At 47.9% G+C, this 53,611-nt stretch overlaps 2 protein-coding genes across 2 annotated transcripts; both read left to right on the top strand.

Annotated features, from left to right (window-relative positions):
- Nucleotides 1-20,457: 20,457 nt before the first annotated feature.
- Nucleotides 20,458-33,234, top strand: LOC309686555 (uncharacterized protein; the record flags this gene model as incomplete). The annotated part of the gene is made up of 6 exons (XM_082499263.1): nt 20,458-20,509; nt 23,041-23,160; nt 23,756-23,960; nt 27,801-27,853; nt 31,965-32,084; nt 32,730-33,234. The coding sequence occupies 6 exons, from the start codon at nt 20,458-20,460 to the stop codon at nt 32,936-32,938; spliced, it is 759 nt and encodes a 252-aa protein (XP_082355389.1). The 3' UTR covers nt 32,939-33,234.
- Nucleotides 33,235-38,289: 5,055 nt separating this feature from the next.
- LOC309668940 (lymphocyte antigen 6E-like) lies at nt 38,290-44,050 on the top strand (the record flags this gene model as incomplete). The annotated part of the gene is made up of 3 exons (XM_082479483.1): nt 38,290-38,341; nt 42,312-42,431; nt 43,839-44,050. The coding sequence occupies 3 exons, from the start codon at nt 38,290-38,292 to the stop codon at nt 44,048-44,050; spliced, it is 384 nt and encodes a 127-aa protein (XP_082335609.1).
- Nucleotides 44,051-53,611: the final 9,561 nt, after the last annotated feature.

Below are 53,611 nucleotides of genomic sequence, written 5' to 3'. Positions count from 1 at the left end.
AACCAGGAGGCAGAGCATTTAGGACTTTGTAGGTAACCAGCAGCTTTTATAGGCAAGCAGGAAATGATATTTCCTCTTTATATTGCCAACCACAAACAAACAGCTAGATCTACCCTGACTGTAGATATTGGGAGTTCTTCAGGTCTAACCCTGAAAACGCACTTGGCAATAATCCACCCAGATGAAGCCATTAATTTGTGCCACTTATTACCGTTTTGCTTTGAGTCGCTGCCTTCACTGAACCGTCTGCCCGCAGATAAGATGATCAGATTGGAGCTAAACAGTACAAAACCCCCACTCAGACATCGGTAGCGCTGCTAGCCTGACCATAGATAAATTAAAGTATTAAAAGCAATAAATGGAATGAATTGCCTCAGTGCTTTCACTCCTCTCCGGCCCCATCAGACCAGCCTGAAGGCAATGCCGAGGTGAGAAAACAACCCACATGCATTCCTAGCCTCTCAAATAATGCATGATCCCTGCCCACTCTTTCAAAATTGTTGTCTTCATCATCACTCGGTCCAAACGCAGGGAAGATATATATCCTGTCCCCAGGTGAGGGTGCTTTTCCTGGGCTGCGGAGACGACTGATAGAAGATGAAGGCCACCCTCCTTGCCGTGCTGGCTTTGATCCTGTGCGCAGATCAAGGTGAGGGATCATGGTTCGCTACGAGACAAAGAATTGTTGTGTGTGTTAAAGTCAGGGAGGCCTCGTAGCCTGGGAAAGAACTCATGGGAGAGGGTGTCTTAGCTCTTGCAGTGGTGCAGCTGAAGGACACGGTGGATTTCTTATCCATAGTCTCAGCCTGGATGTTTGAAAGGTTTATTTTCTGCAGGGAAATTTCCCTATAGACTCATGTGCTACTGCGTTTTTATGAAAGCAAGGCAGAAAAAAGGAAGCAGTTGCCACTGCTTTGCCTTTTGTTAAGAGACTTTCCAGTGAGTTTGTCAGTTGAGATGATGCAAGACTGTGGTTATTTCTAAATCTTGATGAAGAAGTGCTTCAGCCCACCATAGCACAATACATCAGCAACTCTGCGCACCTGGTTCTTACCGCTGTCAGCGATGTCGTTTCTAGCAGCTGCGGTGGGACAGAACCAGATCTACAACCTCTGGCCTTGTGAACCTCTGCCTGCTGAACGCCCCTGATTTCTGCCTGTCACAGAGACCCAACGAGCATGCCGATTTCAGAGATTTTGGGGACAAAGTTAGGGAATTAGGGAGAAGTTGGGTTGTGGACTGGAGGTTGTAGAGAGGTGGGCGCTGACCTCTTCTTCCTAGTGACAAGTGATAGGACAAGAGGAAATGGGTTCAAGTTATGCCGGGCAAGGTTTAGATTGGATATTAGGACAAAAATTTTCACTGAAAGGGTAATTAACATTGGAAGAGGCTGCCCAGGGAGGTGGTAGATTCGCCATCCCTGGAGGTGTTTAAAAAAAGGGTAGACATGGTACTTAGGGACATGGTTTAGAAGTGTTTTTTGTCAGGGTAGGTTAATGGTTGGACTTGTTGATCTTAAAGGTCCCTTCCACCCTCAGCAATTCTATGATTGTATGATTCTAAGCAGCCTTATCCTGGGATATTGGGTGGAGATATTTATTTGCATATTATCTGCATTATAGATTATGTATCTTATTTCACAGAGAGATCACAAATGGAATCAGAGCCCTCTTAAAGTATATGATCTTATAGCCTCTATGGACAAGAGAGTTAAGCAGTCAGAGAGGTTGAACGTTATCCTCATTTTGTAAAGAGGAACAGGGTTTGCCAGCGCTTGGAAATTTGCCACGTTGTCTGGCGCAGAAAAATAATTTCTTGGAATAGTTATTTCTGTCTCATTGTAGCCTAAGAATACCTTTCTGCTATTTAGCTTTGTTCACTTACCAGAAGAGCGAATCTGACAAATTTCCAAGTGTTAACAAGGCCCGGGGGACAGAGAGATTGTCTTCAGTGCCAAAACGAAGACTGCCCTAATCAGCGTGAGATAACCTAGGCAGCAAAAATGAAATATGAGCCTGCACGTGTTTCAGGGCTGAATTCACACAGCAAAGAGTTAACAGCCCTTCTCCTCACCTTTATTTTTAACCCAGGTAATGGATATATGTTTGAGGGCATTGAAGTCCCACCGGAAGACACAGGTGTGGGAGATTGACTTCTTTAGGCTATGGAGGTCCTAATTAACCCTCTTAGACTGCCAATGCTTACTGCCCAATTAGGCTATACTCTACATTATAGTGTCTCCAGCTACTAGAAAGGGTGACCCCAAGCCTTGGGATATCCCTGTAGACTCTTACAGAAGACCCTGTCCTTCCCAGCTCCCTGCATCACATCAAACCCAGTAGCCTTGGTCCATTGTGCTGGTATTTTGCGTGCAGGGCAGGAAGGGCAGACGTGCACCATCGGTGCGTGTGTGCACAGATGTGTGTGCCTGACTGCATGTGTTGGGTGTAAATGTGCAAGTGTGTGGATGGCAGAGTAGGTTGGGCTGTGGTCTTGCAGCCCCAACACTTTCAGCAGACCCTCACCTTGTGCGTTCGAGAGTCGATGGAAAGCAGGTGGTAATTTTTGCTGCCGGGACTAGCAGTATTTTGTCTCCATCTTCTATGTCCTCTGTCTCCTCCTGCAGCAAATGCCCTATATTGCTACACCTGTGACTGGGAACAAAGCAACTGGAGCTGTCTGAAGGCCCAGAAGTGCTCGGACAAGGATGAGTACTGTGTGACCAATGTTGCCTCTGTAGGAATTGGTATGTGCCATGGCTGTGTATCCTCTGACAGGGACTCAGGAATGGGATGTGGGGTTTTGCCTGGATTTTTTATGGTTGCCCTTTGTGGATGGATAGGCTGAGGAGTCACGGGGAAGCACATGTGGGAGGTGGAGCCCTTGGCTAGCCTGACCTGGCAGTGCTGAAGATTGCACGGTTTGAAATCCTCCTCCCCATCACATGTTGAGATCTTCCCCTTTGTTTTATGCCTGCATGGGAAAGGCGGAGGACATAGGGAGAAGAAGGACAAAGAAAGGATGCTTCAGAGGAAGAATAAATGCATTTGAACCTTGATTAGACAAGGAGATGAAAAGAAGCAGGTAGCCAGGGTGGATGAGAAGGTCTAGAGAGATATAGAGGGGAATAAAATTATTTCCTTCAAGCAGAGAAGTCTGGAAATGGGCTTTCAATCCAGGCATGAACATTGCCTCACAGATGCCATCATTCACCTAAGAAAGCCTTGACATGAGGGTCCATGCTGACAGGTGCCAGATGCCCAACAAGGATATTCAATGCCTTGTGCAGCTGGTCACCAGCAATCATTGGGCTGTGGTGGGATTGGGGTGGATCTCATTGGCCATACTGGTCCTTGGGGCATTGGGGGACAGTGAGATCTATTAGCCCATCTCCCTCCTGAGAAGCATTCAACAAACTCTAACCGCTAATGCTGCTCTCTCTTCTTTGGGCAAGGCTTTTTGTCTTTGTGGAAGAGGATCACCAAGAAGTGCTCTGAGACCTGCCCACACCACAACTTCAGCCTGGGCCTGGCTTCCTACACCTCATATTGCTACCAAACCTTCTTGTGCAACCTAAGCGCATGCCCGGGACCCAGGCTAGCTCGGCAGTGAGATGGCAGGGAGTCCCATACCAGCATCCTTCTTCACCTGCTCAGCGGTGGTGGGAGAAAGGGGATCCTGGAGGCCTGAAGAGCACGGTCCGATTCCCCAAGGAGGGTATGAACATCAAACGCTGAAGAATAGATAAAGTATTGTGGTCACCACCTTCTGCCCTGTGTTGCCTCCCAACCTGTATCTTCTCACTTGCTTCTCAAGCCTGAGCTCTGTCGCCCTGGCAGCTTGGTGGAGAAGCGGCTGTGCTATGTTCTGCAGTCTGGGGGAGGGAGAGGCTGCTTCTGCATGTCCTGTGAATCTCTAGAGAGGTTTCTTCTTCAACCTCACCTTATCTTGGGCGCAGCTGGAAGCCACGCAGTGGCAACTTCCAGACTCAGGGAGGGGGTTTGGACAAAAATAACAACCCCCCTGCACCAGCTCAGAAGGGAAACTGTCAAACTAACGGGGTTGCTGCTGGGGAAGGCAAAAGGCAGTCCTGTGTATAAAAGTCGGAGCCTTGCGATGGATGCTAACCACAGCTCTTCTTCCTTGCACCTCTCACCCACTCCATCAAGACTCTCACTTCCAGCCCCCAGCTGGGGACAATCACAGAATCACAGAATGGTCAGGGTTGGAAGGGACCTCTGGAGATCATCCAGTCCAACCCCCCCACCAGAGCAGGGGCACCTACAGCAGTGGCACAGGACGGCGTCCAGGCGGGTTTGGAATGTCTCCAGAGTGGGAGACTCCCCCATGTCTCTGGGCAGCCTGTGCCAGTGCTCTGCCACCCTCAAAGTAAAGAAGTTCCTCCTCATGTTAAGACGGAACTTCCTATACTCAAGTTTGTGCCCCAATGACATCGCCCTGTGCCCCACTAACACACAGACACATAACTCTTCCTGTTGGCTCTGCCTGCAGTGTCATGTTTTTACCAAAATGATGCTTATCTGTGAACATCTGCGCACATCTGCTTATCTGCGGTCTTTGTCCCCATCTCCACTCCCAGCAGCTGTCCTTGGTCATCCTTTGCTTCGTGTTGCCTTGCTTGCTTGTGGCTGTTGTTCGAGCCAAGCGACCTTACCCGGGGCTAGCACTGCCCTGGACCTACCGCTTGGCATTGTGTCTTCCAACAAGCCGTTCATTTACCCGTCCCTCCGACATCCCCCAAAGCAACCGCAGGGTAACGAAAAGTATTTGCAGCATTTGGGTTGAGCTGCTGAGGAACAGTGGACGGGGTTTATAAGAGAAGAATACAGATTTCAGAGAGGCCAAATATTTCATGTAGATGTTTCCAGAGGCTGCAGAGAAATGAGGGTAAAAGGAAGATGAAAAAGTGAACAATGATGAAAGCTCAGAGATTTTTCATTGCCGGCGGTGCTGCTGAATGCCTCTCCCTCCTCCCAAACAGCACTTTTTGGAGGAGTTTTGCTTTGGGAAAAACATGGAAATGCTTAAACTTGGGTCAGCCTGGGATCCCAAATCTGCAAAACATTGCACAGCCAAGGGATGATGCTCTGTGCTGTGCTTCAAACCCAGCCCTGGTAAACAAGAGGGACAAAAGGGGCTTTGAGCTTTGCTGAGCGTGTCTGCCTTGGGCGAGTGCCCGTGGCTGCTCTGGATAAATGCCTTCTTCTGAAGTGCTGCATAACGGGAGTCTTCAGAGATGTGTGTGCTCTCTTTTATTAATCGACTTCTACTCTCCTTTACCCCCTCCTTCTCACAGTTACGCCATGCTGCGAGGGCAGATCTCCGTGCTGAAGGAGCCGTGCTGGGTGATGCACCTTCCTTTACCTCTTCATTAGACCGCAATCTCTTTCATACCCTATTTAGGAATTTGCATTTTTCACCCTGAAGCAATCCGAGCCCCCTCTTGTTCCTCGGCTTGAATGCTCAAAAGCTCTAATTTACTCCTCACATAATATTTTCTCATAAAAAAAAAAAAAAAAAAAAAAAAAAAGGACTTGTGTGGGGTTTTTTTCCTGTGTTCCGGAATTATTCAGCTCTCTCTGAAAGCACTGAGGAATCCCAGTTAGACAGACTCTAATAATTAATATTTCATTGTGTTGGATTTACGCATCCTGCAGTAGTGGAGACAGAGTCCCCCACAGCTTGCAGGAAAACACAGGCGGGTATTTTTTTGCCACTTTAAAGCAAAACTGGCTGGTTTTTGTTTTTTCTTCTTTTTTGCTTGGTTTGGTCTGCCTTTGCTGCAGAAAAGCATTCTTTTATCCCACGGCTAACATAAGGTGAAATAAATCATCCTGGGCATAGTCGAAGAGCAAAGGGTTATTTTCCTTGCCCAAAGGGCAATGAAGCTCAAGGACGTTGAAATCTGCCCTCCTCCCATGGTGCAAAGCTACCCTGGTGGCAATTACTCCTCTCCCATACACTCGAGCTGCACAGGGAGGAAGAAGAGGCAGGTGTAATTCCTAACCACTAATTTTGACCAGGAATTAGGGCTGATTGGGACCACAGGGAGATGGCAGTCATTAGCACGTGGATGAGGCTGTCCAGAAAATTACCCCGAGCCTGCACCCCTTGCTCTGTCGTTGTGCAAGGCAACATTCACCCCTTGGGTTCAAAAGGTGCTTGGAGGACCCTAAAGAGAAAGGGGTTGAGCACTGGGTGGTGTTACTGTCGCTACAGATGTCACTGAGCTTCTCTGACCCCATTCAGAGATGCGATGGTGATGGAAGAGGTGGGAGAGAGGTGAAGGAGCCCTTCTGCTCTCCCCAGAACAAAGCAGGGCTCAGGTGCGACACCCAAGTGGTTCGAGGCACAGTGCAAAAAGAGATGACTCAGCTGGAGATGGTCCAGGGTGTGGGAGAAAGATGCTACGGAGACTCGGCACGGCGTTATTGCAGGCATTTGGGGAGGGGATACCCAACCAGCCAGGCATGGAGGAGGGAGGGGAGAGAAGGCTATTGGCCTCCAAAGGAGCTAACAGACCCCATTGGAAGGCATAAAAAAGGTCCATGGAGAAGGAAGTACCCAAGCATGGCACTTAGGCAGCACAAAGCAAACACAGGGTCCTTTCAGTGGCCGAAGCTCGCAAACACACACAGCATTGAGATGAAGCAACAAACAATTACAAATGGCGTAATAAATGCCTGGCTGCAGATAATAGCTATAGCAGTTTAAATACCTAAAGGACTCATCGGATGGACGTCATGGTGAGTTGTGATGTGGTTCCTTCAGGTCCAGACTGTAGGACAGTTGGGCCCGCTCTGTGTTGCTGTTACCCTTCCCCTCCGCTCTCAGAGCTATCAGCTTGCGGCCTTGAACAGCCAAATCTACGCGATAAATTTAGCCTTGTGCCAAGCTGTGCCTGTGGGCAAGGCTGGGGGGAGGATGGGAGTGGGATGGAGCTGTCAAGTCTTGCAAAAGGGGGAGCAACAGTGCCCTGGGCAGGGGTCCCCAGGGGTGGGGATGGCAGATGAGGACAGCCAAGGCTTCCTGTGGTCAGCAATCACCCCATCTGTCCCACGGCCATCCGCACCACTGAGATGAGTATCACGCCAGGCAGGAAAACACCAAACCACCTTTCTGAAGTGCAGCAGCCCCTGATGTGTTGCCTAATTCTCCTCAGGGCTCGGAGCGGGAGGTGAGGTCCTCATTTGGTTTGTGGGGTGGCCAGCATCATCAGGATACTGGAAAGACTTGCTGGGTCACGCAACCCAGGGAAGAGGGGAGAGGGGGGAAGCGACCTGGCTGTCCCCAGCAGGTACCAGGGTGTGCTGCAGGATGGACAAACACATCTCTCGACTCGTGACACCTCCCTGCTGGGATCTTGGGTGGAAATGCTGCAGGAAATTCAGCTCTGGGGGAAATTCTAGCTCTTTGAGGAAAACAGCAGTTTTCCAAACCAATACTAGAAGCTGAAATGACAGCATTTCCCAGGTACTGTTTGGTGTCAAGCGATGGTTTTTGTTTGTGGTACAAATCAAAGAGGGTTGTTGTATTTTATATTTTTTTTATTTTTATTCTTCTTTTCATTCTTGACTTTTGACTCCATAAAGCATATTTGATTTCAAGCATTGCTAACTGAAATCGCCTTTGGGGTCTCATGCCGTGGCCTTCATTGATGTATCTGAATGCTGGATGCCTCAGTCTGTGCCTGCCCCCCAAGTTGCAGAGAGCTGGGCACTGCAGGGGTGACTCCCCCTTCCTAGGACAGGCATCGAAGATGACATTTGAAGGGCTCAGTGGAGACCCCCAACTCTTTCCAGCAGCTCAAGGCAAGTGAATCAGAGAGATCTACCATCTACATGCCTCTCCTGGTTTCAGCTAAGATAGAGTTAATTTTCTTCCTAGTAGCTGCTGTGGTTTGGATTTAGTATGAGAATAATGTTGATAACTCATATTGTTTTAGTTGTTGCTAAGTGATGCTTATATTAAGTCAAGGACTTTTTCAGCTTCCCATAGAAGCTGAGAGGGAGCATAGACAGGACCAGCTGGCCAAAGGACTATTCCATGCCATAGATGTCACACTCAGTATATAAATGGGGGTTGGCCGGGGGGGACAGGAATCTGTGATCACTGCTCAGGACGGGCTGGGCAATCAATCATTAGGTGGTGAGGAATTGTACTGCATCATAATTTTATATATTCTTTTACCATGATTATTATTATTATTATTTTCTCTTCTGTTACCGTTCTATTAAAGTGTCTTTATCTCAACCCACGAGCTGTGTTTTTTTCTTTCCTTTTTCTCCCTCTTCTCCCTATCTTACTGGGCGGGGAGGGGAAGAGGGGAGTGAGTGAACGGCTATGTGGTCCTAGTTGCTGGCTGGGGTTAAACCACAGCAACAGCTAAATTAGTTGCTTTGAATCCTAGTCTCAGTGAGAAAAAGAAAAAAGGAAAAAAAGGGGTGGCAAAACTATCAAAAATCCCCACCTACGAGAGGAAACTTGATGGAAGTTGGCACATTTCCATAAAACTTCCATGTCTGGTGCACTAATGAATATTCTGAATCATGGGGGGAGGAGGAGTGGAGGGGAACAACCACACACAAAAAAAAAATCAAACCCAAAACAAAACACCAAACCACTTTCCTGGGAAATCCTGGATGGTTTCCAGCACGGAGAACCAAACTAAGCCCACGAGAGGGAGCTGGTGGCTATGCGTGGCGCTGGACTGGCCACAAAATGCCGTCTGCCCTCAGAAAGCCTGTGGTCCTGGAGCAATTTCCAGGGGGAATAACAGCAGCCCTGCGAGGGATGAGATGGCTCAGCTGGAAGCAGCCCAGGGAAGGACGCTGACAACACGCCTTGGCCAGCCTCCAGTATCTGCTCGCTCCCGCGCTGGTGGCAGCCAGGGACGTGCCTTGGTTTGGCTGTGCAGGATAATTCTGGTACATCTAATATCTGCTCCCGGGGTGCCTGTGCTGGAAGAGGGAGGATTTGCACCTGAACCCCAAAAGTTGGTACCCAGCCCTCCGAGGTTTCAGTCCAGAGGCTGTGGCCATGGGCTGCTTTGGAATCACTCAATCACAGACTCACAGAACGGTGGGGGTTGGAAGGGACCTCTGGAGATCATCTGGTCCAACCCCCCTGTCAAAACAGGGTCACCCAGAGCAGGTTGGACAGGAACGCATCCAGGCAGGCTTTGAATGTCCAGAGAAGGAGACTCCACAACCTCTCTTGGCAGCCTGTGCCCGTGCTCTGCCACCTTCAAAGTAGTTTTTCCTCATGTTGAGATGGAATTTCCTGTGTTCCAGTTTGTGCCCGTTGCCCCTTGTCCTGTTGCTGGGCACCATTGAAAAGAGTCTGGCCCCATCCTCTTGCCACCCACCCTTTCAATATTGATAAGCATTGATAGATCCCCTCTCACCCTTCTCTTATCCAGGCTAAACAGCCCCAGGGCTCTCAGCCTTTCCTCATCAGACAGATGCTCCATTCCCTTGATCATCTTCGTAGCCTCTCCTGGCCTCTCTCCAGTAGCTCCTTGTCTTTCTTGAACTGGGGAACCCAGAACCAGACACCCAGTGGAAGTGGGATGCAACCCTCTGTCACTCCCTTGCCCACAGCTAGGAGTCCCCAGAATTGCTTGGCTGATGTTGGGCTGGGCCTGGGCAGCATCCAGGGAACCTTATTTTCTTGGCACCTCCAAGGTCCTGGGGAGAAAAGAGGGGATCAAATTGGATTGGGCTGCACCTTTCTGTCCCATTATCATAGAATCATAGAATGCTTTAAGTTGGAAAGGACCTTGAAGATCATTGAGTTCCAACCACCCTGCCATGGGCAGGAACACCTCCCACCAGACCAGGTTCCTTAAAGCCCCATCCACCCTGGTCTTGAACACCTCCAGGGATGGAGCTTCCACAACTTCTCTGGGCAACCTGGGCCAGTGCATTTCCACCGTTAAAGTGAAGAATTTCTTCCTAATAGCTAATCTAAATCTATGGTCTTATGGATGCCTCTGTCCTCTCTTTCTGATTTTCCTACACATTCCCTCTTTGCAATGACTCCTTGAGCATCTTCCTGCCCCTCCAGTAATAAACTCACCTAATTCCCTCCAGTCCTCCCATAAATGGTCACAGCCAAAAAGTAAGACTGGCACCTGCAGCCCATCGTGCAAGCAAATAATGAAAATTCCACCTTTTTCCTCCTCACCCATGGGTTTTTACCCCGTTTTCAACCCGCTGCCTGATGCTTTCAGCAATTGTATGAAAGTAGAGAAGGGAAGAAGTCCATGGATGTCTTTGTGGAGAGGGTGGTCTAGGTGAGACTTCAAACCAAGCTCTACCACTGCTTCCCCACATCTGACCTCAGAAGAGTCATTCGGTGTCTCTCGTTCATGTTGTTAAGGTGGAGATAACAAAGCAGGGCTTTTCACCCTGACCTGGAGGGCTCTTTGCATCTCGGCGCTCAGTATCTTGGGGATGCTTCACCCAAGCTGGTCCGGGGACATCCTTACACCAGGATGAGGGAGGGTCAGCCTGCCCACCCACTGAAGATGTCTGCGTGCTCAGAGCTTGCCTCTCCCAGGCCCCTGCAGTGCTGTGCTGCTATAACCGGCGTGAACACTCATCCTCTCCGTAACGCGATGCAGAAACCTGTCATGGCAAAGCCGGGGCTGTTCCCACGTCGCTCACTCCTCCAGAATGCTGTTCTTTGACTCACTGTGGTGCCGAGGAGCTTTTGTTAGGAGCTCTGCTAGGAGCTGGGCATGCAAACAGCACAGAAAGACATCTCTCCCCCGCTTCCCCGTCACACGGGAGCTTTTACAATGGATGGATGAGGACACAGAGGTGAAGGTAAGGGTGTGGGCATGGCACGGTGCATCGGTCACTTGGCCACTGCCTGATTTGTCATTAGCAGGGTGACAGGTCTCACGCTCGGAACCATGGGCTGAGGCTGCTTGGTAGGTCTAAAGGGGTCCCGGACCCCTTGGCCTTGCCATGCATGTTCAACTCTAAGGCTCCTGACGGTGCAAACAGACTTGGTCCCTGGAATGAGCCCAATGCCAGGATGCGATGCAGAGCCCCGTGTCCTCAGAAAGCCTTGAAAGGCAGCAGCAGGGTGACACGCTGCCACCGACCTGCCTCTCCCTTCCGCTGAAGGGCAGGCTGCCCTCCTCCCCGGCACTGGCGTGGGTGAGAAGGAGGGCTGAGCCCAGCACAGCCCACGCTACGGCAGAGAGGAGAGCGAGGAGGAGGCTTGGGCATCTGCCCCACCCTGCAGAAGCGGGGAGACTGGCTCGTCTGCTCATCACCCACCTCCAGGCTGGATGTCAGCAGTGGTGAGAAGGGAGGGTGGTGCTTTACCCCCTCCCCCCCCCAGCAGAAAAAACACCCCAGACTGCTCTGTGTCTCCTTTCCCCATGCTTAGAGCAGTGCAAAGCTTTCCCTGGGCATCCGGACCTTGCTGCTTGGGTGGATGTATCTGGAGACAGATGCTCTCCCCAAGGTTTGCCACCTGCTGTGGGGCTGAAGGATTTGGGTGAAGCACAGCTTGATGAATTTCTAGGTCTGACCATACCTCATTTCCAAAAATACCCACCGTCACCAAGGCATGGTGGCAGAAACCCAGTGCTGCCCGAGATGCTGTCCTGCTTCCAAGGAAACGGGCAGCAGTGGTGCTCAGCATCTCCCAGGCGTTACCAAAATGGTCCTGCCTGCGTGGCCCCTTCCTCTTATTTGGAGCAAGAGGGAGTTGGGTCGGAGGCTGTCACAGCAGCGTCCCTGCAGATAATCTCACCTCCCACTCCACACCCTCCACAGTAAATGCTGCACCGCACGCGTTGGCAGAGTGCGAAGAAGCAAACGGGTGAAACCAAGCTCCTGAGGCTAAATGCTACAGGGAGAGGCTCCATCCAGACAGGTAAACAGCACAGGGCAGGGTCTGTCCTTCAGCCCTGAGGCCATGCGATATAGTATACTTGTGGCACCCTTTCCATCCCCAAAACAGGGTGGCCACCTCCATATGGCCAATTGGCCCTGGGTTGTCCCCTGGGCATGGTCTGGGAGGTGTTTCTTGGCATGGGTGAGTGCTGATAGTGGGCAAATGTGTGAGTCTGTGCCCTGTCCTTGACTTATTTGCTAGCGTAGCTGTAGGTTCACAGCTCTTTTTTGTTATCAGAGCACTTTGTAGGTCCAGCCAGGGTCCCACCATGCTGTACAACCAGCGTGAGAAACCCAAGGGAAGCAATGCCTTTCTCCAGCACATGCAAGGATTACTCGCTCACGGTGACGTATTGCATCCTCCCTTTTCTGGCCACCCTTCCCTGGGTAAATGAGATGGGATCAGAGTGGGTGGGCAGGACCCATTCCATCATCAGGACCAGGTGGCAGTGAATGCACTTGGAGATGTCACAGCCCAGTTCTGGCTGTGGAAGTGACACCAGAGGCATTGCTTGGTGCTGTGGACCTGCCAGAGGAGAGGAGATACCCTGTATGTCTGCCATGCCTGGAGGACAGGGGGTGAGGTTTTTGGCTGCAGAATGGGTCTCATGGTGCTGAGCTCACCCCAGAGTTATTTCTGTTGGCGCTTCCTTCGTATCTCCCCTTCAGCTTGAACGAAAGTGGGTTTTCCTCCATGCAGGGAGGCAGGAGAGAGTGTCTGTGAGCAAAACCAGGGCCTGATGCCAAGCATTGTGTTTACAGCCCAGAAATGGGAGGGCACGTCCAGGGGCTTTGCTTTCAGAGGAAGGAAAGCTTCGTAGGCCTCTTTTCCCATCCGAGATCTTGTTCCCTTCCCACCCACCCTGCTCCTGCAGCAGTGGCCAGGCTGCAAAGCAAAGCTGGCAGGAGCTGCTGCAGGCTGAGGAGGAAAAGCCACCGCTCTCCCACGCCTGTGACTTTGGGCATGCCTCTCCTCACCCAGCCTCAATTTTGAGGCTCTGGGAGACTTTGCTGAAAGACTGTAAAGTCCCTTTAAGGCATGGTTGTCTTTTTCCTGACGTTTTAACAAGTTGGGAGTGGCTGAAAGCCTGGTACACTGTGTGTGCAATCAAAATGGGGCGAGTCGTTCCTCCTGTGCCCTTTCCTTGGCAAGCAGCAGGGTGTCCACAACCCCAGGGTGGCTTTTCCACTTTGGTATTGCTCCCTGGATCACTGTGGGTGGCTTTTGGTTCCCGTGCCCCTCCCAAGCTATCATCCGTGAGGTTTACAAGCCCTCGTTTGCTCTGAGTGGCTGTTGAGGTGAGTTTGGAGGGGCAGATCCGGCTGTGGATGGGGTCGATCACGGCATATGAGCTGCTCTTATCGTACCCCACGAGCAGTGGGGATGGGGTGAGAGGAGCCAAAGCCCAGCTGCAGTGTGCAGGGATGCTCTTGAGGTGCACCGATGCTTTTCCCTTCTTCTGTCCGACCACCAGCACAAAAGCACCCCGGCAAAACCACGCCATGCTTTTCCAAAATGATAATAATTAAAAAAAAACAAACAAAAAACCAAAAAAAACCTCCAAAACAAAACAACAAAACAAACACAGCCTTGAATTTTTTGGCTAACTCTCCTGGGAAAATACCCTTCTTCTTGCCCAGTGAGAAACACGATTGTGTTCCCAGATATCGTCCTGTTTGTTTCTCTGCCTTGCTGAACACACCCGACGGGCTGGGATGGTTTCAGCCAGGATATTTCCTTGATCTGCGGCTCCTCCGCCTGCTGTGGGCTCTCCTCCTCCAGGGACAGCCATACTCTCCTCGCTCTCCTCGGCCGCAGTTGCGGAGGTTTCAGCACGGCTATTACCTAAGGTGTGACAAGTTTCTAGACGTAACGAGGGATGGCCCAAGCTCATGTTCTTATCATGCAACTGGGGTTTTGATGCCATACTTGGCTGGGTCAGCAAGAGTGGGTTAGGAGAGAAGCCCCAACATCCCGATCTTCCCACGCGTGTGTGGAGTTTTTCCACTCATGATGACTTTTGTCTACTCCCAGTTGGGGTCCTGTGGAAAAAAAATCAGACCCAGAACCCCTAAAACAAATTAAGAGTAGAGAGGTTTTCTACGGAGCTTCTCACAGCTTTCCCATAGACAGAGAGAAATGTGCTTTTCTCATTTTACTCTCAGCTTTCGCTTCACCTTGGAAATCTCAGCGCAGAGGATCATTTCCAGACCTGAAATACCCATCATGCAAAAGATGAGTCAAGAACTTAAAGCAAATTAAAAAAGAAAAAAAAAAGGAGCAATTTTGAAAACCGTGACTGTTTCTCTGCCTTCTGGGGAAATGCGTCTACTCTTTATAAATGGGTAAACATGGAAAAATTCGTTGCTTACAGAAGTAAAATGGACAACCAAACTAAGGTTTGCTTGGTGTCCCTGCGGATGGCTGTGGAAGCTCTCACAAGGCCAGCCGCTACCACAGCTGTGTCTTAGATGAGTTTCACATACCACTGGACTGGCAGGTTCTAATGACTGCTCTCTACACCACCATGTAACTCCAGGATCTTAAGGTTTAATTAAAAAAAAAAAAAAACAACCCACAAAACAAACACAAAATCCCCACAGTAAATAGAAAGACAGTTGTGAAGACAAACACGAGAGCCGTCACCTACTTTTCTTCCTGGAGATGCTGGCCAAAATCTTCTGTGGCAGAGCTTTTGATCAGCCTTTCATAAGCATATTCTCTTTAATATCTTTATCAACGATCTGGATGAGGGGATCGAGTGCTCCCTCAGTAAGTTCGCAGACGACACTAAACTGGGGGGGTGTGTTGATCTGCTTGAGGGTAGATTGGCTCTGCAGAGGGATCTGGACAGGCTGGACAGATGGGCTGAGGCCAATGGTATGAGGTTCAACAAGGCCAAGTGTCGGGTCCTGCACTTGGGTCACAACAACCCCATGCAGCGCTACAGACTGGGGGCGGAGTGGCTCGAAAGCTGCCTGGCAGAAAAGGACCTGGGGGTGTTGGTGGACAACCGGCTGAGCATGAGCCAGCAGTGTGCCCAGGCAGCCAAGAAGGCCAACACCATCCTGGCCTGCATCAGGAATAGTGTGGTGAGCCGGACTAGGGAAGTAATCATCCCCCTGTACTCGGCACTGGTGAGGCCTCACCTCGAGTACTGTGTTCAGTTTTGGGCCCCTCACTACAAGAAGGACATTGAGGTGTTGGAGCGTGTCCAGAGAAGGGCTACAAAGCTGGTGAAGGGTCTGGAGGACAAACCTTATGAGGAACGACTGAGGGATCTGGGGTTGTTTAGCCTGGAGAAGAGGAGGCTGAGGGGAGACCTTATCGCCCTCTACAACTACCTGAAAGGAGGTTTTAGAGAGATGGGAGCTGACCTCTTCTCCCTGGCGACAAGTGATAGGACAAGAGGAAATGGGTTCAAGTTATGTCAGGGCAGGTTTAGATTAGATGTTAGGAAGCATTTTTTCACTGAAAGGGTTATTAAACATTGGAATAAGCTGCCCAGAGAGGTGGTGGATTCACCATCCCTGGAGGTGTTTAAGAAAAGGGTAGATGAGATGCTTAGGGACATGGTTTAGGAGTGGTGGTGTTTTTATCAGGGTAGGTTAATGGTTGGACTTGATGATCTTAAAGGTCCCTTCCAACCTCACTGATTCTATGATTCTATGATTCTATGATTTGTACAGGCACGGTTCAGATGCCTATCGCAGCCCAAGATTTCCAAAGAAAGACCATAGCCTTACTTGTCAGGACCAGTGTGAACATGTGGCAGAGGGGACGGTCTCCTTTTAATGCCTGCACATTGACTGCTCATGTCATGAAAGTGGATCAGGAAGGCTGGACCTCAGACGAGGGGAAATTCCCGCTTTCATTGAAAAAGCAATGACGGCTTTGGTAATTATCAACTGAGCCGTGTTACAAGTGCAAGCTTAAATGAACCTGTAAGGATCATTTCTCCCCAAACATAGTTGTGGCCAGTGGTACCTTCCTTGGGGAGGACCGGCATCAACTCTTTTGGGGAAATCCCAAGAGGATAATGGGTTTTTCTCTCTCACCTCTTCTTCCTCCTCTCAACCATCCTTCTTCACTGCCCTTTTACCTTCAGACCCTGCAGGTCTCCAATAACCCCCTTTCTGGCTGCAGCGGTGCTACTACAGAATAATAAACCTTGGCCCTGGATCCAAGAAAGATGATTCACGTCCATAACTCTAATGTCCTTCCTCTGCAAACAGGGCGGTTACAGCCAAATTGCTTGCAAGGAGCAGCCCCATGTCAGGGCACCGTTTGAGACAATGCTGGTTGGGGTGTGCCCAAGCCATGTTGATGGCCCAATGGCATGGATGGCGTTGGGGCTGGGCTGGTGCCCTGTTTGGTGAGCTGGTCTGGATCTGGCCCTTCAGCCAGGGCATTGGCAGGGATGTGAATCACAGTGGTTGACTCCATACATGATGGTGCTGTTTGATAACTCTCCATGAGCCTCCAAGCTGATGGGACTAAATTATCCTTGGAGGTTAAGGGAATATGACAAAATGGCTTTGGTCCCTGTTGGCTGGTAGCTGTGGCCCCAAAGGACTCATGTTCCTCACCCATTGTGACCATGCAGGCCTCCTCATGACCATCACAGCTGGCACGCCGAGATGGAAGTCTACCTGGATCACCTTGTATTTCAGCCAGACAGGGTGGATCTGGGCTACCTCTGTCCTTTCTAGCTGGAGGTTTGGTAGCCTCTTCCATCTGCCATGAGGCTGACCTGAGGACCTGAGGAGCTCTGTCCTGTTGTTTGGAGCCTGCCAGGTCAGCTACAGACCCAGATGTGCTTTGGGAAATGGAAGAATTGAGCAGGCTACCTGCAACAGTCAGGCGTTAGGGTGAAAAAGCAAACTATCACATGCAGGTCTTCATTTTTTCCCTGGGGTTTCTGGATCCCATGGTGTCCCCCCATCCAGTCTTTCACCTAACCCTGTTGCCATTGCACGGCCAGATGAAGCAACTGAACCCTCCCTGACCTGCCAAGGAAGGAGGAGAGGACATGATCAGATTAGCCTGATGCTGTCCAGGGCTGGGCTGGACCTCTTGCCCTGCATGCACCATCTGCGTGACTCAGGCACACCGGGAGCCATACCCATGGCTACCTTCTTCCCACCTTCTCCCATGGCATCTCCTTTTCACGTTGAAGCTGCAATTTGCAACCTTGAGCTGAAACGCAGAGTTTCCTCCCTGCCCCATGGAGGAGAGCTGCGATTGGAGCCACCCTCCAGAAAGAAAAAGGGAGAAAGTGGGGACAGTTGACATTAAAACATCCCTGGGTCTGGCAGCTTGCTCCACCTTGCCACTCCATCACGGGTTGAAAACACGCTTTGTCTGGCTCCAGTTACACAAAAAGGGACAGGACTTGCACAATGCGCTCCCAAGGTCTGGCACAAACACGCGCTGTCCGCTGCCAAGTGCAAAGTGGGTTAAGGTTTCTTCCTTAAAATTCGGAGGCTCTGTTAACTGTTTAATATCCGTCGTGACACCGTTGGGTTAACACCCACCTAGCCTGGTTTCTGCAGCAAGATTCACCCTGCTGCCCTCCTCTCTCTCTCTCTCTCTTTTTTTTTTTTTTTTATAATGTCCCTGGGAAAGTAGTTTTAACACCTCCACACTGTCTTCTCCTGACACCATCTGCACTTCCCGCTACCCCAGTTGTCTTTGCCCTGGCTTTTCTTCCAGCTCTCTTCTCCCCGTGCTTGAAAAAGTGGGCTGCTCTCTGCTTCAAAGGACGCTCGTTCCCCCACCCCACCGCCGTGGTGCTGGTTGGAGCCCAGAGCCCTTGCAGTGGCCCTGGGCGTGATTGCAATACCAATAGCGCACAACAACAGCATGGTTTTGGGACCTGGCCAGACCCCAGTCTGGGACCCAAAGCTTTTGCAGTCGTCTTCCTCTTCAGGGACACAGGGACAGGGGTGAGGTGATGCCCCAGATGCTTTCCCCATCCAGGCCCCGCAGGAGACCCTGCAGTTTGACTCCAGTGGCTGGTTAAACTGGGATTTGGGGAGCTGTAGAAATGTAGAGATGTAGAAAATACTCCTTAGACCCTGAAGGGCTACGGCTAATACCTGAACGGTGTCTGCACATAACAACCTGTACATTTTGCACAGCGTTAAGTAATGCCACCGTAGGAGAAACGGTGAAGCATCAATACTTTCCTCCCATCCCATCTTATTTCTTACCCTCACTTTGCCTGTCTTTAATTATTTCCCCCCAAGCTTTGTGTGTTTGCTTTGATTTATTTTGCTTTGCGCCAATATTTCTCAGCTCCCTCCTTCTCTCTTTCCAGTTCTGGGTGAAATATTAATCTTTTTTATTATTATTAACCTTCCCTCGCTCTAATCTATTTAAATGCTTTCTCACATTTCCACTTCCTACAGCCCATTTCTCACTTGCAGATTTTCTATTCAGCTGCACTTTGCTTTAGCAGTGTCATTTATTTACTGTTCATTTATTTGTTTTAATTTCAAAGCCTTTCTTCTTTCTTGTTGTGGGCTGTGTTCGTGCATTGCTCCCTTCCTCTTGCTGAGGAGCTGCATTTTTCTGCTCGGTTGGCTCCAAGATGAGCTGAATTCAGTGCGATAATTCAGTTTCATTTCTGGATTTGTGATGTGGATGGAAGGGAAGGAAGTTTTGTTTTCCAGTTCCCTAGCTGTCTGAGAGAAGCTTGGCTATCATACGTAAAACAAACATGTAGGTTAATACCTACTGCTTCCCTCCATGCTCTTGCAGATCATGTTTCTGGCCTGACGTTGTTCATGCATGTATTTATGCAAAGTCTTGTTTGGAGAGAATGGCTTTTTCACAGTTTATTTCTGAAGTATAGTTCCTACATTAGCTGTCACGTGGGTCTTTCACATCCTGGCTAAAAGAAGAGATTATTAAAGATTCATGTTCAAGGTCAGTGCGAATCCAGAGAACAGAGTGGAAGACTTTGAAAGCTAGATGCTTATCCCCTCCATCCTGCTCTGGGCACGGGCAGAGACAGAAATCACACAGAATCACAGAATGGTCACGGTTGGAAGGGACCTCTGGAGATCACCTAGTCCAACCCCCTGCCAGAGCAGGGTCACCTAAAATTGCTGGGGGCTGAAGCTGCTGTAGAAAAGGAGGAACTGGGCAAAGGAAGAATGACTGTGGCCCATCACAGGGGTTGGGCACGGGGCCATCCGCCCAGGATCTTGCAGACAGGTGATCAGAGGAAGAGCCTATGAACCAACTCCTTGGGGAGTAATTTAGGAAAAACAAAGAGCAACTGGATGTTCTTCATTCTGTTTCCACACCATTTGTGACCTTACAAATCTTGACTTTGAGCTCCCCTTGGTCATTTCCTCTCTATAGAAGAAGGGTTCTAGTCTGCTGAGATCTCTTCTCGATTAGGACTTCTTTTTATTTCTCAGTCATTTTCACTCCCATTCACAGTTTGTTTGATTCCCACAACCATTTCCATGCACTTTGTGCCTCTGCTCCATCCTGAGAGATTTCACAAGAGGTGATGAAGTGGTTGTGGGAGCAGAAGGAGAGAGCCCAGAAGGACTGGAAAGGTCATAAGGGACTGGAAAAACCTGACAGAGTCCAAAGATGGTTTACAGGTAGCAACAAATATTGTTGCTTGGAAACACTGGATGCTTCATGAGAACAGAGAAGCAGAACAAAACAAAAGCGTTGGACCCCATTACTGTCTGGACCACAGGAGCCTCTGAGTGACAGTCCCCAGGCACAAATAGTGTCATTGCAGGAACGGTACAAGCTCATGTTCTGCTTTAAGCACTTCCCTTAGTACAAGCGAGATGAGGCTGGCAGAGCACTGGCACAGGCTGCCCAGAGAGGTGGGGGAGTCTCCCACTCCGGAGCCATTCCAGACCCATCTGGACGCCGTCCTGTGCCACTGCTGCAGGTGCCCCTGCTCTGGCAGGGGGTGGGACTGGGTGATCTCCAGAGGTCCCTTCCAACCCCCACCATTCTGTGATTCTGAATGACTGCGGACAATCCAGGGAAAAGTCTTCTTTTTTGCCTCCTCTCCCACTTCCCACATATACGAAGCTCTCATATCATGGCAGAGAGAAAGGATGGAGGATGCCAGGTGATGCATACTCTCTTGCAAACGATGAGCCACCCTAGACTGGCACAGCTGCCTCTGCTTTGCTCCAGGTTTCGCGGTTCAGCCCAATGGAGTAAGAAGGGACTCCCATGTTTGAATCAGATAAATTGTTCCCTAAATTAGCAATGCAGACGTGGTCAGCAGGAGTAGGCCTTGGAAAAAAAGATTGGATCTGAATGAGATGTAAAAAAAATTGCTACCTGGAGCCTCGTAATAGGTTCCTACGCACAAACACACCCAGCACTGATCACATCTTATGTGCTGTCACTCCCCAAACCCCAAATTACTGTAATCAAAGGAAGTCAAAGTAAACGCGGTCCCAGTATAAAACCTTACCGTGGTGCACCATCCCACATTGTTCAGGCTCTGAGGGCACAACGACCATGAAGGCTTTTCTGATTGCCCTGCTGGCGGCAGTCCTGTGTGCTGAGCAAGGTAAGGAGCTTTGGAGGCTGGGAGAGCCAGATGGAGAGGATGAAAATACCAGAAGAGAAATTAGAGATAACACAGGGACAAGAAGGTTTGACAGCTTTTGTTGGAATTGGTGAGGTCTTGGTAGTGCAGTTTTACTTTGGTGTCAGCTGCGTCAAGCAATATTTAGTGTGGTTGAGTCGTAGCTTCTTGGGTGAGTTCTGCTGAGGTACCCGTAACCCAAAGTAGACAGAGTTCATCGCTCTGGTTTCTCACACCCTCGAGTATCAAGCTCCGACCTCTCACATGTGAAGACAGACATGAGAACTGAAAAATGCTAATAGGAATTGAGCTGGGCTCACAGTTTTGCCTTTGGTTTGTTTTGGTTCCTGGATGAAACTTGAGGAGTTATTGTTGGTAAAGGTAATACAGCTGGTATTGACACCGCATCTTCTGCCAGCATTTCACTTTATTTCCCACAATGACATTACAATTAAGAAAGTAGGTTGCTGGCAGATATTTGAAAGCCTAACAGCTCTTTGCTCGTAGGTTTGAAGAGGTTTTTTAAGTGTCTAGGAGTGAGTGTGTTTGTAATGGGATCCACAATGCTCTGTGCATGCCCTCTTTTAAAGTAAGTGCAGATATAACTAGACAATTGTGTAGAAGTACCCAGTTGAGAAGCATTGGCTCTGCACATGTATTTGCAGTCTCGAGGAATACTGCAAGCTTTTTTGCACCGTTAAGGCTATTTCTGGCTGCATTCGCAAAACTCGAGCTAATGGAGGGTGGAGGCCGGACGCAGGCAAGGCTTTATAACAGCTATAACGATTTAAGCTGTTATTGTTTCCTGGCTGGGAAGGATTTTCCTTGCATCAGTCAGTCAACACGCGCGCGTTTCAGTTGCTTTCGTGCGTACGCTGGGGTTTCGGCTCCATCTTCAGCGGGAAATGGTTTGAACAACTTTGTGAGATTTGGCAGAAAAGCAGATGAGAGAGCGCTACAGGGACTGTAAAATGCAATAACGCTCGCTAGGCAACGTGTCTGGGATTACGCTGGTGTGGTCTGCAAAAGGAGAGTAGCCCACAGCTCCGGTTGGGGGACCTCCGGAGGAGAGGTGAGAGAGAGGTTTAACTTATCCAAGTGATGGAGAAACAACAGCGAGTGCTGAATAGTCAGTTAAAGAGAAGTTAAAACCAGGATGCAACGAAGATGATTTTATCTGCTATTATGGTGCTCGCAACACCTGGCACTACAAAAGAGCATCTGGGTAGGTTTTAGAGCAAGACAGTCAGTCATACGCTGACTTGGGCTGTACCCAAGGCACCTGAGCTCCCCACATCACAGAGGGATGGCCTTTTATTCTCCTACCTGGGGTAGCTAGGGCCTAAAATGGCTTTTAATTCTCTTTTAAAACTGCTTCTGGAATCATCCAACCAAGTGTCATGGGCAGGTTCAACTTCAGAGATGAATTTGAATCAACAGCAGCTGGGCTTTGGAGAGTCCCTGGGAGGAGTTTCTTTGTTAAAAACAGGTTCAAATCCAGTTGAAAGGGGCTCTTTTGTGCAGAAATAAGAACCTTCCTGGGTTGAGAAAGCTGGGAGGAACTGACCCAGGGAAATTTAAGCCTAACGGAGGACCCTCCCTGGTTTGTAATTCGGTCACCTTCAACCATGAGCTCTCCACCACTGGTGACAATGGAGCAGGCTGTACTGAGAGCAGCTGAACTGCCTCCGTCACCACTGCTTAGAAATGAGGAGTATTTCATGGGACTCCGAAGAGGAGGGAAAGAGTTTCCACCAGTTGTGAGTCCACCTTCAGGGAAGGAGATGGCACGTGCCCGTGTTTCTAGCGTGGCCAGCTGGCCTCCCTGGAAATTTCACTCAATTTGCTTCAGTTTTGTTCAGAAATACCTGCTTCTGGCTTTTGTAATAAACCTGGCTCAGCCGTGCTAATAATATCACTGAGAACATGTTGTTCCAGGCGCTGGTAGAAATAATCTCTCTATTGTCCAGAGCAACCTTTCCCAGGGAACTCCCTTTAATGTGGCTCCGTGCTCAGTAATTTAGCTCACAGGGGTGTCATAGGCTTTAATTAATTCGTGTCTGTGCAGTGTTTTGCAGATGCAGTCTGAAAATACTAACTGCTGAGCTCTCACCTGAGAGCAGTGCCAGCTCCTCTCCTTGGCGGAGCTGGGCAGATCCAGCTGGGCAGGTCACGAGCTCTGCTTTTGATGGTCGGCCGTCAAGCAGGCCAATGCGGACCTGGGGGAGAAAGTAAAAGTCACCTGGGAGTGCTGCTCAGGCTGAAAAAAAAATGTGTTTTCAGGTTTAATCACCGAAAATCTCAAGTGAAGAAAGAAAACTTGTTTCGTTCTGTTTGTTTGCTTTTCCAGCCTCATTAATCAAAACCAATTTCTTATTTCACTTGTCGTGAAAACTTGTTCTTAACATACTTTTCACCTTGTATTTTCCAAGAAGGGACGTGGCTTTTGACACTTTCTTCCCAGGAGGGCGTTGCTGGAAACGACTAATATGTGGCATGTGCATTCTTTCCAGCTTCCTCGCTGTTTTGCTACACATGTGACAACGAACACTCCAACTGGAACTGTCTGAAAACCTACAAGTGTGAAGACCATGAGAAATACTGTACAACCACATACAGCTCTGCTGGGATTGGTGAGTACCACCACCACCGCAAGGCTTTATTATTTTTTTTTTTTTCTCCCAGAGAAACTGAGGGGCAACAGGTTTTTTTTTTAGGGTGGTAGTTGGTCTTGTTGGCAAGAATTGATCACGGAGGTTTACGGATCACAACACATGATGTGTGTGAATCCCTCAGCGGTGCTCTGTGATCCACCACCTGTGGTTATGTTCCTCACCACCTTGTGGCAGGGCTGGCTGATGCACACAGAGTTTCATGAGCAGACCCTGTTGCCTCATCTGAGAGCTCACACGCATGCTTTGTGATGCAGGATGGAAAGGGGTTGGATGTAAGTAATGTGGTTTTAGAAGCTGAGAATGCGTTGGCAGTGATTTTTTTGCTGTCCTACAGGAAGCACAGTGGGGCTTTCTATCAAGGACCTTCTAGTGTCATATATTTGATCCAGGTTGTGTGGATATTCACCCAGCACTCATCAAATCCGCTGATAGCTGTCATTGCTGCATTGCAAATTAAGCATAATGCAATGTACCTCCTCCTATTGTCCTCTGGTCAGCTCTTGCAAAAGAATCTTAAATCACAGCTCTCCTTTCTTGTCTATTCTCCACCCAGGCAAGGACATGGGACACCGCATCACCAAGAAATGTTCTGTAGACTGTCCCGAGACGAACGTGAACTTCGGTGTGGCGGCTTATTCCACCAAATGCTGTACTACCTCCCTGTGCAATTTCAGTGGTGCCAACAGCATAAAAATCAGCTATGCCGTCACGTTCTTGGGAACTGTGGCCAGTTTGATCTATGTCATCAGGGCAGGATTGTGATGAGGGGTGGGAGCAGATGTGACAACCCACGAACCCACAAGGTATTCCCCAACTGAGAAATTAACATCCTCTGTAGAGTGTCTCCAACAGGGCCTACACTGCCCTGTCTTTCCCAAGACATTGCTTCAGATCCCATCCACAAAATGGCACGGCAGTGTAGCTCCTATTTTTCCCCCTGTATCATTTGTTGTTTTGTACTAATTTTCCCTGGGAAAGCTCTTTTGATAGCATGCGTGTGACAATCGTCAGACAAAATAAAGATTTATGTTATTCTAGAGTGTGTTTGCTGTATCCACACTAAGATCAGCCTGAGACAACAGCTCTGCCAGAAAGGGCGGTAGTCAGAATCTCTACCTCACATTGAAATTTTTCTTTTTAGCACCTGGGAGTCCTCTCCTGGCTGCCTTTCTCAATTGACTCAGTTGCATCCAGCACCTCGAGACAGACATTCCATAAAGCCAGATGTTCTGCCTGATCACTCAGTGCTAAAAAATGAAGGTGTCAACCTGGAAAGGTCAAAGATGTTGGTGTTGTCCCATCGCAAGCCACAGCGAGAATTGTTTTGTAACTGCTCACACACAGGACTGGGGGGGTTGCCAGGTGTTGGTTGTGCTCCCGGCTGTGCTGCAAAGTTCTCATGTGATCTCTGGAGGGTTGATGGTTTTGGCTTTTAAAATAGGTAAAGGGCCCACACCAAGACACTGGAGATGTCCAAGATGAGGATGGTGCTGCTGGAATCCGTCCTCATGGAAAGGTGACCTCTGTGCCTGCTTGGAGAAGATGCTGCTGGGTGATGGCTCATGAATTCCCTGCAGGGAAACACGCAGAAAGAGCCTGGCAGAGGCAATGGGTGTCTGATTTGGTGGGGAGGTCTCTGCTTCTTCCCTTTCCTCTGTTGCTACTGCTTGGGGACAGAGGAGATGGGGTGGAGATCCTCTGAAGCTCTTCGAGGAGCGGAGCTATAACTACGATGGGCAAAATGCATGTACTCTTGGAGCTGGAGGGTGTGTAATTCCCAGATGAGCAGTTTATAAGCGCAGTGCTGCTTTTTGGGAGGGCTTGTATAGACGTGGCACCTGGGAAAAAAAAAGCCCTCACGTTTGCAGCCCAGTTGGATCTGAGGGGGGTACTGCTCCACCAGCACTCAAGACAGGCTCAAGTACGCACATTTCTATGCAACGGGGAGAAACCGCAGCCCTGGCCGTAGGCTGTGAAGATGGGATTAGGTTTTGTCATCCTATAAAGATTTAATTTCTGGGCAAGGAGGGTGTTCTGGCATTGATTTAAATATGACATGGGCTAACTGAAGAATGGCATTGGTGTAGCATTTCTGTGCTGAGGGACCAACAGAAACTTGGGGTTTTGCGCTTCTTTTTAACAACTTTTCCTATGTGTTAATCACAATAATTTCTGAAATGATTCTCAAAGCTTTCGGCCAACTTGAAACTCCACATTTAGTAAACACATCTGAATTTCACAGTTACTTTTAGATTTCAGCTTCTGTTTCATGAAAACTACATGTTTTCACCAAAATAAATAAATTGTTTGCCCTTCTCACATTTCAACCAGGTTTAGAACAAGATGAGCATAACACTCTCCTTCCTTCTACACTCAGCAACTGTGTCAAGGGAAATAAATCTTTCCACCCCATCCTCCACCCCCAGTTAAATCCCCTGTTACTCTTTTCGAAATCTTGAAGTTCATAGCTTCCAAATACTTGTAAACCATGATATTAACTTCTCCTTTTCCTTGGTCCCTCGGGTGTCCCGATCATCTGTGTTCTTTCTACCCCCATGGGTTCTTTTCAATCTATCTCACGTGGCACTGGTGAGGGATGAAGGTAACATTAAAATCTGGGGGACATATGGGACCAGTTGGAAGAGTGCAGGACCATCTAATGGAAAATCTCGACTGTCAGAAATCCTGCAATAACTCCTTCAAGAAATGCAGCCTTGCCATCTCAAAATCTCAGCAGCTTGCAGGAGACAAGAGATATTTTAGTTTTTTCTTGGATGAGACTACAGGGAGGAGGGGGGAGAAGTGCCTGGCTGAGATGCTATTTCTGTACCTGTTAATGGATGCTGTTGGCTGAAATAAATCTGAATGTGGGCTGCTTCTGCAGCGCAACGCACGGGCTGCGGAATGGCATCGCCTTGTGACTAGGGCCCCCTTTTCTGCTATTACCTCAAATAGTCGGCAATAAAAGTTGATTTACCAATAAAGACTCGCAAAATCCCTTCTGGATTGGGGAAAAGAAAATATCGCACAAAGAATAGAGGGTTGCAGTGCCTGGCATGGAGGGTACCAGATTCTGTTTTCCTCCTGCTTAGTGCCTTACAAAGGTATTGGCCTTATGAAGCCAAACAACGCCCCTCCTTTGAGCTTTCTTGGTTAATCGCCACCTCTGTTCCAACTGAGTTTCGTGCTCTACCTATTGAGAAAGCAGAAATTTCCTCACCTTAGTCACGCAGGTCTCCATGCTAACAATATTTATACATCCAATTTAGAGGTGTTGGAAAGACTTACATCACCTCAAGAACTGGGCATGCCTTTTCGGTGAGATAATGACTCTAGGTGGGTTGTATTGGAAGCCCAAATATTTACTGGGAGATGGAAATCTGAGCAAGTTTGAGACTAAGAAAAAAGGGAAACAAAACAGATGGAGAGCAGCAAGGGGCAGAGTCGCTGGCAGAAGCTTGGGGCACACTGGTTGCTCCTGCAGCTCTGAGCATCCCGTGAAAGGGATCCAGCTGGACCATTTCTGGGACTGTGCCTCCGTCCCCACAACGAGATGGCAGAAAGACAACGGTGGGAGGAAAAAGCAACAGCAATCAGAAGAAGATGGGAAAGATTCTGATTGCATGCAGGGAGATAGGATGAAACATGATAAAAAAGGAGGAATAAAGAGCACCGTATGGAAACCCAGTGTAGTACTCCTTATTGGCATTTCACATAATTTTGGCTGGCTATAATACTTTTTTTTTCTGAAGACTTAATGAGTTGAGATCCTTGAGCAGACAATCCCTCATTCTCAATGCTTTAACTGGTTTGTTTTTTCCTCCCTGACATTTATTTTTTGTAATTTGTGAAAAAAAAAAAAAAAAAAAATCACTGCTTGTTCAATGTGATGGGGGTGGGTGTTATTTCTATTTTTTAATTTGAGTGGTCATTTTCATTGCCCAGTGGAATTTATTTTCTAATAAGAGAACATTTTCCCTCATATAAAATATCCAATTTTAGAACAGAAACATTTATGATTTAGAACTGCTGTTTTAAAAAAGCCCACAGAAAATGATGTCTGGTCCCCTATGAAAAGCAGTGGAAGGATGCTGCTCTTCTGATGTAGCTGTATCGACAATCCTGGGAGACGTTATGAAGACGTTTCAATCCCAATTTCAATTTCAAATTCCACCAGTTTCCATACGTACTAAAACAGTGCATGAGGAGGATGGGATCCTCAAGGATGCAGCCTGCTCTAAGACCCAAGCTGGCTTGGAAAGGGGAAAATTCCTTTTCTTATGTGAACACTGTTTTGGTTTTGTGTTTTGCTTTTCCTCCACTTATCCAGAATTAGAAACTGTTGCATACTTAAAAACAGATGAATAAGCTTCATTGTGAAACAACTAGGAAAAGAAGCAGGGGGAGAATATAAGCCTGTTTAGATTTCCAACAAAGCATACTTTCACAGGCAAGCACTGACACGTTACTCCCAATTATCCACCGACTGACACAGCAACCCTATAGTTATCGTCCTAGCATCAAAGCAAACACTGCAGAGGTATAAAACCTGCCCTGGGTGAGTCCTGCTTGTTTGGGAGGCTGCAAGATCTATAAAGGATGAAGACTTCTCTTCTTGTCACGCTTGTCATAGCCCTGTGCACGGAGAGCGGTGAGTCTCCAAGGATTGCTTTGGCACTCGCGAGACCCCCCAGAGTTAGGGCATGTCTTTGATATGGCAGAATGACAAGGGGATTTTGCAGCACGAACAGTAAATCTGAAGGGTCATTGGGCTCCAGAGAATATTCCGCTCCTCGGGAGAAGAAGCCAGGGGACGTATCCCCACCAGAAGTTGGAATGATGCTGAGGAGCTGAAGTGGGGGGTGACATACCCACCTCTTCTGACTTGCCCAGCCCTTGGAGTGGCTCAATGCAGGCAGCTGAGCGCCCTTCCTGCAGGTCTTTGAGAAGAACGGTTGGGTGAGGGATATACAGGGATGGACAGGGAGAGGGCAATATTTGCAATAAAGCTGCAAATTTGGCATCTAACTATCTACAGCCTTATAATTTATTATTTTTTCACTTGCTTGTTTATTGGTCGCAATTACAAGCCCTCATTACCTAAATTGGTAGAGACGGGCATGTCACAAGAAGATGCAATACTGGCTCCCATCCCTTTCTTGCAACTTGCTGCTTTGAGTTGCAACTTTGATCCTGAGGTTGATCCCAGGTCTGGGATGGAGATGCAGAGTCCCACTCTCATTCTGATAACGAGCTGGGCTTTTTCGTTTGGTTTTTTTTTTGGAGGGGGGGGGAAGGATGCACTGAAAACCTGCACTTTAACTCTGCCGGGTCGGGCTCTGCCAAGGACCGCTGCCTGTGCCTCTGGAAGATGGAGTCATGGTTTAGAAGTGGTTTTGTCAGGTTAGGTTAATGATTGGACTTGATGGTCTTAAAGGTCCCTTCCAACCCCAACAATTCTATGATTCTAAGATGCCCCATTTGCACATGGCTGTGGGTAGGGCAAAGGAACAGAAGGTGCAGCCCAGAATATCCCTCTGACTGTTCCATGGGAATAATTGATTTCCTCAGCCTGGGGGGGGGGGGGGGGGGGCTTTTGCCTTATTGCAAACTAAATTTTTCTCAGGCTTTGCTGTAGGGCTTTACCTGCAAATTACTGGCCGTTGGCCGTTCTGGGTCCCCGTCTAGCAGAGCACTTAGGCTCACATTTAATTTGAGGTTGTAAATGTTCTTACTCGAGACTTCACAGGCTTTAAATTTGGCGTGTGCTAAATCATTGTGCTCCACGGGGTTGAGAAAGTTGAAGGCAATAAAAAGATTCTTTCCAGCAGCTTATCAACTGTAATCACATTTTTCAAAAAGATCACGTAACGAGACAGCAAACTTACCAAAGAAGTCGGTGAAAATTAACACACGCTCAGTACCACTTCGCTGTGCAATCTAGCCAGAAGGCTGGCTGCTGTTCCAATTAATCCTCAACCTGACTGATTTTAACAGTGTAAACCCTGCATCTGCCGGCACTTGCACTTGCTAATGCTTTACACGTGTAAAGCTGTTTATCTGGGTGGCTTGAATTATTCACATGAAAATCTTCCTTGAGGAATATCCTTTTTTATCTAGAGCAGAGGTCTTGCTGGGTTTGGACAGGAGACCTCCAAAAGCAGCCTGGTTTAACCCCAGGTTTGCATCCGGTGCGGGGCACACTTCAAAAGAAATATCGTTCCCTTCCCCACTCAGCCCTCGTTGCAACAGATATCTCAACAGACGCAATAAAATCAGAAGTGTTTTTCAATAGTATGAGCAATTGTTGAGCTTTCCAGGGCAGAGGATCAAAATTGTCCTGCCTGACTTCAGGGTCTTAACTGAGCCACCAGGTTAGGAGCCCACATTCCTGCAGAGTCCTCTAAATGGTGAGTGAGAGAGAAACCTCCTGAACACAGAGAGATGTTGGCAAAATCCCCCCTGAAGGTGCTTGCCCTGGCTAGAAGGGTCTCAGAACTCTTAAATTACTCAGTATTCTTAAATTATGAGCTCTGGGAGGTTGGGGTGAAACAGGACTGCAACAAACTCCACTGCTTCCAGCATAGATTCAGGAGATTTTCCTTGGAATGGGCTTGATTAAAGAAGCTGCTTTCATTAAGGGATAAAACGAGTTATGTTTCTGGAAAACCCAGTTGTGTCAATTAAGGGATGAAATGGGTTACATGTCTGGAAAACCCAGTTTGGGGACTCTGCTCCAGTGTACGGTTATTTTGGGAGGAAAGGGTGGTTCCCAGGGGGGTGGAGCAGGAATGTGCCTTTGTGCCTGGAGATGGAAATGACCAAGGTAGGAAGCGAATTGCGGAGGTCTTGGTATCAAGACAGAGCGAGCCGGGTGCCAGGTCTGAGGCTTTTGAAGTCATAAGGCTGTTGAGCATGGGAACTAGATGATCTCCAGAGGTCCCTTCCAACCTTGACCCTTCTGTGATTCTGTGAAGAGGGGGAGATGGGTTCTGAGTCACTGCAAGCCCAGTTGCCTGGCCTCTGTGTCCTCTACTGGTGGCTCTTCAGTGAGAGACAACACTGAGGGAGGGTAGGATCTGCAAGGACTACAGACTACGAGAGGAAATTGACGGTCAGTGCTGGGTGGCCACGGAGAGGTCAAAGGGGCTGTTAGTTGGAGTGAGGAGAGAAGACAGTTTCCACAGAGACAGAGAAGGATGAACAGTGCCCTGAAAGGCATTTTTGTGGCTTCCCATGAAATATAGTGACCCTGGTCACCTGGGCTCACGGTCTGAGCTGGGGACAGGTCTGGGCTAGTAGGGCAACAGGGAGTAGAGAGCCTGTTTGGACCAGATGAGCTTGTCTAAGGTCAAACAAGGACAGCAATGAGGTTGGGACATTGCTGGCAAAGGAACCAACGAGGGCAAAGAAACTTGAGCGAGGGAGAAGAAGACTGAGGGAGACGAAGAGCGAGGAAGGCAAAGGACAGTGCTGGTACAAAAATGAGATGGGTATTAACTGGCCATAAATAGGGATAGCCTGGAAATGAGAAGAATGAGCCTGATCCCCAGTGGGTGACATTACTGCAGGAGTGTTTGCTCCAGATAAACAGATGAGCAGGAAATTCCCCTTATCATGCAAAGAAACCTTCCCGGAGGATCTCTTTGCTATGAATGACTGCTTTAGCTTACTTGAGTGCAAGCTGTTTTCATTCATTCATATTGGCACAGCACTTTGCTGATGCACAGCGTTACAGATGAGCACATTTTGTAGCGTTAGGCAGTCATCACCCACGGATGGCTGTAAAAAGGAGTCTGCTGCAGCCAAAGGGGTGATTCGCTCAGCCCTGTCTTCTACAGGTCCAGGACTGCCCAGCACAGGAGAGCTCTGAAAATGAACCAGCCGAACGCAAGCATCCATCTTCCCAGCAGACACTGAGATGCAGCTCTAGGTCACTTGTCCCTAATTTGAGATGTGTTGTGGGGGCATACAGCAAAAAGACCCTCATGCCCAGTATGGCCAGGGAGGTTACTCTCAGGTGTGTCTCTCCCTTTTTATAATTTAAAAGATTTTTAAAATAATTCACTGTTGATGCGTGCGGTCTGAGAAAGGATGAGTAGGCCAGGACTCTTCAGAGGACTTGAAGAGGATGAGTGTGGAGAGGAATCATAAAATCATAGAATCATAGAATGGTTTAGGTTGGAAAGGACCTTGAAGATCACCCAGTTCCACCCCCCCTGCCATAGGCAGGGACACCTCCCACTAGACCGGGTTGCTCAAAGCCCCATCCAACCTGGCCTTGAACACCTCCAGGGATGGGGCCTCAACAACCTCTCTGGGCAACCTGGGCCAGTGCCTCACCACCCTCATAGTGAAATAGTGAATCAGCTGGCCTCTTTCCATACAAGAACTAGTGGCCAGCAACCGGGGCTTGGAGGAACCAGGTTGCAAAGAAACCACAAGAGCTTTGTGCTGCAAGTGGTACTAGACTGGGGAGCCCTTTCCAAAAGCACATTTTGGATGCCAGATTCAACTCAGTATCCAGAAGAAAGATCCCTTGAGGGTTACTAAATGAGCAAACCACATCAGTGTCAGGAGTCTGAGCTTAAAGTAATTTGGGTCCAGGAGAGTCGCTGGGGCCAAGTTTCATACACCCCAGAGGGTGTCTGCCTGTTGCCGCTGGGCTTGACAGATCCTCCATCTGGGCCAGCACCACCGTTTTTGTGCTCCTATGGATATTTCTAGGGGTGACTGATGGGTGTTGTGCCCTTCTTTTGCAGTTTTCTCCTTGACATGTTTCACATGCAAAGATGCATCTTCCAACATACACTGTCTCAGTACGACCACATGCTCTGACCACGAGAAGTACTGTCTCACAACCTATTCTACCACGGGACTTGGTAAGTGTGAAGCTTTTCTAAGGCTCTGATGACAAGAGGGGGTTCAGGTTAGGCTGACTGGAGAGCCTTCTCCCACCATGGGTTGTGGCAGAAGAATTAATGAGGATCACAGCACACCGGCAGTAAATCTTGTGGCATGTGGGGACTCAGCATAGCCCATCCCTGTTGCAATATATCATAACAGTACTGCGCTGCTCATTAAACACACCCAGGAGAGGGAGATGTTGGAAGAGAGAGGATTTCTTTGCACAAACCCCTTGTCTCATCTCCAAGTTCACACACATGGTCATGAGGTGGTGGAACTGGAAAGGGCCGGTACTGTGGAAGGGACAATAGCAAGACATGGTGACAATGACATCTTCCAATTTTGCACTGTACAAATACATAAGATCTCCAAATTCCTGCCCTAGGTTGCACTCAGTTGGTGAAGAGTCTTAAGTGTTGGAGATAGCCTCCACAGGTCACATATACACAAATAATGATGTAACGTGCCAAAGCCCATGGGAAAACCGACAGCATTAAGGACAAAACCAACATATTCCGCACTGGATAGTGCACAGGCAGTCTACCATTGAAGTCTGTGAAAAATACACAAGATTAAAAAAAAATGACTTTTCTCCCTATTTTGCCTCTCTCCCACTTCAGGCAACGACCGTAACCAACGTATTACCAAGAAATGTTCTGCATTTTGCCCAACGATTGACCTGAATATTGGCATAGCCGGCGTTGCTACCAGCTGCTGCGAGACTTCTTTGTGCAACATCAGCGGTGCCAGCAGTGTGAAAACCAGCTACACTATGATAGCTCTGGGCATCATGGCCAGTCTCGCCTGCATCCTCCGTCTGGGTTTTTAAAGGGGCTGGGGGATCCCTGCGTTGCAAGGGACCAAACTCTCATCTGTACAGCGTGAATGCCCCCCTGTTTCTCCTACCTGGGAGGTCACATCCCATTAGCAAATATTTTTTGCTCTTTCCGTGCTCTGATGACAGTGCGTAAGAGCACAACCCTATCTCAAAATGGTATTTGGAAGAGAAAAGCATGACGTGGAGCCCTGTACATGCAGAAGGGCACCATATAGCCACTATCTCTCCTACTATTGGCCTTCATAACTCCACAAATTTCCCCCCCCCCCGCCCCCTTTATTTTGAACCTGCCATTCTCTTGTGCCATTTTTCCCTTTATACCATTTTCTGCCCTGTATCATTTTGCTCTGAGGAAGCCTTTAATATTCTGGTTGTTAAACAGAAGCTGGGCACAATAAAGTGTCATTTTATTCTATTGTGTGACTCTGTGGTGTGGTACATTGGGCGTAGCGGCTGGATGCATCCATGTTAGCGGCGACAAAAGCAGAGGCGTTAGTCTGCAAGTCGAATTGAAATAATGTTGAAATATATTGCAATCGCTGTGCATTCACTTCAGGAAGCCTCTCCCCAGATTTTCCTTTTTTTTTTTTTTTTTTTTTTTCTCCTTGCATTGACAAAAGTGTCATTTTGTGACTTCATTTCAGAGTAAACTGTATTCCATTTAACTTGCTTTCAATTCCTCTTCTGGGTCAGCTGAAATGGCTGTTGAGCTCTCCAGCAGGCAAACAGAGGGGACAAGGCGGGACTCAACACGAAGGAATCTTGAGCTTTCAGTCTTCTTTAAACTGATTTAAGATCTTCCAGTGGAAATTGCTTTATAAGCATTACGGATTATTTTGAAAGGGGAGAAAAGTATCTTGCATGGCGCTTAAAGGGAAATCATCAGAAAAGACAGACAGTTTCTACTGTGTGTCTGCTGGAGTCTGGAAATTTCAGCTTCATCTGTAACAAAATATTAACTTTGAAAATAAATGTTTTATGTTTGCTAGTCAAGTTTCTTGTCAGGGTTAAAACTGAAGGAACTCATTCCCCTGCACTGACCTTCCTTGTGGATAATCTCAGCTAGGAATGAGAGATTTGCTCGCTCAAACCCTTCCAAAGTGAGTCACAGGAGGCTGAAATGCTTTCTCCTGAGCTGAGGAAGCTCTCCACTAGGATTACCTCAACAAGACCTCCCAGGGCAATTAGTTGGGTGCAGCTCACCCAGCCGGTTTTCTCTCCGTAGGCTCATTGCGCAGGAAAAGCAGCTACACTCTTTGCTCACTCTGACAGGTATTTGCCGAGATCGGGGGAACAACACCACTCACAAAGAGACGAATCTTTATAACAGGTTTGCAAAGGAAATGTGGTCTCACGGCTCCAGTTCACCCTAACTTGCTCCCATCCCTTCTTGTCCACGCTTCCTCCCATCCACATCTGACCCCAGCTATGCACTCCCTGGCTGTTTTCTCTCCCAGCCTTGCTCGTTGGCTTCTTCACCCAGCCTCAGCCTGCGCTTTACCTCCAACCTCTGTTTTCTTCCTAGAGCTTCATCTCTTTTTTATCTCCTTGATACAAATACATGGTTGGTAATGATACTCCATCTTTAGCCATGAGACTCTTGGTTGACCCGCGGTTTCTATTGCACTGCCAACCCTCCAGCAGAGCTAGCTCCAGTCTTCTATCCAATCTAGTCTCTTCACCTTTCTTCCCCTCCTGACAGATTTTGAGGTATTCAAGCGGCACATGCATCTGAACATCTTGAACAAGCCAAGAACTGTTCTGTGGCCTTGGAAGGCTATACTCTGCCCCACACCCAGATCATAAGGTGGTAACAATCGAACTGTATGAAGTAGTCTCCAGCCTTTGCTATACACAGGTTTAGAATTTCTTAGGGACAATGACGGTTTGCGTAGGCCAAGGCCAAGGCCAAGGCCAAGCTGGGGCTGGTACCGCCCCAGGTCTTGGCCTGTCGAGCTTGTGAATACAGATCTGCTCTTGGCATGCAGGTTTAAAATAAGGTCATTTCTTGTGCTACCTGAACTTGGCAGATGCCTCTTGTTTTGGGTTGAGAGGGAACCTGGCAGCTGAAAGAAGGTATGAAAATGTGTGGGCCAAGGGGGTGAAGGCACGTGGTAGAGCCTGCTTCTGCCGGGCAGGGTTTCATGGTCTGCTTATGGCTGTTGGATGGAGAAGTTATGAACAGCACTGGGAAGCCAGGAGTCCTGTCCCACAGGGAGCAGCTCCATCCACGGGCCCCAGCCTGCTTCCCTCTCGCCTGGTTTCTACCTGATCCCATAGGTTTTGCATTTCCTCCTGCCCAGCAACACAACCCATGCGTGTGGGCCAAAGATTGACCCACATCTCAAGTTACATAAAAGGGTCCTTATCTGGAGGTGGGACCAGCAATTGCCCTGAGGCATGGGAGGTCCTAAAACCATGAAAGATCCCTTAGCGATCCCTCCCTTGGCAACAGGTATTGTGCAAGAGGAGACTCCTCTCTGCCAGCCTTCCTGAGAAGTCCTGATGCGACATCTCCCACAAAAATGAGGCTGCCTAATTCCACATCCCTCCACCCAGGGTTTCTTATTTGTTGGCTCCCATGGTTGCATTCTCCTTAGATGAGTGTGTGTCATGGTTTAGGCCAAACCAGCCATTGGGTGAGCAGCAGATACTCCCCCTACCCCTCTTCAAAGAGAGGTGGAGGATGGAAAAAGAGACTTACGAGTTTAGAAGCGTCAAACCAGGACAGTGTGTCGAGCTGTCCTGCAGAGACATCGGGAATGCCTGGAGGGTTCTCAGGAAGAAGATGGGGTGTCTCACTCAAACAGTTGGGATTGCTTCTGGGAGGCACCTGGCTCCCTCTCTGTGGATTATCTAAGAGCTCAGTTTTTGGTGCTCTGAGTCACTGTGCCAGGACCTGAATCAGCCAAGCGGGGCTTGCCCTGCTTAAATTAGGCATCTGGACAAGGTGGTTTAACTTTGGCCCTTTTTTTCCCTCACTCAGGGCTCTAGCACCACTGATTCTGAAGGACCTATGCCACCTTCTGCTCTCCTCAAATAATTTGGCTGTCTTTTCCCTCACAACTTGAAATTTCTTCCCTTTCTCTCTGCTTATTTGCCAGATCTGATTAACACCCAGTGAATCAATGACATAGCAAGCGACAAGATGGGTGCAAAAGATCAAAGCAAGGTCTTCACTGGGTCTAAAAAGCTTCTGGAAGCCATGGAAAGGGACAAAACCATCCATTTTTCAAAATTAACTGCTGCTCTCTTGTCATATAGCCAACTCATGGCTCCATTTTGATGTCCATTTTGATTTTCCTGAATGGGTAGAAATGAGATTACTCTACAGAGGTGACTCAGCTTCCTGGCAGTTTTTGCATTCTTCCTCAATCTTACTTCTCACTCCGTGTCACTGACTGGCCTGCTCCAGGCCCTCCTCCAGGCTGAAGGCTGGGATGACAGGCAGCAGGAGACACCCTCCCCACATTGGCTGCATAAGTTTTGTAATCTGTCCTCCTGAGAATGAAGGAATCAGTGCAACCCAGTCACTGTGCTGCAAAATTACTGCTCTCCAGACGCTGAGAAGGTGGCATGCTCCAGCACTGCAGGACACGTAGGTACTAACGAAGATGTTAAAGTCCTGGGGACAGCTCCCAGATACCTGTTTGACATAGAAGAGCTTGTTTTCTACTCAAATTTCTTTCCTTAGTACACGTTTGTTGGCAGTGCTGGAGATGTCTTACCCTCACCACTGTCTTTCAAAGCTGACTTGCACTGAGCCAACATCCTACTGCATGAAGGTTCATGTAGAAAATAATGGATGTTGGCAAAGTCAACATGAGGGAGCATATGGCAATAATTAGAGCACTCTCAGTCGTGGAGGTGGGGAAAAGGAATATATATAACAGAAGTCTATGGGATAATTAATAGGACTGAAAAAAGGAAAAACAAATGCTTGCTTCCTTTTACCCTCATTGCAAAAGACCAGCAAGAAGATACACCCACTAATTATGACGAACAACCTGTTTATAACACACTTGGGCAGTAAACTGAATTGCCCTCTGCAAAGCAAAAGATTTGATTTGACTTGATTTGATCATCACCAGCATGTCCCCTGCTGACCTCACAAACCTCCAGAAACGAGAGCAGGGATGTCTATTTTGACATCGGTCTTGAACAACCCTGGAATTCACCACCTGATGTTGTCATTCTAGGAGCAGTTTAGGAGGGCCTGAAAAAGTATCAGCAACTCACATGGACAAGGAAATCATCCAGTGTTGGAATGTTTCATACTAGAAACAGACAAAAATACCCTACTGGTGGTTACTTCTAGGGAACTGCCTGTTAAGTTATTCCATAATTGCCAGAGGCTGTGGAAGAAGCTCCATTGAGATGGCAGCTCAAGCTCTTACAAGATGCATCTTATATTAGGGCCTATTTCCCAGAATGTCAGAAACAGAATTTAAGAAATTCAGAGGAGAGCAACACAGAGAAATAGAAGAAAAGGGATTGATTTAAGAGGAGAGATTGAAAAAGAGACAGTTTGAGAGATGGCTTTTTTCAAAGTATAGCAGCAATTCCCGGTTGCCAATTTGTGGTATCATAAATGGAGGTCCGTTTTCTAGAAACTGTTGGGTGTGGAGAAAAGCAGACCCTCTAAAGGATCCCTGAAATAGAAGCAAAGCTTCATTAAATAAAAAAGTGTATAAGGTATTTGAGAAATACAACCAAGAGAGGAGCAAGCAGAGGGATTAAAATACAGGTAGCGGAAAATTGATAAAGAAATGAAGACTGACATGAAAATTTGAGGGAAAACTTATGTTTAACCAACTGTTAGCTAATTTCATTCAGTGTAAAATACACTGACTTTATTGGAGGCAAACCAGCGTAGACCAGCTGAGAATCTGAGCTTCTGGTACTGTAGAATAATTAAAGAAAATGAACAGTATGAACCCTGGTACATCACGTGCCAACTAGATTAGATGGGATTAGAAAAGCGGACTGCTAGGAGTATCTCCCTGTGCCTCTGGGCTCCGCTATTTCATCAGTGCAGCTACTGCTTCTGCTGGGAGGAAGGAAAGGAGGAAACTCAGAGGAGAAGAGAGCGGATCCTCATTTCCCATCACTCATACGACCAGAAGAGCAAGAAATGTGTTGCTGAAAGGACTTTTCCCCAAGGTGCCAGCCTGTTCCATGGGCTCCAGCATGGAAAACTCCCACATGCACATTACACACCCTTGGGTTGATTTCATGTCCACCCGTGAGCCATCTGGAACCTGTAAAACTGCTGCCGTTCAAAAGGTATATAACCTGCCCTCCAAACATCTTCCCAGTCTGGCTGAGAGGATCTGGTGGAGATGAAGACTACTCTTGTCACCTTGCTGGCTGCTGTCCTGTGTGTGGAGCAAGGTGAGCCTTCTAATGCTGCTACTAGTTAAGATAAGGCTTACAGAGAAAATGGTGAAAACTTTTCACCATGGCAAAAAATTCAGAGGGCTGTCACCAACTTTGCGGTATTGCAATGTTGCATCCGGGCTGCCACCAACTTCCTCTTGTGTCTTGATTAACGATTTGCTGCAGAAATAAGATCCCGATAAACTAATTCTTCTTTCCAGCAGGCAGTACTGAGCGATAGAGCTCTAATTGTACGGCACTGGATGCCAGGCTATATCCATGTAGTGGGCTATGGGATCTTCCCAAACAATGCAAGTTGGAAGTGCCAGAAAGCATAACAAAGCATATTTTTTTTATCCATATCGGTTTTGAGTATTTTACAAGCTTTTCTGTACTGCTGCTTCCTCCATTGTAGCGAGCCACATGGTTTGCCATGTGTCTTGCTCCCTATGAAATGAACCAGTGAGAATTTATAGATTAAATCAGAGGCAGAGGTGAAAGAGCTTCTCTGTGCATATGTCACGTTAAAGGCATCCTTCTCCCAAAGGGAAGTCTGAGGTGCTCTGAATGTGTGTCCTCCTTCTGGGACTGATACCCACGTGTTGCTACATTGCTACTTGCACATAGGAATAATGACCAGATTGCCAATATTTCCCCCACGCCTGATGGCTTCCCAGAAACCATGATACATATCTAGCAGGGGTTGAGAAAGAGACATCTAATTAATTCTTGCTCTCTGATGTATCAGCCCCCTACTCCTACATTTTTTGGACAGATGGTTTTGCAGCGTGCCTGGAAGATCAGAAGCTTTGGCCAGTTTTAGGGTGGGAAAACTAGTATTCAATTTGATTTTGTGCCTGTAATTTCTGAATGCAGTGAGACAACATGGACAGAGGAGAGTAATTATCAAAGGCAACATCCTCAGTGTTACCCAGGATGAAGTGGAAAGCTAATGGAGACCCAAGATTCTGGTAGCACTCATTCACGGTGGGATACTTTATTGCTGTGGTAGGCTGATGACATTTTATATTGGCACCAGCTTCCAAACGGACCTAAGGACAGTCTTTTATACAGCACTGTAGTCCAGTCTAGATCAGACAAAGACAGTAATTCTAATATCAAGGCTTTCACATTCAAGAGTAAGAGATCCCAGCTTTCTGGCCTTATACAGGGACAAAGAAAAATGTTGAGATAACTGTTATTTGATTCTTCTCATGTATCCGGGGTCCCATTCAAGACCTCAATACGCAACTTCTGATCAAAACTGTTGATCTCTCAGCACACCAAAGATGGTCTGCTGCCATTTGCGTCCATGAACTCACCGTTAACAGATATATTATGTCCAGAAGAAATCTTAAAAGATCATGATCCTTTTCCCTGCTCCAAAGCTGGACCAAACCAGGCAGAAATTTGTCTAATGTGTCCTTGAAAGTTTTCAACAAAGAAGATTCCACAGCCTGGAATTGCTCAGACTCTCATTCTTTTAGAAAGTTAGTCTTACTATGTCTTAACATCTCTTTTTGTATGATTCTCCCATGTTTTCACCATAGGGTGTGCAGAACAGTTTATTACATCCTTCTTTGCAGCTTCTTTTTGCTTGCATGAAGAAGGTTACTGTGTCTTTCCCAGCATTTTCTCATTTTTAATAAGCTAAATGCTTCCAAACTTTTCTACAAGGTCATATTTTCAAAATCTCTGACCATTTCTCCTCCCTCTCCTCTGGTCTATCTCCAAATGCTTTGCATATTTTTTGAAGTGTCACATACAGATTTGGTCATCGGTGTTCCAGCTGAGGCCTTGCCAGAGTGGAAAGGCCACTTTGCATATCTTGCACATGACATTGCTGCCTGTGTTCCCCTGGGTGACGTTTGTTTTCACCGCTGTAGTGTGACACAGTTGACTCCTGCTGTTTACACTGCAGTCCTTAATTGTAACTCAACCAGTTGTTCCTCATCCTACATTTAAGTGACTAATTTTTATCTTAGTGTAATATATTTCTTTTTATTGAACTGCCTCCATTCTTTTTTCATTCTTTTATTATATCCATCTGTCAAAATCACTGAGAACTCTACTTACAATATGCTTTCAGCTACTTTGACCTTGGCGTCATCTGAAAATGTGATGTCCATCCTCTCTCCCATCCCTACTGTCACTAGTGACGATACTGTATATGTGAGTCTACAGCAGAGCTCTGGAGGTCCTTATGCGTTGAATTGCTCCAATTCATTTGACCAATAGCCATTGCAAACTACCCCATGAGAGTGTGTTTTCATTTCTGCCCTTGCACCCATTCTGTTGCATTTTCTCTACCTTGTGTTTCCTGGGCTTGCTCATAACAACGTCATTCAGGATTGTGTCAAAATATTGGTAAAGTCGTATTGCATCTCCTCTACCCTGTACATGAAGATTCAAATTTTGTAGTCATGAGCAAAGCAAAAAAGCTACACTGTTACGTCTCTCTCAGCATCAACAGTTGATGTCTTCCCTTCCCTTCCCTTCCCTTCCCTTCCCTTCCCTTCCCTTCCCTTCCCTTCCCTTCCCTTCCCTTCCCTTCCCTTCCCTTCCCTTCCCTTCCCTTCCCTTCCCTTCCCTTCCCTTCCCTTCCCTTCCCTTCCCTTCCCTTCCCTTCCCTTCCCTTCCCTTCCCTTCCCTTCCCTTCCCTTCCCTTCCCTTCCCTTCCCTTCCCTTCCCTTCCCTTCCCTTCCCTTCCCTTCCCTTCCCTTCCCTTCCCTTCCCTTCCCTTCCCTTCCCTTCCCTTCCCTTCCCTTCCCTTCCCTTCCCTTCCCTTCCCTTCCCTTCATCAGGAACTTCTCATTTAATGGACTTTCTGACCTACATTGCCCTTCCACTCTCTTGCTGCCAACTTCTTATCGGGCAAAACTGCACTCACAGGAACGTGTCCTCAAGTTGCTTTCTGCCCCTTCCATACTGACAGCCTGTCCCGAGACTTACTGGGAACTTCACAAGCATTCTGCATGGTGTTTGCTTCCCTTCCCAAAATTGTCTGTGTTTTTGAAGTAACTCGTTCCCTCTCCTACACGCAAAAACACATACTTTGCTCTGAGTGATTTCGCAAGCTCAGAACCCAACCACCACCATAAAACCTAGAAATCAATTAATCTACCTAGTTGGGGAGTATTCTGCAGACACTTTGGCATGGTTTCACATCCAGGCTTTGTTTCTGCTCTTCTTCCTTTTTAGCATTACTTTCCAGAGGTCTGTCCTACCACCTTCTGGCTTTGAGGGCAAGTTGTACATTCTTGACAGACAAGACAGCTCATCACTGCCTGCCCTTCCTGCCAGTCATCTTCTGTATCTTTATTGCAGATGTTTGAATTATCGCACCAAATCTGCATTTACCAGCTAGACCGTATTTTTTGGTTAAGACTTCCCATTTATCCTCTGTCTCACAGTAGTACGCAGAAGTTCAATAGAGCATCTGACTATTCTCGCCCGACTTCCTAGGACTGAGGTTAAGCCAGTTCGGCTAATGGCATTTGACCACAAGAAAGGATATGTGACGGTAGTCCCCAAGCCAGATGAAAGAGAAGTAGGACACTGGGCATTGTCCACCTCCTCAAAATGCTCCAGGCATCTTCAAGTTCTCCCTGGCAAGCCCTGCTCAGGCTTGTCCAGGAGAAGTGACTGAACAGTAATTGGCAATTCACATGGCAGAGCTCTCAGGACAGGCAAGCTATTGCTCAGCAATAATCTCCATCATAAAAGACCCCAAATCCTCGAATTCCACTCACATCTACTGTTGCCAGAGATTGCAAACAGATCGATAACACTTTGCAGTCTGAGACATATGAGACAGAGAGGGATTTAACATTGCTGCCACGGGTCAAGGGATAAAGAAAGTCACTGGTCATTCACACACAAGCATTCATCAGGCTATAACTAGGAAAATTGAGCTATCTGGATTGTAGGTATTGTGGTTCCTAAACCATATAATGTGCTTTTTTCTTCCCCCTTCCTCCCCCAGCTTATCCATTTATGTGTTACGTGTGCCAAGAACAGGAGTCCAACAAGAACTGTTTGACCATTTCCATGTGCGCAGAGAAAGACAAATACTGTGTGACTGTCCGTAACAACGTCGGAACAAGTACGTTTCTGATCAACACCTTGTTTGGGCTGTAGAAGAGCAGCCCCAGGAATGGGCTTTCATCCCAGTCACGGCCACGTATGGAAACGATAGCCCCCGATCACATACTGTTAGGAACCACCGACCTTGTTGCTCGCTATTGCAGTCACTGCAGTGTCCATACATACTTGATATTGTTACCAGGAGTTGGGGAAATACTGAAGATACGTATAGCAGCACCAGAAAGTGAACTCAAGGCTGAGGGGGTGTGCACTGCTTCACGCTTAGCTCCCCCCAGCTTCCTGCTGATGGCTCCAGCTAGCTCTTGCTATGGCAATATTCACTCCCAGGGATGTTTTCAAAAACGTTTGGGCAAAACTGCACCACGGCCGACTCCCTCTGCCATGCGTAATCCTTCAGGTCTGTCCTTGGGGCTCTGCACCCTCAAACACCTCCATGTGCTCCCAGACCAAATCTCAGCCAAGAAGACCAACAGCATCCTGGCCTCTATCAGGAATAGTGTAGCCAGTAGGACCAGGGAGGTGATTTTACCCCTGTGCTCGGCACTGGTGAAGCCACATCTTGAGTAATGTGTTCAGTTTTGGGCCCCTCACCACAAGAAGGACATTGAGGCGCTGGAGCATGTCCAGAGAAGGGCAACGAAACTGGTGAGGGGTCTGGAGCACGTCTTATGAGGAGTGGCTGAGGGAACTGGTGTTGTTTAGCCTGGAGAAAAGGAGGCTGAGGGGAGACCTCATTGCTCTCTACAACTATCTGAAAGGAGGTTGCAGAGAGGTGGGAGTGGACCTGTTCTGTCAAGTAACAGGTGATAGAACAAGAGGAAATGGCTTCAAGTTGCACCAAGGGAAGTTTCGATTGGATATTAGGAAAATTTTCTTTACTGAAAACCTCATCAGGCATTGGAACATGTTACCCAGGGCAGTGGTGGAGTCCCCATCCCTGGAGGTATTTTTAGGGTCATATAGATATAGTACTCAGGGACATGGTTTAGTGGTGGGCTTGTCAGTGTTAGGTTAATGATTGGACTAGACGATCTTACAGGTCTTTTCCAATCTAGGAGATTCTGTGGTTCTGTGCCATACAATACATTCCTCCTGGTTTTACACCGTAGGAAAACCATCCGGGTGAGCAGCAACCCAGCCCAAGCGTTGCTTCAGGCAGCTTGAACTGAAAGACACCCACCCATGCTAATCCCACTTTAGGGACAGACGAAACATGGACCCCAGAGAAGACCAGCAGTGTGGACAAGACCAGATTATTGCCAGACCTGAGCAGAGAACCCATTTGCCTTTGGGATTAGTCCTTGGCCTTCTTTTATTGACCAATGCAGGTGTAGCCAGGGAGACATTTTAAGAAAGATTCTTACATTCTACTCTTTCTTTTTTTTCCCCTTCTCTTTTGCCTTAGAGCCCAACAAGCCTAAGTACGTCATCTCTAAGATGTGTTCTCCAACATGTCCAGCAACAAGTCAGCAACAAAACCAAACCTATCAGAGGGTTTCTTGCTGCGAGAAACCATTATGCAATGTAAATGGAGTCAGCAGCAAGCAAAGCAGCTATGGAGTGATGTCCCTGGGCGTCCTAACCACTATCACTTACATCTTTGCATGCGGACTGTGATGGGTTAGGAAGAGCTCCCCATGATGGCATTGTTGGCTGAAATAAAAGTGTGTTGCTCTGGGATAATTACTGCTCTCAAAGAGTCGTGCTTTGCGGCTGAGCTTCCCCTGGGATTTTTGAGAGAGTTTAAATAAGTTAGGTGCTGTACTCCCATTGATTTCCTAAGCCTACTTGAATCCTAAGTGTCCCCAGACGTTCAAGTCACCTAAGAAAACACATAAAAGACAGCCCTTTGACATGTTCGGGCTTCAAATCGTTACAGCTCTGAAGAGATCTTTGAAGACATATTTTTTATCTCTTTGAGTTTTCAAAGCACTGCGAGGAATAACAACCCCCCCTGCCTGAAACACAGGCTCAACAGTTCTTTCAGCACAGAGGGGACATTCAGCATCTTCTGTTTGCAGTAAGCTGGTTATCACACATCAGTCGAGCAGTTCTTAAACAAGTAAGAAGAGGTAGAACTTATTTCTGGCAGTATTTTGGACATTCCTCCAGCCTCGATGAGGAACAATTTCTGGTTCCTCTGGCTCTTTGCTCTCGTAGGGGTATCACATTTTGCAATGAGCAATCTTCATGGCCCAGCTGCGATGTGTTGGCCGAGCTTGGGGAAAAGGCCGAGAGCAGCAAACGTGACTGAGAGAGGGGAGGCAGTGGCAGGGTACCAGTGGGGAGATGGGAGGGAGGAGGGAAGTGGGGAGGGGCAGCATGGTGAGCAATGTGCTGGGAATTGCCTGCATGCTGCCTCCTCCTGGACCTGGTCCAGCTGGAAAAGATGTCCCCGTATCTATTTCCCTCTTTGTTCGTAGGGCCAAACCAACCTGGCAGCTGTTGCCAACCCCAGTCATTTAGAGATCGTGAGAGGGTTTCTACAAAACCATGTTCCTGGCGTAGAAACGATTGATTGTGCTGGGCTTTGTTTGGTTTTGCACTCCAGGGTCTCTGCTCCCTCCCCTCCCTGTGAGAGCTGCAGCTGAGGGGAGACAGAAAAGCTCTGTAGGAGGCCTGGGGGTGTCTATAGAGAAGAAGAAGGGCAGGCAGCCAAAGACTAACACAAACAGTCCCGAGCTTCTTGGTCATAGCCCCTGCTGCAAGCTCACTTTTCTGGAAAACAGGGAAAAAAAAAAAAATAAGGAAGAGTTGGCAGCATCACTAGCTCAGCTGTGTTCTGGGGAAAACCAAAGCTCATCCAAACAATTCAAGAGACACTTTTTTTTTTTTTTTTTTTTTTATGAGATGTTGTATTTGATGGCTAAATGAGACCTTTGGTTTGCCTGAAGCATCACCTTGGAAATCTGCTGTGTTTTGGTTGCATACGTGGAAGGATGCACATTTTTGAGATGTTTCACGCTGCCTGGATTACAAAACAACTGGTTTCCCAAGAGGATGATCAGCCAAAGATGCCTCATCAACCTCATGTTTTGTACTGTGAACTCTAAAGTACAGGTGCCTGGTTTTACATACTTTGTTTAATGGACAGGAGGGAAACAAAGCAAATGAAGGAGGTGACACCACAGTGCTGGGCAGGGACAAGGAGCTGCTGACGCTCGTTGATCCGAGCATCCTGGTGAGCCGTACCCGGGCATGACAGATGTCAAGAGGTCCAAATGTGAACTTGCCATGCTGTTAATTTTCTCTCATCAAAGACAACCATAAAACTGAAGGAAAGCTATGGTGGAAAAGGGGAAGGGAAAGACTTTTTAAACCAAAAAGGAAGGAAGAGATGTCCAGCTGCTAAGGGTAGGGGCTGGCAGGACGGGTAGGGGCTGTGATGGCCTTGTTGCATCCCGATGCCAGGAGCATGTGCTCCACGAATACCCTGCACAGAGAGAAGACAATTCTTCCCTGCAATACATTGGGTGCTTTCAAAAAACTCCAGGAAATTTGGGCTCCGGGCCAAAGCCTGTCTTCACCACCAGGCAAGTTGGCACAGGAAAGGGGAAGCAGAAAGAGCAATTTATATCTCAACCACTTTCACTGCACGTGGGAAGGCAAAGAGCTGGTGGGTGAGGCCAGCTGATGGGGAGGGGACGAGTCAAAGGTTGAAACAAGTCCACTGAGACTGGTGGTCGGGGCACCATGATGGGCAGAGCAAACCTCAGCCGGATCATATTTTAGAGCAGCGGAGCAGGAGTTGCCGCAGGGTTTGGAGGGAGAGGTGATCCGCTCAGAGCCCAGCTGAGCCCAGCAACCACTACTTGAGGACTCCTTTTTGTGCCCTTCCACTTCTGCACTGGGTTCCCCAGCAATTGGACACTCTTTAAAAAAGCTGCTTGGTTCTGCTCACAGGGACTTTCTCCGGCTGGCAGACTTCCTCAAGAATCACTACGTGTCCCCTTGCAGGCCCCTATTGCCTTCCTAGCTCTTCCTCTCCTCTTCACCATGCTAGTTTAAGAGTCGCCTGCTGATAGCACCTGAACAGATGTTACTTCCAACAAGATAAAAAGGATGGAGGGGTTCCTAGGTCTCCTTGTCTACGAATTTAGAGGAACCCTTTCCTTTCTTGAAATCTCTGGATGCCAGAGCACCTGATCACACCAGGATTACACCGGCTGAAATGCCTTAAGGTTTTCACTGTGTTTAAGGGGATTTACTGGTTGCATTGCCAGTCATATCAGCACCCGCCTGGTTCCTGGACTAAAAGCCCACAGTCGTGAGTGAAGAGCCGAAAGTCTTTGAAAAGTGAGTATGTGGGTAGGATTTATGAATGGACTTTGCCAGAGCTGATGCTCTGAGTGGGAAATCACTGGAACACCTTCAAAGAAATAAAGAAGGAAGGAGGACAGTTAAAAGCTGTCCTTCTTGGTTGGGGGTGAGAACGTGTTGGTCTGGCCAATGACAAGGTCACGGTTCCATTTCCACACCGGTACCTGCCTTCCCTGGGCTGGAGGGAGATGCAGGTAGGCGATTAGGGCTCCTGTGACCCAGGAGTTTGGGAACAGACAGCCAAGTGTCCTCTTCTTCCAAGGGAAGAATCAGTCACGTTTGCCTTTTCAAATGAAGCTGCAGTGTGAGGTTTGGTTGGTGGTGCTCTTCAGGCTCAGCTGTGCTTGCTGGGAGAAGACATCCAGCTGACAGTTGGAGGTGTGACTTCAATGTAGGATTTGTTTTGCAATCTTACAACACCTTTGAGTTGCACAGCCGGAGTCAGATGTGCGTTCGCAGTACGTGCGGAGTGAAAGGGAAGATGTGTGGAGACACTAACCACATCTAACACGAGAGTAACAGAGCCATTTTGCTGCTGCAGATGTTCATGAGGTTAACACGGATTAGCCAACCAACACATCAAAAGCAAGAGCATTAAAATTAAGCGGGGCACAGGGCTAAGCAAATAAAAGGTGGTGTTTTCAATGTGAATATGCACATCAGTGAGGGATATTAGCCAAACTAAGTGGTGTCCAGGCACAGAATCATTGGGAAAAGAAACCTTTGGCATCCATCGCAGATACCATCCTGTTTCACCTGCTCCTGTTTCTTCACGGTAGGGAAATCTGGGTATTTCAGAAGACTGGAGTCCACCAAACGCAGCACCCATCATCATAAAGGGGGTGGGGGAGACTCTGGGGACATACAGAGCAGTCAAAACAGAGCTCAGTCTTGGAAAACACCTGAAATAAATCATTGAACAATTTGCAATGGTGTAGAGGCTATCAAGGAGATGGGGATGAGCAGCAAGAGCTTTGTGACAGATGGGTGTTATTCCCACCTGTGACAGGATGGCAAAATCTGTAGTTAGGGTAAAAGTGGTACCTGTCACATAGCTCACTGTTAATAAAGCTTTTGGCACCGTATCACATGACAGTCTCATAAGTAAACTAAGAAAACACAGTCTAGCTAAAATAATTAGCAAATAACTGTCAACAGTTTGCTGTCAAACTGGAATGATCTATTAAGCAGGGTCCTCTGTGGCTTGCCTTGGCTCTGGTATGATGCAATGTTTTAATTACCGGTTTGAATGACGGATTAGAGGATAAACTCATTGAGCTTGCAGGTGACAAACAGAGAATCTGCAAATAGGAGAATTCCGGGTGACTCCAATAAATCTAAGCGATAGTCTGAGAAAGGGGATGTAATTTAGGAAGGACAAGCACGAAGCTCTACAGTTAGCCTGGACCCGTCATCTGCACGAGTACAGGATGAAGAAATTTCCTTTGCAGCAATCTGGCAGGGAAAGAAGTTGTGGTGGGTGTTATAAAAGATCACAAGTTTAACAGATGTCAAACTTAGGGGCAAAAAAATATGAAAAAGAAGGTGGCCTCGTTGGAACTCTGTAATCCAGTGAAAAGTCTTACACATTGCACTGGGAAGTGTAAACTGGTGTATGATGGGATGAGATCCTTCCAGTCTTTTCTCCAAAGGGAAGGCCCGGGCTCCATCCTCCTTGCTTTTTACTTCAGGGTTCACACAGAAGCGAAGATTTTAGGTCGGATCAGAAAGGTTTCCTACCACCTAATGTATAGTAAAGAGCTGCAGAACTGCCTCCAGCAGCAGCAGCTTGAGCATCATTATCACGATGCATCAAAGCGTGATAGAAAAATACTGTCCTCAGCATCTCGTTGGTGTCTCCACTGGGGCAGGAGAATAAAGTCAGTTGCCTCTCCTGATTCTCTCTGTCTCCTTTCTGCCATTCCTATGTACCCGTTGTGGGCGCTGTTTCCCTTCACCAGAGAATTGTGGTGTTCAGGCTATGACTTTGCTTTACCATAGAATCACAGCATGGGTTGGGTTGGAAGAGACCTTAAAGACCATCGAGTTCCAACTAGATGCCATGGGCAGGGACACCTCTCACTAGACCAGGTTGCTCAAAGCTAAATATACAGCAATGTCTCCCAGCAAAGGTGACGCAAAGATGCTCTTCCACTGATATCATGTAGAAACTTTACTCCAAAGGATGGTCAACCCCCGGAACACCTCCAGGGTTTCCAGGATCTCAGTCACCAGTAAAAACAAGAGTAGTGCTGAGGCAGTGAGTGGAGAGACAGCTCTGCGTAATATGAATGACATATGTTTTTTTCCTCTTTCAGCTGATTTCTCACCTAGGCGAATCCCCAAGCACCAACACAAAGCATTGTCACCAGGCATGGGGGTGACAGGGGTTCAATCGTCCTTGGTCCACCAGGGCCAGGAAACAGGCGCTGGCTCTGTGCCTACTGCTCACAATAGCTCATCTGGGACCTGCCTCCAGCTCCAGGGCCTGCTCCAGCGTTAGACGTTAATCAGCAATTAGACAACGTGCAGACACTGCTCCTGGGAACAAGAAACTCCCTTCTGCAGCCTACAGGAAATTAGTGTAATAAAACTTACTGCAAGATCTTCCAGGAGAAGAAAGCAATTTTATGATACAAAATCTCAGAGTTGATTTTGCCCTCTCACACTCATCCTTACAGATTTAATTTGATCCCTGTCTCACAAGCACCAACATGCGTGTGCCCGGATGATCTGGCCAGTGTCAATTCTATGCCACGGGTAGCCCAGAGATGACAGCTACAAAGTTCTCATCATGCCTCTGAGGTGCTTGGCAGAGCACAACAAGCTGATTTCGGATTTGCTTTTTACAGCCATTAGAGAGAGGATGCTCTTTTGTCTCCTTTTCCTTTTTATTTTGCCCCTCTTAGGTGAAATTCCTGAATCTCCCAGTTCTTTTGTTTTCTTTATTTGGGTGCTTTATGGCTCCCACCCTGTTCTTCATCCTCTGCAGACTCTCATCTAAGGTCAATTTGTTCCTCCTCTTCATTTGAATGAAGTCAGACACAAGGGTGCTCTACAGCAGTCCACGCATGCCTTTCCTTTTAACCCTTGCTCTGCTGTTTCTTCTAGGTGTTTTCACACACTTGCACATTCACTCTCTTATGTCTTTCATAAAAAAATGAATATTTCTACTAAAAATCTCCACAACCTCAGCACCCAGCACCCTGCCTACAGCTTCATCACGGTTCATGTGGCCTCCCTGGAGCCTGGTGAATTCCTTCTTTACAGAGAAGTGCATTTTTGGTGGGGAAGGGCTTGAAAAACCTCTTGCCTCCCAAAACAACCAGGCAATGAGGTCCTTGCTGTGGTAGAGGAGATGTCCCCAGGCACAGGAGCCTTTGCAGGTCACTGCAGAACCCCATTGATGGTCCAAAAGAGGCCTGGACTGGAAAAAAGGCTACAACATGGGGTCAAAGTTCACCCAGGAGATGGAGATAGGACTGGAGACAGGTACACCTATTATGTAGGTCAAGGGCGATCCAGCAGACAAGGTTGGAGACAAGGTCACAACCTGAATCCAGTGGCCATCGTGAGGCCAGAAACAGAGCTGGAGACAAACTACCTACAGCATGAGTCCAAGGTCCATGCAGGAGATGGCTGGAGATAGGCACACTTACAGCATAGTCCTGGCAAGGACAAAAGGGCCAGGCTTGAGCTTAAATGGAGCTCTTGGACCCATGGGCACCATCTGAAGAGAGGCCCCTGGTGAGACTGGTCAGGGCAATTAAGGTCTATGCATACACTCAGGGCACGACAACAGGAGCCCACTTGTAGAGGAGTCAGCTTATAATGCTGGAGAAGTTCAGCGCAACCTTTCTTTAGAGGTACCCTGGTCGCTCCAAACATGGACACATCTTCCAGCACATTTCCAGCAGCCTGGAGAGATTACAGCAGCAATCAGAGTTAAACTTTTTGCCTGAGTAATGACCCCTGCTTAAAGCTTCACAATTATTTTCCTGTCAAAAGCCTAGAATAAACAAGCAAGAAAGAGGGTGAGTCATGCAGACTCTGGAAGGAGGAGGTGTGAGAATACCGATTTCTCTGATACTGACGGAGCATGCACCAGCCAGCAAACCACCTTCACCTTAACAGTTCTGGGAGATAAAGAAAACGGAAACGTTGGCGTAGACGAGAAATGAAAGTTCATAAATCTGACAGGCTGACTGTGACTGCAGGTTGTGGTTAAGCAGGCAGATGAAGGTCTTCTTCCAGTAGACGCTGTGGCCCAAAGATCACAGAATCATAGACTGGTTACAGCTGGAAGGGATCTTGAAGATCATCAAGTTCCAACCCTCCTGCCATGGGCAGGGACACCTCCCACCAGCCGAGGTTGCTCGGAGCCCTGTCCAACCTGACCTTGAACACCTCCAGGGATGGGGCAGCCACAGCTTCTCAGGTCAACCTGGGCCAGTGCCTCACCACCCTCACAGTCAAGAATTTCTTCCTAATATCTAATCTAAATCTCCTCTCTTCCAATTTGAAGCCGTAACCCCTTGTCCTGTTAGATGTACCTGGTTATGCACCCATATTTTCAGGAACCTCAGTAGCTAACTGAAAGCTATCTCAGGTCTGTCCCCATGGTCTGCAGCAGAGAATGGCCTGTCAAGGTGACGGAGGACATTGAGCTCTGGCACTGTAGACAGCAAGGAGGCACAAAGAAATAACTGTGGCTTGGTTTGCCTATGCAAAAACCTGTGTCTGGAGCATCCTTGGATGATGCAAGCATATTCCTGAACATCTTCTGGGTAACTCCGATCCAGAGCAACCAAAAGAGGCTTCAGGAGAAGAAATCCCAGGGGTGGGATGATGGGGAAGGGCCAGCATGTAAAGTCAGTCTTCTCAATCAGCCAAGTGGAACAGGACAGTGTGAATAGGAGTCTTGAGGATGGTGCATCACAGCTCCAGCACTCTTTGCAGCGTAGGAGGCTGTGGCAGCACCTGGGGCAGTGAGAGCCTTTATGTCATGACTACATTGCAGCAGACTGCTCTGGGCAAAGAGACTTGTCTGTCTAAGGGGAAAGATACCTTGCAGCAGGGATGGATATCCTGGGCTCCTTCTTTTTCAGGCTAGAGAAGAGATTGTGTCCTCCCAGTCCTCTGCTCTGCCAAACTGATACTCCACATTTTACTCTGAGACACCTTTGGCAGGTGGGACACGGCTCTTCCACAGAGCAGAAGAGAGGTCTGAACACTTCTCATGTCCAGAGAACGATATAACTATTGAAAAGAAAGGACTTTGTCCCCTTCCTGTGGCACCTATGCAAGGCTGCTTTAGCAGGTTTGCTCCACAAACCAACTCAGCTCCCCTAACTGGGGAAAGACCTCATTTGCAAATCTGACTGGGGTTTAGGTGCCTCGCAGACACCCACGTGCACAACGCTGGCCAGGCTCAGGAAGTCTCACCCAAGCCTCAAAACAGAAACGTGGCGGTGAAGGAAACTTTCCGCATGCCACCTGGCTCCACAGAAGCTCAGCAAGTTTTGAGCGGGCCCACGCTTCAAGCTCAAACTCCCAATGTGCCAGTTCAGCACCGAAGCCTTGAAGACCTAGTAATTCCAGTTTTAATTGCTGCACCTCTCTCTGCTAACCTGCTCCCTTGACCCATGCAGGAAGCTGCCATGGTGTTAATTTCCTGATTTTAAGACTAGGCATTCCCCCTCAGCACGCAGGCAAACCTTGAAACAGTCACTCTAGTATCAGTTTGCTTTATGACCCAGCTGCTCCCTTATCTCCTTTTCCCTTAAACATGTTTTTGTAGCTGTGTGTACCTTTGCCCAGCACAAACCACATTCCTCCTGCTGGACTCTACCCCTGCTGCCTTTCTTACCGCCTCCCTCTTCTTGTGAAGAAGCATTTTCCGCATTTACGGTATGAAGCCAATGGTTCAACAAAGCCCTCCAACAACCTCCAGACTTGCAAGACGAGGCCGGAGCATTCAGTGCAGTGTTTTGCTACGCGTTGGTCTAGAACAGAAAGCCCTTCCATTGGAGATGCTGTGTTGAGCTTTGCAGTCTGCTGTCCCACACCGTAGCCTTGGTAAGGAGGTGGGAGACATGGGCTTAGACCGGGAAGCTTTCAGAAGGGCTTCCTTACCTAGAGCATCTTCCACCGTAGCTAATTGGTCTCCAGCCACTCTGCCCACCTCTTCCTTTTGCAGTATCCTGTAATTAATTCTGTCCCTGCCCAGCCATTTTGGTAGTATCGGTATGACTCCAGATCTCGTGGTGAGTACTCTCTTAGGCACTCTTAGGTACTCTCTCTTCCTTCCTAGCAGCAGACAGGTCCTCTCCAGGAATCAGTGGACCTGATAATGTTAAATTTGTGCGGGGGTGAATAAAAGAAAGCTGTAGGCCTTTGTGCACTTCTCCGGGGGCAGAGGGAGCGTACAAGACACTGGATGAACGGGAGACCTGAAAGAACACGTTGTGCCTTCCTGATACCCAGAAATTAAATCTCAGGTGCTGCACCTCACAGCGGAGATAAATGCTGTGAGATTGCTCACATGTGGGCTACAAAAAGCCGGGCTGACTCTTACAGGCACAATGCGAACTTAGTCTGTATGACACAAGGGTCTTGTGAGTGCATCTGAATTACGGTTGCTCAGGCTACCACAAAGCTGAAACTTCCCAGTTTTTTTTAGTATTTGATTTGTAAACCAGCAAATGAAACAGTCCCGGCAGCCTGTTCCAGTGGAAGATATGAGACCACAGAAACACACCACTCACAATCAGTTCCTGCTAGAATAACTGGCAATGACAAATAAAAATGAGCCATAGGAGAGACAAGGAAAGTGAGGCTTTGCAGGCACAGACTTGT

The sequence above is a fragment of the Vanellus vanellus genome (genome assembly GCF_965231255.1).
Source record: "Vanellus vanellus genome assembly, chromosome: 2".
Classification (NCBI taxonomy): Eukaryota; Metazoa; Chordata; class Aves; order Charadriiformes; family Charadriidae; genus Vanellus; species Vanellus vanellus.
The sequence above is the reverse complement of the archived record's forward strand: the minus strand, read 5'-3'. Positions and strand labels throughout refer to the sequence as shown.